The 72,089-nt window shown below is 41.8% G+C and overlaps 1 long non-coding RNA gene across 1 annotated transcript; it reads right to left on the bottom strand.

The window, feature by feature from the left end:
• Window positions 1-19,633: 19,633 nt before the first annotated feature.
• On the bottom strand, window positions 19,634-44,699 carry LOC129653901 (uncharacterized). Its single transcript, XR_008715258.1, has 3 exons — window positions 44,659-44,699; window positions 43,899-43,937; window positions 19,634-19,769 (listed from the first exon to the last, which is right to left on the bottom strand). It is a non-coding gene; the product is annotated as an uncharacterized LOC129653901 (long non-coding RNA).
• Window positions 44,700-72,089: the final 27,390 nt, after the last annotated feature.

Genomic DNA, 72,089 nt, shown 5'->3' with positions numbered 1-72,089 from the left:
AGTGGCCTGGCTACTTCTGGGGTCAGAGTCTTTGCTCTTGAGGTCAGGTCATGGTCAGGTCATGATGTTCTTGTGGTAGCGGTGGTGGTTTAGTCGCTGAGTCAAGTCCGACTCTTGCGGCCCCATGGACTGTAGCCTGCCGCGCTCCTCTGTCCATGGGATTCTCCAGGCAAGAATAGTGCAGTGGGTTGCCATTGCCTTCTCCAGGGGACCTTCCCAACCCAAGAATCAAACCCAGGTCCCCTGCACTGCAGACAGGTTCTTTACCGATGGAGCCAAGAGGGAAGCCCTAATGTTGCTGTAAACCTCCCCCCCCAAACAAATGCTACTCTCAGTTCTGAAAAGCAAGCATCAGGTCCCAGGCACCACCCTCTACCTCTGGGGTCCAGGCCCAGGCCAGGAGGACGGGGTCCTGGGCGTGCAGGGTATCCGGCACCCAGTCGGGGTCCTATGTCCAGTGCCTGGCCCTGGCTGAGGGGGCAGGTCTCAGCGGGCAGCACCTCAGAGCCAAGTCCCAGACCCCATCCAACTTTCATCTGTCTGGGTCCTGGCGCCTAGGACTCAGCCGGGCCTCAGGCTCTTCATTTAAGCTGCAGAGACACACTTGTAGCAATTTCCAACTGGGTTAATCTTTACTTCACAACAATTACTCTCTTTGAAAGAAGTCCCAACCACAGAGGCAAGCCTGAAATGACGTGTTAGATCCTTGCACACCAACCTAACCTCCTGCCACCTCCTGGGGGTGGACAACCAATCAATGCTGGACCAAGTGTGGAAACGTGAATGGAGAACAGGAGCTGGGAAACTCTGTCCTTAGTAGCCAGGGTCATATCCTCCAGCTGCCCAGGGCTCTGGGGACCATGCCCAGATCGTCCTCTGCAGCTTATAGGTCATGGAGGCAGGGACTGGGGAGAGGTTCACTGCTTTGTGTTGGGAAGAACCCCTGCAGAAGGGAAAGGCTACCCAATCCAGCATTCTGGCCTGGAGAATGCCATGGACTGTATAGTCCATGGGGTCGCAAAGAGTCAGACACTACTGAGCGACTTTCACTTTCACTTCAGCTGCTTTGTGGCCTGGATCTGGCCTGTGGGCACCCATGGCAAGGGCTCTGGGACTCTGTGGGACACAGTCCCCAAACTGTCCTGGGCCCCCATCTCACCCATCTGCCCTGAGGCCTGAGGGTTGGATAGCGCATGGACAGGCCTCTGTCCCAAACTCATCAAACTCTGGTGAGGACTGCTGACAGGTTTCCTGTTGGTGGAGCATGACCTCTAACCCTAGGCTAAGGGTCCCACTGAAGGTCTTACAATATTGACTGTGCGCCCACCCCTCCCCTAGTACAGCCTCCTCTACCCATTTCTACTCCTTCTGAGTCCCCAGGCTTTCCTAGAAGAAACAAAGCCTAAGATTTAATCTTATAAACAAAATTAAGTTTCACACCTAATGTATCCACTTGTACTCTTTATTTGGATCCCTGTAAATTCTTCTCACAAAAATGAACATTTCTGTCGTGTGTTGCAAGCATGTTTTCAATTTATTACTATCTTTAATTTTTTTTTTAATTTTTGTTTATTTGTTTTTGTCTATGCTAGGTCTTCCTTGTCATGCTTGTCTTGTCTCTAGCTGTCCTGAGTAGGGACCTGTCTCTTGTTGTGGAGCATAGGCTCTAGGTGCACAGGCTTCAGTAGCTGTAACTCGCAGGCTCTAGGGTCCTGGGTGAGTAGCTGTGGTGCACGGGCTAGTTGCTCAGCGGCATGTGGGATCTTCCCAGACCAGGGATCAGATCCATGTCCTCTGCACTGGCAGGCAGATTCTGAACCCCTGGGCCACAAAGGAAGTCCCATCACTGTCTTTGTACTATGGTTACTTTTACTTCTATCATGAAGACATTTAGTTTCAAAAACATCAGTAATTTAAATATTTTTGTTATTTTGGTTGTGAGAAGGAAAAGGGGAAGGATGGTATGACTAATACTTTTATTAAGGGCCAAGTACTCCTTTAAAAATATTTTAATAACTAGGAAAATAACAGCAGGTGTTTAAAGACAACTTTTCTATTAAACAATTCTAAATGTTTCTAAAGATGTTTGTCAAAATGGACTAATTAATTTTTTAGGGTAATGATAGAAAATTTCCCCCAGAAATGATATAGAGTAGAAATATCCTGATGAAGTCATAAATGGAACTGCGTGTTCTGTAAAGCACATGTGATCATTTATGTCTCAAAAACCTGAAAACATTTTGGAAGTGATAATGGTGGTATATCAATGATTAAGTCATTTTAACAAATTTCATTTACAATGTGTCTATTCATCAGATAATGAACTTGCAGTTGTTTTCTGAGAAAAGAGGGGCACGTTCAATTCATGTTAGTTAAAGAACTTTAAAAGAATTTGTGATTAAATTTGGTATGTCCTATTAATGATTTCAATGATGGAGAATTCACTGAGTTTTACTACAGCTCCAATTTGCCAAGTCTATTTGTATTTCTTTGACCAAGCAACATATTGGACTTTTTGCAAGTTTTCCTACAGTTGATTCAAGAACTATTTATAAAAGTTGGTGAATATTTCTAATAATTAAACAGGATAAATTATGTAAAACAAGGAAATGGGACCAACTTAGAGAATATCACTCTGTTAAGCGCATAGTACCTCGAATATCCTAACTAAATTCTGCTGACTATAAGTAGTGTGAGCTATTATTGTTATGGACTAAATCTCTCTGTCCCCACATAAATTTATATGTTGAAACCCTAACCACCAGTGAGAGGGTCCCAGGAGGTGGGGCCTTTGGGAGGTAATTACATCATGAGGGTGGAGTCCCCATGACATTATCATCTTTCTAAAAAGAGGAATAAAGCTCGTCCTTTCTTTCTGCCACATGAAGATAAATGAGAAGGTGGCAAAATCTAAGGAAGACACATTCACCAGAACCTGACCGTGCTGAATCCTGACCTTGACTCTCAACCTTTAGACTATGAGAAACAAATAATTATTGTATAAGCACCCTCATCCAAGGTATTCTGTTACTGCACCCCTAACTGACTGAAGCTCCTATCATTATGGGTTTTGAGAGTAAGAGTTTTCTTTAGCTATTTAGTTAATAGAAAGGAGCCACAGATCCTCCCAAAAACATTGCACTGGAAAGAGTTAAATAGGCAAGGAAAACTTTATTCAAGACATTGTGATAAAGGTTGAGACTACTGGAAGGAGAAAGATTGAACTCAACTCCCCTGAAACAAGTGACTGGGATAGGGGGATTTGTAAACACTGAGTGAGCTAATGAGAACATAACACAGGCCCTCAGCCTCAAGGTTCCCATCTGTGCTTAGTCATTGGCACTTGTGGAAATGAAGCTTCCGCCTTTCTACACAGACTGGGATAAAGGGACCCATTTTTCAGATGATCACTTTTAGGAAGGCGGGCTCACAGGTTCTCGAGAAAGACATTCCTGGGTTGTAAAATGTTCACATACCATCATGGTAGAGAAGGAATTGACACACCTTCTGAAGTAGATGGTCAAAGAACAAGGAGATCAAGAAAAAGTGTCTGGAATAAATTGGGAGATTGGGATTTATATTTATACACTTATATACAAAGTAGACAACTAATAAGGCTCTAGTATACAACACAGGGAACTCTATTCAATACTCTATGTGCTGTGCTTAGTCAATCAGTCGTGCCCAAATCTTTGTGACCCCATTGACTGTAATCCATCAGGCTCCTCTGTCAATACTCCATAATTTATATATATATATATATATATATATATATATATAGAGAGAGAGAGAGAGAGAGTCAAAAATGAGTGTATATATGTAACAGATTCACTTTGCTGTGCAGCAGAAACTAACACAACATTGTAAAGCAACTGTACTCCAAGACAAATTAGTTTTTAAAAATGTCTGAAGTTTATACAAAGTGTGGGGACTCTTAAGGCCCTTTTCGTCAAGTCCTAGTTCTTGCTTATTAACTCTTGATAGAAAGGCAAAAATAAACAAAAGAAAATCTTTTGATCTGGTAGACATGCACTGCTAATCATTTTACATTGTGGTTTATTCATGAAGAAACTCTGAATAAACCAAGCAGTAAAAAGAATCCCTCATCATTCTTGATAATATCTTTTATTAACACATACTTTACAATTCTACATTTTAATGAAGGACAAATACGACAATGACAACAAATCAAAGCTTTTGGATGTTTTGCTCAATGATATGAGAGTATATATTATAATGACTAATCTTGTAATGGTAACAGTGTGAGGGGCTAGAAGTCATGCCAGACTGCTATCAGCTTGGGATCCCCCTGAGACACCCAGACCCCTGAACACATACAGATATGTGTGTATTCCTATTTGCAAGCGCATTAGCCAGAGTAAAATTGAAGAAAACTTATTAAAATACAGTTTCTTGTTGTTCAGCCACTAAGTCATGTCGGACTCTTTGTGACTCCATGGACTGCAACACGCGAGATTTCCTACTCCTTCACTTATTATGGTATTTGTATCATAATTAAATCCATTAGTGAGTACCTGGCATCACATATTTCTCACGTCAGCTTTCAATGATAGAGACCTATGACCCTCCTGTCTGTTGAGCTGCAATGTTGGGGTGTGTTACATTGATTTGCAGATATTGACGAATCCTTGCATCCCTGGGATAAAGCCCACTTGGTCATGGTGTATGATCTTTTTAGTGTGTTGCTGGATTCTGATTGCTAAAATTTAACAATAAATATAGGATCAAAACCTTGAACTTGCAATTTCATTTATTATACTGAACTCAGTTTCATCAAGTCAAAGCCATGATCAAACAAAATTACAAAATAGTGGGGGTTAAAATGCATCCTTTTCCCCTTCATTAAATAAAGAAGAACTCTTTAGGCTGCCCTTCTCAATATTGAAGGTTTGTGAAAAGACCTACAACTGTGAAGTGACTGAATTACAATTTAAATAGTGGAGTCATAACTGAATATGGTAATGCTGCAGCAATGGAGGAATGTTCTCAGTATGTGAAAGTTTTCCTTAAAATTAATTTAAAATTAAAATAATTACCATTATTCTACCTATATTTGGAATTATTTACCTTCTAAATGGCTTCCTCTTGACAAAAAATGAAGTTATTTTATACAATTAAATAATAAAAGAGTTTAGGACGGGCCAGATACTCATTGCTATTTATATGTTCCAGAATAATCTAAACCTAATTACTGTAACAACTCTGTGAGGTATAGCTTATCATTCAGGCTACTGAAAAAAGTGAAAGTCACTTATTCCTGTCCAACTCTTGGTGACCCCATGGACTAAAACCTCTGTATACTGGATTCACCAAAGAATACTGGAGTGGGCTGCCATTCCCTTCTCCAGGGGATCTTCCAGACCCAGGGTACAAACCCAGGTCTTGTACACTGCAGGTGGATTCTTTAGCATCTGAGCTCTTTACTGTGGAAACCCATAAAGTTACTGAAGCACATGTTAAATAGCTAACCTATGTCACCAAGGAGTAAAAGGTAGAGTTGGAATTTGAACCTAAGAAACCAGGTTCTAGGATTAACGTTTTCAGGTACTACACTACAGCTACACTACTAAATAAACAAATAAATACAAAAATAAGGTCTAAAGTAAAGTAAGAAAGAATGAAAAATTCATTTCTTTTAAAAGCAGATACCACTACGCCAATTATCAGAGTGGTTAAACTCCAATAAACAGAAAATCCCAAATATTGGTGAAGATACAGAGCAAAAGGAACTCAAGTTATTAACTGTTGTTGGAATGTAAAACGGTACAAGCACTTTATGGGCTTCTTATGAAGCTAAATATAGGCTACCTATCATGTCATACCGCAATCACACTCCTAGCTAATTATCCAAATGCACTGAAAACATGAAAGCTTCCACCCAGATGTTCAGAGCAACTTTATTCATAATTGCCCAAAATTGGAAGGAATCAAGTTGTCCTTCAGTAAGTGAATAAACTGTGATGCATTCATACAACAGATTAGTATTTGGTAGGTAAAGGAATGAGTTACTGAGCCTTGAAAGAAAGGGAGAAGGTTTAAAGAACTATTACTAAGTGAAAGAAGTCATTCTCAAAATCCTGAATCAAAAGGCATGCTTTCACCTATATGACATTCTGGAAAAGGCAAAGCTCTACAGGTGTTGAAAAGATCAGGGACTGCCAGAAGTTTGGTGCAAGGGGAGGAGAAAGAGGAAGAATAAGTGGAGCCCAGGGGTCTTTAGGGTCCTAAAACTATCTATACAATATTACAATGGTGGACACATGGCATGATGCATTTGTCAAAACCCACAAAACTGTGCAACAGGAAGAGTGATGCCTAACATAAATTATGGTGCTTACTGAATCATCAGGTGACAACATTGGTCCATCAGTTGTAAAAATTATAATCAAAAATAAAGAAATGTAATTAACAAAAGTGCTTCTTGGGTTAGAAATAATCTCTAATAACATGAATTACTTTTGTGCACAGAAATTCAATAAAAGAAGCAATACTTATTACAAGGGACTGGTTCACCCATTTCTGGTAGCTGATTAAAGAAGAGAACTTTGGCAAGGCATATAGCCAGGAGCTAAAACTCATGACTGGAAACTATATGAAATGAAGCCTGGAATCTTTGGACATAAAAAGGGTCTATCCTTTTTTAACAGAATTTCCAATGTGGCTCAAGGCTAAGGAAGCCACCTGCTAATACAGGAGACCTGGGTTGATCCCTGCATCAGGAAGATCCCCTAGAAAAGGAAATAGCAATCTGCTTCAGGATTCTTGGCTGGGAAACCCCATGAACAGAGGAGCCTGGTGGGCTTTCATTCATGGGGTCACAAAAGATTCAGACACATCTTAGCGACTAACACGCACACACCGTCTTTTAAAGGCCTTTGGATTAATTAAATTTGGCCCACCCAAGATGATATATCTTTTAATCAAATTGACTTCTTAGGCCTGATTCATTAAATAAATTTCATTGCAGCCTCAAAACTCCTACACAGCAGTGCAAAGATGAGTGTGTAACTAGGTCATTAGGAGGTGTGTGTTTGTGTGCACTATAAAATAGTTATTTCAAAGCCTCCTTGAAGTTTCACAGGACTGTAGCTCTTACAGCCTACCTGATGGAGAAACACACTAGAAAGGGAATTCTGCAGGATTTACTTCAGAAGCAAAGCTGTGTGGGAAACCATGACCGTGGCTATAGCAGTCATGGTAGTCTAGGGGGAAGCACTGTGGACAAGGAAAGCAAATTCATTTTCTGAGTAAGGAAAGCAAGATGTTACCCACTTGGATAAAGAAAGGGATTTGATGTAGTCAGCCTGCCACCAGGTAGCTGGCTGATCACCTCAGTGAACTCAGGGTCAGTCTCCATTTTGGGGATAAGGACACTCAACAGAGTCAACAGCTAGGCCAGCCTTGGGGGTAGAATTCAGCGTTGGTAACCTCATGCTGATCCCATCCTTGTCACCAGAGCTGCTTTGTTCATGAGTCACTGAGCAAAGACAGAGGTGGCTGAACAGGATGCTCACAGACATTCATAGGAGAAGCCATCTTAGTCACTTGATTGCTAAAGTACCTCTTTTTTGTGTGTGTGTTTGTTTGGTTGGTTGGTTTTCTTTTTACTAATTCACATGGAACACAAATATCTTCCTATCCTGTTTCTAAAGACATCTACCTACAGACCATCTTCAAGATTCTTTTTCCATGAATCTTACAATTGTGCCGCTAATCATTCCACCAAACCATTGGCCACATTTCATGAATTGGTATCGAGCTGGTCATTTGGCATTTCGCCTTAAAGGCAAAAGCAAACAGGCAATTACCCTGACTGAAGCTCTGCCTTTTACTGAAAAACAAGTCCCTATGCCCAACTTACAGGAAGGCTAAACAACAACAGAAGGTCAGGGTGTGGAGCCCAGAAAGACGTACTGAGGGCCCTGCAAGGAGAGGAGTGGCTCATGCCTTAAAAACCCCAAACTGCCTGAAAGCTCTCAGGGAAGCCCTTTCCTAGAAAGCTGAGGCAGGAGCATGGTGAGGTGTTTAAACATCTTGCTGTCAGAGCTCTAGATCTGGGGGCCAGGTCAGGGTCAGGTAACTGTTCCCGTAAATACCTCATGAGTGTTAGTTTCTGTTCTGACAAGAAAGGGCAGGTCCTGAGGCACGGCTTACCCTCCAGGGTCCAGTTCTGGCAGAGTGAGAGCTCAGCTGGCAGCGCCCTCAGCGCTGGGTCCTCAGACCCTGCTCAGCTGTCATTGCTGAGGGAGCCAGGCGCCAAACGCAACTGGCCCTCCGGCTCCTCAGGCCAGCCATGTGGGGGGTGTGGGAGCAGGTCTTGCAGATGGTATCCAGGGCAGATGGTGCTGCCAGGAGGTGGCAGAGGCGGGGAGAGGGTCACTGCCTCCTCAAGGCCTGGCCGCGGCCAGTAGAGGCCGCAGTGAGGGCTCTGGAGGGTCAACAGGACACAGACCCCCACATGTGCCCTGATGCCCCCAGATCACCATTGGTCTGAGGCTGGATGAACTGGAGCATCCTGGAGGGGAGGCCAGGATTGACTCTTACCTCACTATCCACGTGACAACCCCTGCTCCGCTGACCTTGCCTGGTTGTCCCCACTAACAGTCACTCACTGACAGTTGCTTCCTTGGGGGGAGGAGCCCATTGAAAATGGCTGAACAGGACTTGTTGCCTGGTAACAGGGTGCAGAGTAATAGCTCACAGGTACGGCTGTGCTGAGGTCTGCTCTTGGCTGTGCTCTGTGACAAGTCTCCTGGTCGAGCCTCCGTTCAGCCCTGTCCTTTAGAGGTACCCCCAGACAGAAACTAGATGGCCCCAGCTGTCAGCTTTAGGTGGTCTCTTTATATCCCACAGTACTGTCTTTCCTGGGCTCAAGAATGTGATATATGAGTTGGAGCCATGGGGATGTGAGCTACCTCCTTCACACAAGCTACTTTTCCTCAGCCCTGCTCAAGCCCTGTCTCCTTCATTCCCACTTCCATTTGATAATGGAGCACTGTCACACGTGCCTGACTTTGTGCCTTGGTAGGTCAGAGTATCTTGCCTCATGATAAACAGGAATAGAAGTATAAATAAGAAGAAGAAGAAGATGCAAAATAATTTAAACATCCTATTTCTACTCACATGTACAAGCAATACTCATTAAGAGTCAGAGAATATTCAGCACCGAGCTGAAGATTAATGTCTACACGCAGCAGTCAGACAGGAAGACTGCAGTGGACTGGACGCCCAGGGGCACCAGCTGCAACTGCTCTGCCACTAAAGTCCCACGGGTCAGCAGATCTAATGGGGCTCGAAGCACTACTGGCAGAGAGAGAGGTTACTCAGTGCCACTGCCATCACCGACTCGATGGACATGAGCTTGAGCAAGCTCTGGGAGGTGGTGATGGACAGGGAAGCCTGGCAAGCTGCAGTTCATGGGGTCACAAAGAGTCAGACATGAGTGCGCAAATGAACTGAACTGAACTGAACTGAAGTACACGGTCAGTTGTTTGGAACAATTACTTTGTTTTATGTTATATACAATTTTAATGAAGAAATTACTAAAAATGCTATGTGAGATATAAAATAAATTTTAAAAGATATGAACTCTGAAATTAGGCTGTTTGAGGATGAATCTTTAGTTTACCATTTACTTGGTCTGTATCCTAGGAGTGGTTAGTCATCCTTTTCCTATCTTGTCTTCTTTAACTGAGACATAATAACATCTATTTCATAAAACTGTTGTGAAGAAAAAATTATGTGTGTGTGTTTCAACTAGTTGCTACATCTAATGAGTGTAAATGTAATTATTATTATTCCTGTACACAAGGGAAAATATACAAAAGAAATTACAGAATTAGATTTCAATACAGAAAATAGGTGAGCAGGTAAGTTTGTTAAGTGTAATTAAATGTACTTTTATAGTAAAGAATAAAATAACTGATAAGACATAATAAATATCACTTCTTTTGATCAGAATATGAACCCAAACTTTCTGATATAAGACAGAAATGTGACCAAGAAGAACAGAAAGAACATCACTTGTTTTTCTCTACAGAGCGAACTAGACTGTACTTTTCTGTAAGAGTCCTGTGTCTATACAGACCTTACAAAAGGTATGGACTCACACCAGTCCAGATGAAAGAAAGAGACACCAAGAGTCCTGTCTGAGAAATGATGCAAACCACATTAATTCTATGAAAAGGAGTAAGGCACGTATCCAAGAGCAGATTTTAAAACAAGAAATCTCATTTTTATAGAAAGAAACATAAAAATTGGATAACACTCATTCACACTTAGAAAACACATTTTGTGGATCTAAATTAATATAGTTAATCTTCCACCTTCAAGTGCAAATTTTGTTTACATTCCATCTTCTGATATGCATAAAAAGTACTGACTAGAACTTTTATTTCAGAACATCTATATAATGTAGAAAATAATCATTTTATGGAATATTTTTAACTTTTGCTTTTTGAAGTCACACAGACTAACCAAAATAAAACAAGCTCTTATTTATTGCTTGGTAAGGGAAAGCTGCATTGCTGTCACACCTAATTTCCTTAAGAAAGTTAAACGCTGTTATTCCGGAGACGTCATGGCTGACATTAGTTTAGGATAATGAGGGTGTGTAATTTGTTTTGCGTAGATCGGCACTGTTGCAAGTAATGAACGAAATTCTCAGGTGGGTCAGTGGTAAAGAATCTGCCTGCCAATGCAAGAGACACAGGAGAACTGGGGTTAATCCCTAGGTCAGGAAGATCCCCTGGAGGAGGAAGTGGTAACTCACTTCAGTATTCTTGCTGGAAACATCCACGGACAGAGGAGCCCAGAAGGCTGCTGTCCTTGGTGTCACAATCAAACACACAGCATGCACTCAAGCAGAATAGTACATAGAAGCAGCCATTATATATTCCAGTCCATTGCTAAATTATGTTTTCTTAAACCTGAATTATCTGATGGAAGTAATCCAACTACAGGCCACTGGATTATGTAAGAAATAATTAGGTTAACATTATAACACAGTTCTTAAACTCGAATATACTTTTCAACTGGTAATGTAGGAGTTTTACAGTTTAAGTTTACAGTTTTACAATGCTTAATGTCAAAGAACTGTATCCATTTACTTGTAAATTTTTATCATCTTAAGAATGCTTTCCAACTTGTGACAGTTTGTAACAAATGTCACAAGTCGGATCCTTGTGTTTCTTAGTCATAAAGGTAAGGTATTTGACTAGGTAGTTCTTACTGTGGAACAAACACAGAATTCATGAATAGCTGAATACACTTATGACATGAACACTAATGATAGATAAAAGCTTAAGCTGAATCTTCCCAAAGAATATCAGTTCCTCATAGCATTTCAATCTCCAGTCCTGTCTGTACAGGCCACAGTGAGAGGCACCAGTTTTCTGGTTCCTATAACGCATTTTGTAAATTTAAGTAAGTTAATTTTTATGTCACTGTAATTGTTCCAAAAGAAAAAAGGAAATAAAATATATGTAACAGAAACAGTTCAAACTAAAAAATGAAGTTGCTGATATACTATACATACGAGTACATATGATCACACAAGCAATGCTATTGAGAAGTTATCCACAAAACTAGAAAACGTAACATTTTCTAATCTAAATAAATCAGCATAGATTAAAATGTCATTAACTGCATAAAAATTCTCGGTGGTTCCTCAAAATCATAAATTAGAAGGCAATATGACATAGAATGACCCTTTGTATACAGTGTAGGCTACCTATTATATTGTGAAAGTATATCGTACTTATTTCCAATAATTGAAAATTGCTTTTTCTATCGGATTCTGAAGCAGTTCTGAAACTCAGCCCAAACAACTGGCACAGTACAGAAAGTTTTTTCTAGCTTTGATGTTGCCCTTTATTTAAAATCAGAGCAACTATAAACATGAAGAAAGCTAACAAGGATGGTTGGGTTCATATATGAAATAAATCCGAGAACAAGGAGTTTGTCTATCACATGAGTATTGCTCCTTCTTGGTTGGTGTGCCAATTTATTGTTAGGATTATGGGGACCTCAGGTTAACTTAATACTCGAAGTCAGTATTTCCACTTCTATCAGTGAATAAAAGAAGGGAAAATAATTAAATACTACTAAACATATCTCCCTGGATTGGGAAGATCCCCTGGAGGAGGAAATGTCAGCCCACTCCAGTCCTCTTGCCTGGAAAATTCCATGGACAGAGCAGCCTGGTGGGCACAGTTCATGGGGACACTAAGGGTTGGACACGACTGTGTGACTTAGCAATCACTCTCTCAAACATGTCTTAAAGCTGGAATTCCTTATGAGCTACTTAATTTCAAAATGCCAAACAGAAGAAAAGAAAAATAAAAAATCCAAAAGCTCTTGCTGACAATGAACTCTCAACAAAAGTTAAAACAAAACAATAAGAAAGGCAATCTTGAAAATCCAAATGAAGTTGACAGCTAAAAATTGATTTCTGATCAAATTAATCTGCAAAGAGCAACATTTCAAAGTCTTGAAATAAGTCTAAAAATGATGTTCAAAATTATATCTGAAAGCATAACTGACATTTAAATGAGTAATAAACTATGGAATAAAATAGAGTGAAATTAAACTACACTAGATCAGACATCTAGATTCAATACTAATAATACTTTGGTAGTTCTTGAAATTACTGGTAAATGTTCATTTTCTAACTATGCTTCAATATTTATATATACATATATATATATTGCATCAGAGTTAAAAATAGACTGTAAAAAGTAACAAACTCTGAATACGTTTTATTAATTATTTTATAGTTCTTATTTACCACAAATAAAGCTTATTAAAAACATGCCAGGTTAGAGAAATTGAAAAAGACACATGTACGCCACTGTTTATTAGAGTACTATTTACAATAGCCAGAATATGGAAGCAATCTAGATGTCTATGGACAGATGACTAGATAAAGAAGCTGTGGTACATATATACAATGGAAGATTATTCTGTCATAAAAGGAACACCTGAGTCCTTTCTAATGAAGTGAATAAACCTAGAGCCTATTACAGAGTGAAGCAAGTCAGAAAGAGAAAGATAAATATGGTATCCTAACACTGTGTGGATCACAATAAACAGTGGAAAATTCTGAAAGAGATGGGAATACCAGACCATCTGACCTGCCTCTTGAGAAACCTATATGCAGGTGAGGAAGCCACAGTTAGAACTAGACATGGAACAACAGACTGGTTTCAAAGAGGAAAAGGAGTACGTCAAGGCTGTATATTGTCACCCTGCTTATTTAACTTATATACACAGTACATCATGAGAAACGCTGGGCTGGAAGAAGCACAAGCTGGAATCAAGATTGCCGGGAGAAATATCAATAACCTCAGATATGCAGATGACATCACCCTTAGGGCAGAAAGTGAAGAGGAACTAAAAAGCCTCTTGATGAAAGTGAAATAGGAGAGTAAAAAGTTGGCTTAAAGCTTAACATTCAGAAAACGAAGATCATGGTATCTGGTCCCATCAGTTCATGGGAAACAGATGGGGAAACAGTGGAAATAGTGTCAGACTTTATTTTGGGGGGCTCCAAAATCACTGCAGATGGTGACTGCAGCCATGAATTTAAAAGACGCTTACTCCTTGGGAGAAAATTTATGACCAACCTAGATAGCATATTCAAAAGCAGAGTCATTACTTTGCCAACAAAGGTCCGTCTAGTCAAGGCTATGGTTTTTCCAGTGGTCATGTATGGATGTGAGAGTTGGGCTGTGAAGAAAGCTGAGTGCTGAAGAATTGATGCTTTTGAACTGTGGTGTTGGAGAAGACTCTTGAGAGTCCCTTGGACTGCAAGGAGATCCAACCAGTCCATTCTAAAGGATACCAGTCCTGGGTGTTCTTTGGAAGGAATGATGCTAAAGATGCAACTCCAGTACTTTGGCCACCTCATGCGAAGAGTTGACTCACTGGAAAAGACTCTGATGCTGGGAGGGATTGGGGGCAGGAGGGGAAAGGGACCACAGAGGATGAGATGGCTGGATGACATCACCGACTTGATGGACATGAGTTTGAGTCAACTCCGGGAGTTGGTGATAAACAGGGAGGCCTGGCGTGCTGCAATTCATGGGGTCGCAAAGAGTCGGACACTGCTGAGCGACTGAACTGAACGGAACTGAACACATATATATGAAATCTAGAAAGATGGTACTGATGGAAATATTTTCAGAGCAGCAATGCAGACACAGACATAGAGAACAGACTTATGGAAATGGGGAGAAGGGAGGAGGGAGAGGGTGGGATATATTGAGAGAGTAACATGGAAACTCACATTACCACGTGTAAAATAGATAGCTAGTTTGCTGTATGGCTCAGGGAACTCAAAAAGGGGCTCTGCATCAACCTAGAGGGGTGGTTTGGGGAGGGAGGTTCAAGAGGGAAAGGACATATGTATACCTATGGCTGATTCATGTTGATGTTTGGCAGAAACCAACAAATTCGGAAAAGCAAATATCCGTCTTTAAAAATAAATTAATTAAATAAACAAGCAAATTAAAAACATGCCAGGTGTTAGGGATTTCCCTGGAGATCCAGTGGTTAGGTCTCTCAGCTTCCACTGAAGCGGCACAGGTTCGATCTCTCGTTGGGTAACTAAAATCCCGCATGTCACTTAGTATGGCCAAAAGGTTAGATAGATAGATACATAGATAGATAGATAGATAGATAGAATGTGTTAAGGAATAAAAAGATTTATTAAATAAATTAAATAAAAATGCCAAGTTAGTTCTCTATAAATTCTGAATATAAAAACGTGAAAAAAGTGATCAGAAAATGAAAAATCATAAGAATAATATAACACAGAAAATATTAATAAACCACTTTGAAATTGCTCAGAAGTAACATTGAAGTTTAAAACAAAAATGTGCTCATGCAAAAATAAAGGTGATAAGTCTACAGTAACAATATCACTGATAGAAATTATTTTTCCTAAATAATCTCCAAAATAAACATCATTCCAATCAAAAAGAGAGAAGTACAAAGGGGGACTCCACCTACTAGACATCTAAAATATAAAACAACACTGGCTTTCCTGGTGGCTCAGATGCTAAAGAATCTGCCTGCAGTGCGGGAGACCTGGGTTCAATCCGTGGTTTGGGAAGATCCCCTGGAGCAGGGCATGACAGCCCACTCCAGTATTCTTGCTTGGAGAATCCCCATAGACCGAGGACCCTGGCAGGCTACAGCCTATGGGGTCACAAAGAGTCAGACTCGACTGAGTGACTAAGCACACACACAGAAGAAAAGATTTTATTTTTTTTAAAATTGACCTTAAATACTATGACAAATATGCAATGTAACTAAATCACCAATGTTAGTCTCAAAGATACACATTAAATGTGCACACACAAAAAGGGAAAAGACCAAGAGCATAATTGATGAAAACTTTGGACTGGCAGGTAATCTGCAGAAGAATAATCAAAATAGTCAGAAAACAAATAAAAGAATAATCAATTGCATTGATGATCAGGAATATTCAAATTAAAAGATTATATGATACCTTTGTCCACCTATAAAATGGAGTTACAATAGTCTAAAATACTAATTGTTAAGGCTGAGTGCTGAAGAATTGATGTTTTTGAACTGTGGCATTGGAGAAGACTTCAAGAATATCAAGTAAGTCAATCCTAAAGGAAATCAGTCCTGAATATTCATTGGAGGACTGATGCTGAAGCTGAAGCTCCACTACTTTGGCCACATGATGTGAAGAGCTGACTTCTTAGAAAAGACCCTGATTCTGGGAAAGTTTGAAAGCAGGAAGAGAAGGGGACAACAGAGGACGAGACGGTTGGATGGTATCGTCAACTCAATGGACCTGAGTTTTAGTAAGCTACAGGAGATGGTGAAGGACAGGGAAGCCTGGCATGCTGCAGTCCATGGGGTTGCAAAAAGTCAGACACAACTGAGCGACTGAACAACAAGGACAATGATACCACTATACACTTATTTAATATTGATTTAAAATAGTCTAAAATATTATTCTCTTATAAAAATGTAAAGGAAACTCTAACACACTGCTTGCATTTAAATAGAAATATTTTATGGTACTTTAGATTACATTTGGCTAATATCTGAGAAAGTTTAAGATGCCCTTGTACATGATCCCAAAACTCCACTTTCAGGTATATACCCTAGAATTGCTTTTATATAAAGGCTTAAGGACAAAAATGTTCACAAAAGAGTCTCTTAGGTCGGAAAAATTAGCATCAGTGTTGCAGTGAATACTGAATATGCATTAAATAGAATAGTGTGGAATGCTTCCATTGACCTCTTATTTCTCTCTGGTTCCCCAGGATAATTGTGATCTTTTTCTTTCACAAGATTTGACACCTAGCCTATGTGTTCACAGGTCATTATCAGAAGAGATGAATATTGGTTTCAACTAACCACACGTCTGTGGACATTCAACTTTCTTATTCCTTTCCTTCTAAGTCACCATGAATTCAGTATCTCTCCAGTCCCATGAATGGAATTGCCCTTTGGGGAAGCTGGACATGGAAGTAATGAAAAATGATCTTTATCAGTTTCATGACATCATGTAGCTGTCTTTTATTGGGCACTCATTTGTGCATAAACTAGAAAAGATATGTACAAGTTCGGGTCTTGCCTGCAACTGTTTCCCCACCCACAACCCACAACAGGCTGATATTCCCAAGGACTGCATCTGAGACTCTGACAAGGATTGGGCTAGCCATCAGACTGCTCAGTAGTTATATAATGCAATATTTTATGTATTTTAAAAACATGCCTAGTGAGAATGTTACAGCACAGGGAACTCTACTTAATGCTCTGGGATGAGCTGAATAACAAGGAAGTACAAAAGGGAGGGGATGTATATATACGTATGCTGATTCACATTGCTATACATTAGAAACTAACACAGCATTGAAAAGCAACCACATTCCAATGAAACTTCTTGAAAAATCACAAAAAAAGAAGGCTAGGATAAAAATTTTTATCAACTAGATCACCTTCAAATATCAGGGGATAATTCATATATTTGTGTGTGTGAATATACACATATATATACATCTGTCTATCCCTGGTGGCTCAGACGATAAAGCTTCTGCCTGCAATGCGGGCGACCTGGGTTCAATGCCTCGGTCGGGAAGATCTCCTGGAGATGGAAATAGCAACCCACTCCTATATTCTTGCCTGGAAAATCCCATGGACGGTGAAACCTGGTAGGCTACAGTCTATACGGTCGCAAAGAGTCGGACACGACTGAGTGACTTCCCTTTCTTTCTTTGACTTTACACATCTGTATATACATATGTGAGTGTGTGTGTGTGTGTGTGTGTGTGTATATATGTATGTTTCTCATACACTTTCCTCTTCAGAAGATTTACCCCATAAATATTTACATTTAAATTTGTATTTGAAGGAGTAATGAGAAGAAAAATTACACAACTACATGGATGTTAAGTTATATGAGAATGAATATGACCAAGTATATAATAATTTGTTTTCTTGAAAAATTAATCCAGGATAAAAAGAGAAAAAATAGAAACCATATGCTACAGAAGTGATTCCAGGAAAGAGACCCTTAAAGCTGGAATCTGGAATACGTTGTCTAATCTGGTTAGGTTAGAGGATGGCAATGGTTTATTTTGCACGGAACTGGGAGAGTGGAAGTCAATGTAATTCAGTGGCAAACAACAGCAACAACCACAAAACTTATCCCTTGTACTCTTCTGGAATCATGCTATAGGTTTTGGGCCAAAGAACATCTTCTGTGGGCACGCTCAGAGTCTCTAATTTCTTGGAAATGCAGAAAACACATCTATCTGAATTTAAGTTCTCCATTTTAATCCTGAGAGTAGCAATATTATAATGTAATTTCAAATGATCATTGGCTTGAAATTTCTAGTTTGGATTGGGAAAGAAGGCCCTGAGAATGAGTTGTAACTTTGATAGACTCCTGTCAACCTGCTTACCTCCCATCTCTCTTCCACCCCTTCTCCCTCCTTTGGGGAGATTAGAGGACCCTTCCGTTCCTTGTTTTGTCATTAAGTCATGTCCAACTCATTGGTGATCCCATGCACTACAGCCCCCTAGGTTTCTCTGTCCATGGGATTTCCCAGGCAAGAAGACTGAGGAGGGTTACCGTTTCCTTCTCCAGGGATCTTCCCAACCCGCAGACTGAAGAGGGTCAGCCTGCTTGGCAGGCTAAACCACCTGGGAAACCCTAGAGGCCTGTGTAATGGACATGAGTTTGGGTAAACTCCAGCAGTTGGTGATGGACAGGGAGGCCTAGCGTGCCGCAGTTCATGCGGTCATAAAGAGTCAGACACGACTGAGTGACTGAACTGAACCGAACTGATGTATCAGTTTGGTTCAGTTGTTCTGTCATGTTTGCCGGTACTGCTGCTAAGTCGCTTCAGTTGTGTCCGACTCTGTGCGACCCCAAGACGGCAGCCCAGCAGACTTCCCGGTCCCTGGGATTCTCCAGGCAAGAACACTGGAGTGGGTTGCCATTTCCTTCCCCAATGCATGAAAGGGAAAAGTGAAAGTGAAGTCACTCAGTCCTGTCAGACTCTTACTGACCCCATGGACTGCAGCCTACCAGGCTCCTCCATCCATGGGATTTTCCAGGCAAGAGTACTGGAGTGGGGTGCCATTGCCTTCTCTGTCTGTCATGTCTAACTCCTTGTAATCCCGTGGAGTGCAGCACATGAGGCGTCCCTGTCCATGACCAACTCCTGGAGCTTGCTCAAACGCATGTCCATCGAGTCAGTGATGCCATCCTACCATCTCATCCGCTTTTGTCCCCTTCTCCTCCTGCTTTCCATCCTTCCCAATATCAGGGCCTTTTCCAATTAGTCGGTGCTCCGCCATCAGGTGGCCAAAGTATTAGAGCTTCAGCCTCAGCATCAGTCCTTCCAAAGAATATTCAGGGCTGATTTCCTTTAGGATGGACTAGTTGGATCTCCTTGAGCTCTCAAGATCTTGAGAGTTCAAGGGACTCTCAAGAGTGTATATACATACATACATTTTCAGAGAATATTGTATTTTGCAAAACATTAACATACATCATCATAGCCGTCAATACAACCATCTGATTAAGTAGTTTTTTTTATTATCAAGATTAGTAAACACAATTTTCGGAGAAGGCAATGGCACCCCACTCCAGGACTCTTGCCTGGAAAATTCCATGGACGGAGGAGCCTGGTAGGTTGCAGTCCATGGGGTGGCTGAGAGTCAGACACGACTGAGTGACTTCATTTTCATTTTTCACTCTCATGCATTGGAGAAGGAAATGGCAACCCACTCCAGTGTTCTTGCCTGGAGAATCCCAGGGACACAGGAGCCTGGTATATCAACTGCTGGTATCATCATCATTTACCACCAGATATCAAGGCTCTTATAAACCATTGGTAAATAAGATTGTGAAGCATTAGTATAAAAAGAGGAAGAAAAACAAATGGCCAGTAAAACAGAAGACAGACAAACATATATTAATACTTTACAAAGTTATGTTATGTGTAAGAAATGTTCCACTGCAGTGAAGTGAGAGGAAATTCTACTATTTTTAAGAAATTGAATGAGTTTGTTTAAATAAGCACACACACAAAATAATAATAATGTAACCACCTACCTCATACTAAGGGCTTCCCAGGTGGCTCAGTGGTAATGATCCACCTGCCAAGCAGGAGACAGGGGACACAGGTTCTATTGCTGGGTTGGGAAGATCCCTTGGAGGAGGAAATGGCAACCCATTCCAGTATTCTTGCCTGGAAAATTACATGGACAGAGGAGGTTGGAGGGCTATAGGCCATGGGGTCACAAAGAGTTGGACTTAGTGACTAAACAACAACAGCAACCTCACCCTAAACACAGAAATATATTCTAGATAGATTATAGAGATAAGTGCAAATAAAAATAGAATTGTCTCTTAGAAGATAAAGCATAAGGAAACATTTTCAAAATCTTGGAGTAGGAATTATTTCTTATCCAGGATTTGAAAAGTAATAACTACACAGGAAAATAAAAGGAACTGAAATATATTATGAATAAGAACTTCTGCTTACCAAATGCATTTTCTGAGTAAATACACAGGCCAAAGTATGAAGAAACTTATTTGAAATATATATTATTCTAAGAAAAGACTCATAGTCCCAATTATTAAGAAGTTTAATGTACTAATACGGCAAATAACCCAACAAAATTTGGCCAAAAAAAGTGATGACCCAAAAGCTTACTTGCATAATATCATTAGTCATCAGGAAACATATGTATTCAAGAAAATTAGGACCCATTACATACTCAACAGGATGAATAAAACAAAAAAGAAAAAAAATTACCCAAAGGTGATGAATGTATTAAACACCTGAAATTCATCTCTGTTACTATTTGGAGTGTAAATCTGTAGTATATGTTTGGAAAACAATGCAGCAAAATATCTTTATATTCATGAAACAAATTCAAATCATTCTACTCAATCAGCTGATAGTATACATAAGGGTCAGCGGTTCCAACCTGCCTCTCAAAATCCTTTAACAGGTGTGGACGTGTTTTTGTTTAAAAATAGCAATATTCCTACTTGAAAACTAGGTGGCCGGCCGTGACTCAGTCTTTGTGATCACCAGACAGCGCGCGTGCCCCTGTCCCCCGGCCCTCCCTGTGCGTGTTTATTGCTCTTCCCCGTCACTTCCAGCTTTTCCCCGCTCCCGGCCTGCCCCACACCGGTGACCGCCCAGTGCCCCCTTACCCTGTTTAGGACCTAACCAGTCTCGCATCATGTGGTGTCCTTCCCTGGCCTCCGTGGCTGGTGGTGTCTCCGGGCACAGAAGTGCCCTCGGTCCCTGAGGGGGGAAGCTGGGCACAGCAAGTTGCACGTGAGGGCAGTGGAGGCACCGGTACACAGTGGGAGAGTGCTCTCCTGGGCCAGTTGTGGCTCTGGGTGTTGGCGGTGGTCAGCACAAGCCCCGATAGGGGGGCACCATGGGGGCCAGGAAGGGCAATAGACATCCTGGGTGCCAGGGGACTGCTCCTGCACTGGAGGCTTCTTGCGGTGAGATTCCATGGCGTGACGCAGAAGCAGCTTCACTTCCCGGTCATTCAGAATGGCTTCTGGGCCCCTCGCAGTAGCTGGCGGCCACCCCACCTCCACTGTCGGTTCTATGCCTCTGCCACGTCTATGCCACGTAGGCCTACGTGGCAGCACTCCATTGGTGCCTTGTCCGTCCTGTCCTCTGATCCCTGGGGCTGCGCCCTGGTGCATCTCGCTCTCCCGGCCTGCCTTGGCTCCTCTTTATTGCCCTTTGCCTCCTTCTGTCCGCTGATGTTGTTGCGTGCTGGACCAGGAAGAGCGCCTGAGCCCCCCAGTGTGATGCCCCCTGCCCTGCGCTCCTCCAAGTGTGCGCAGGTCACCGCCTTGCTACCATGCCTATACCGCCACCCTTGGAGGGGTGGAAGTGAGGGTGCCACGGCCATCCCTGATGTTCCCGCTGGTGTCCTTAGCCCCACTTCTGGCGCCCGGGCCCTCAAGGAGGGTCTCCCCATCAGAACTTTGGGGAAGGATGCTGCGTCCCTAGTGGATGGAGCGTGGGGGATCCTTCGGCCTCCCCATGGGAGGAGCGGATCACCCGGCCTTAGGTGATTGCCCTCCCCATTCTTCACCTCGTTGAGTTTCGCTGCCACTGCCCTTCACCCCATGCCCAGCATGCCAGGTGCCCTGTGCTCACTTGGGATACCAAGGTGGTGCAGTAGAAAAGAATCAGCCTGCTAATGCAGGCAGTTGCAAAAGATGCAAGTTCAATCCCTGAGTGGGGAAGATGCCCTGGAGGAGGAAATGGCAACCCCCTCGTGTATTCTTGCCTGGAAAATTCCTTGGACAGAGGAGTCTGGCGGGCTGCAGTCCAAGGGGTCAGAGAGTCAGAGAGGCGGACACGACTGAGCACATGCACATATACACACGAGAAAAAAAGAATCCCAGATACAACTCAACTGTTGTGTAAAGAATTTTGTAATTGGCTTTCCAGAAATGCCACCTTTAGTAGCTGACTTAGTAGAAGGAGGACCCGGATTACACAGGAGGGTTGAGAAAGTGGCTCCTGTATCCAGTAGGAATTTAACAGGATGGCCTCTTCTAGTTAGAGTTACCTGAGGCTCCTGTGTGGTAATGAGGACAGAAGCCAAAGTGGGACGCCCTGGGCCCCATGAATCTTGATCTTGTGTCTGAGTTTCTGACCCTTGAAACCTACGTCCCTGGGGATATTACTCTTCCAGTGATCTCCCTTGCAAGTGGGGCAGGGCCTTGGTGGTGGCCTCTGCTTGCCTTGGGGGCATTGTCTCTTAAAGTGTCCATTCTTGCCACAATAAAAAAAGGCTCCAGGTTTTTGCTTGTGTCCTCCCACCTTTGTAGCCCTAAAGTTAACTCCCTTTAGGGCCATAAGGAGAGCTTTGGCCTTTCTCTTATCTCTATTCCCCTTTTCTTTAGGTTCTTCCTGATTTCTGTTTAAGAATACTGATGTGGCAGCTCTTACCAGTGTAGGGTAAGGGAGTTAGAGGAGGCGAGGTTCGGAAAAAGAAGGAGACCGGCACTTTACGGAACGGATTCACCTTTAATGAGGCAAGAAGGGGCAGCATCAGATTAATGACCTGCTGTGCTAACCCAAGAAAAGAGTAATTATATATAGGCATATATATGGACATCTACTGTTAAGGGTGCCTGTTCTTCTCCAAGGTTGTTTGGAGTGAGTGAAGTCTCTCAGTCATGTCCAGCTCTTTGTGACCCCATGGACTGTAGCCCTACCAGGCTTCTCTGTCCATGGGATTTCCCAGGCAAGAATACTGGAGTGGGTTGCCATTTCCTTCTCCAGGAGATCTTCCTGATACAGGGATTGAACCCGGGTCTTCTGCATTGTAGGCAGACGCTTTACCATCTGAGCCACAGGGAAGCCAGGGAAGTCTTCGGAGTAGTTATTTCTTAAACGGCTGGGGCAAGGAATTCTGGAGACCAGCTGGGACCAGTTAGGAGCTGGGTGGGATCAACCTTATTGTCCATTTTTTTTTTCTTCAGGTCAGAGTTCTTTGTTTTGCATAGAATGGTGAGGAGGACCTGGAAAGGCCAGTTTTAGGAGTTTCCTCTGACTATCTGGAGCCAACTGATTAATAAATTTATCTTTAAGAATAAGAAAGCTGTGGTACATGTACACAATGCAGTATTACTCAGCCATTAAAAAGAATACATTTGAATCAGTTCTAATGAAGTGGATTAAACTGTAGCCTATTATACAGAGTGAAGTAAACCAGAAAGAAAAAGACGAATACAGTATATTAACGCATATATATGGAATTTAGAAAGACTGTAATGACAACCCTGTATGCGAGACAGCAAAAGAGACACAGATGTATAGAACAGTCTTTTGGACTCTGTGGGAGAGGGAGAGGGGGATGATTTGGGAGAATGGCATTAAAACATGTATAATATCATATAAGAAACTAATCGCCAGTCCAGGTTCCATGCAGGATACAGGAAGCTTGGGGCTGGTGCACTGGGATGACCCAGAGGAATGGTATGGGGAGGGAGGTGGGAGGGGGGTTCAGGATGGGGAACACGTGTACATCTGTGGTGGATGAATGTTGATGTATGGAAAAACTAATACAATATTGTAAAGTAAAAATAATAATAATAAAATAAAATTTAAAAAAAGAATAAGTTTGGGGCATCTGGGTCCAAATTAGTGTGCTTTCTTAGTGCCTCCCTGAGCCTTTCCAGAAAAGCTGTGTGAATTTCTTCCTTTTCCTGAGTCACTCCAGATAGTTTGGAGTAGTCTAAGGGCTTAGCTTGTGGTTTTTTTAAGCCTTCCTTAATGCAAGTGATAAAGTGAACTCTCTTCCAGTCATCACTGTCTTTGTCATGTGCCCAATTAGGATCAGCTACGGGCACTCCCTGGAGCCCTGTAGGTAACCAGGCTAATTCACTGTCAGGTCTCTCCTGCATGCCAATAGCATACCATTCATCTCCCCATCCCTGGGCATTTTTAATTACTAGTTCTTTCATTGTCAGTAAGGGTGCTAGTCAGGATTAGCATAATATCTTTCCGTGCCATTTCAAATATTGTTTTAGACCCTGGAAAACACTTATATAATTTTCAAGATCTTCAGTAAAGCTTCCTAGGTCTAATTTAATTTGCCTTAAGTCTCAGAGGGGGAAAGGAACATGGACTCCTGTGGCTCCCAAGTCCCCATTAGGAGCTTCTTGTAATGGAAGGAGGGGAGGATATAGCCTAGAGATCACCAGTGTTGGGTTAGGAGCCACTGGGGTAGGAGCTGCTGCTGGTGCCCAAGGCATTACCAGAGATTGTGGAGGCTCCTGTGGGCTAGGTTTGGGCAGCTCTGGTTAAGGGTGACAGTTTGGACCTGAGGACTTGGAGGAAGTTATAGGCAGCATGGAAGTTGCAAGCCCACAACTCCTGGATGAGAGGGTTTTCTCTCTCAAGACAAAACCTGTATATATGGCACTTCTGACCATTTTCCTTCTTGACTACAAAAGATGTCTAGTTGGAGGATGGGATTATAATCAAATGAGCCCTCAGGGGGTCATTTTTCACCATCAGATAGATCCTATTGAAGCTATGCCTTGGTGCAGAAAAAGATCATACTCTTCTTTAACAACGTCTAAGGGTCAAACTTCTTCTAGATCTTCAGTATACTTGCCAAAGGCATCTGCTTTGAGCTGGGTGTAGGGCACAAAGAGGTGGCTCCCATCTGAAAGATGGAAGACCAGCGTCCAGTGCTCTTCATCTTTTCTCTGGTTCTTCTGATAGAGGGTGTATCCACCTTGCACAGTGGGAGCAAAGAAACACCAATAAAGTATGCTTCCCTCAACTTTGGAGTGCACCTGGTCTTGAGCATCATTATCCGGTTACCCTGGACTATTGTCCTCTTCCTGTCTCTATCTTCCTTTCCACCTAGAGATAGATATAGAGTGAGAGCCTAAGTTGGTGAACTTGCTGTGCTCTTGAACAATGGGTGTGCCTGAACTGGAGTTCCCCTAAAGCAAGCTATGTAGTGCACAAGGTTTGTAGTAGTTACACACACTCTGAAATGATCCTACCTTAAGTGAAAAAATCTCATAACCTCTAAATGTTAGGAAAGAGAAATGGTAGATGTCCTGCGGTTCTCACTGAGGCAGCAGCCTAGCAGAGATTTTGCTCAGCACCCCAGGTCAATCTGCTGGCTAGTACCGAGACTCATGCCACTGTATACTAATGCTGTCTGCCTTTAGAACTTAGGCAGGCTTGTGAAATAGAATGGCTCAAGAGACCATGCAGCTAGATTAGGTAATGAGAAGTGAATGACAGATTTGAGAGTGAGTGTCTGTGCTTACCTTGAGTAGGCATTCAGGCTTTCCAGACAAGCCCCCAAAAGATGAGACAGGAATCCGAGTTCTTGTCCACGCAGCCAAAGAATGGAATCCATGAACATGCAAACGTACATGGTAGTAACTGAATAAGATTTATTAAAGAGGAGGAAAGTGCAAAGCTCTCAGCATAGACACTTAGCATAGAGAGGGGGTAAAGAATCACCCCAAGGTGGTTTTTATACCCTTCCTTTCAATCACATTATTTCTAAATATTAAATTTAAAGGTCAAGAAACTTAACATCATTTTTATGACTTCCTTTGATCCTTGGATTAAGTCACTTTCCTTTTTCATGCCCTCTGTCCATTTTACCATGGGCCAGATGTATGGTCTTAAGATTAATGATCACCATTGTTTCACCCTCAAGCATATGGAACAGAATGCAATTGCTGCTCTTCTTTGGAACTGAGTGCTGATAATTGATCAGACTAAAGACACATTCCAGGAATCCAGGACAATGGAGCAGGATGTTTACTGAAAACAAGGCTGAGGTTTCAGAGTTTTACACTGACTGCCTAGTAATTTATACTGGAACAGCACTGTCATGGCAGAAATCAAAAAGGAACTAAAGGTGAAAGAGGAGAGTAAAAAAAAAAAAAAAATGCTAGCTTCAACCTCAGCATTGAAGAAATTAAGATCATGGTATCTGATATCATTAAGATAATGAGCAACCTAGAAAGCATATTAAAAAGCAGAGACATTACTATGCCAACAAAGGTCCGTCTAGTCAAGGCTATGGTTTTTCTAGTAGTCATGTATGGATGTGAGAGTTTGACTCTAAGGAAAGCTGAGCACTAAAAAATTGATGCTTTTGAACTGTGGTGTTGGAGAAGACTCTTGAGAGTCCCTTGGAGTGCAAGGAGATCCAACCAGTCCATCCTAAAATAAATCAGTCCTGAATATTCATTGGAAGGACTGATGTTGAAGCTGAAACTCCATTACTTTGGCCACCTGATGTGAAGAGCAGACTCACTTGAAAAGACCCTGATGCTGGGAAAGACTGAGGGCGGGAGGAGAAGGGGCCAACTGAAGATGAGATGGTTGGAAGGCATCACTGACTCAATGCGCATGAGTTTAAGTAAACTCTGGGAGTTGGTGATGGACAGGAAGGCCTGGTGTAATGCAGTCCATGGGGTAGCAAGAGTCAGACACGACTAAGTGTCTAAACTGAACTGAACTGAATGGCATCTGGTCCCATCACTCCATAAGAAGTAGATGGGGAACCAATGGAAGCAATGAGACTTTATTTTCAGTTCAGTTCAGTTGCTCATTTGTGAGCGACTCATTGCAACCCCATGAATTGCAGCACGCCAGGCCTCCCTGTCCATCACCAACTCCCGGAGTTCACTCAGACTCACGTCCATCGAGTCGGTGATCCCATCCAGCCATCTCAGCCTCTGTCATCCCCTTCTCCTCCTGCCCTAAGTCCCTCCCAGCATCAGAGTCTTTTCCAATGAGTCAACTCTTCGCATGAGGTGGCCAAAGTACTAGAGTTTCAGCTTTAGCATCATTCCTTCTGAAAAACACCCAGGGCTGATCTTTAGAATGGACAGTTTGAATCTGCTTGCAGTCCAAGGGACTCTCAGGAGTCTTCTCCAACACCACAGTTCAAAAGCATCAGTTCTTCAGTGCTCAGCTTTCTTCACAGTCCAACTCTTACATCCATACATGACCACTGGAAAAAGCATAGCCTTGACTAGACAGACCTTTGTTGGCAAAGTAATGTCTCTGCTTTTTGGAGGGCTCCAAAATGACTGCAGACAGTGACTGCAGCCATGAAATTAAGACACTTGCTCCTTGAAAAAAAGGCTATGACAGTGTATTGAAAAGCAGAGACATCACTTTACCAACCAAACTCCGTATAGTGAAGGCTATGGTTTTCCAGTAGTCATGTGTGGATGTGAGAGTTCAACTGTAAAGAAGGCTGAACACCAAAGAGTTGATGCTTTTGAACTGTGGTGTTGGAGAAGACTCTTGAGAGTCCCCTGAACAGTTCAAAGATCAAACCAGTCAATCCACTCTGAATATTCATTGGAAGGACTGATGCTGAAGCTGCAGTTTCAATAATTTGGCCACCTGATTCAAAGAACTGACTCATTTGGAAAGACCTTGATGCTGGCAAAGATTAAAGGCAGGAGGAGAAGGGGATAATAGAGGATGAGATGGTTTGATGGCATCATCGACTCAATGAACATGAGTTTGAGCAAACTCTAGAAGATAGTGAAGAACAAGGAACTCAAGTGCTATAGTCCAAGGTGTCCAAAGAGTTGGACATGACTAAGTAAATGAACAATAGCAACATAGTAGTCCTATTTTTAGTTTTTAAAGTAACTACTCTTTTCCATAATGGCTTCACCAATTTATAGTCCCATTAACAGTATGGGGTGGGGGGTGTTACATTTTCTTCATGCCCTCCCCAGCATTTGTTATTGACATTTTAATGATAACCATTCTGACTATTGTGAGGTGGTACATCGTTGTAGTTTTGACTTGCATTTCTCATTATTAGTGATGTTGAACATCATTTTATATGCTTATGAGCCATCTCTATGTTTTCTTTGGAAAGATGTTTATTTAGGTCTTCTGCTCAGTTTTTGGTTGCGTTTTTGTTGTTGTTGTTGTTGTTATTGAGTTGTATGAGTTGTTTGTATATTTTGGATATTAATCCTTTGTTATTCACACCATTTGCAAATGTTTCCTCCCATTCTGTAGATTATATTTCATTTTGTTTCTGGTTTCCTTTGCTGTGGAAAAGCTTATGAGTTTGATTATGTTCCTTTTTTATTTTCGCTTTTATATCTATTGCCTTGGGAGACTGATACATGAAAATATTGCTGTGATTTATGTCAGAGAATGTTTTGCTATATTCTCTTCTAGTTCTGTCATGTCATGTCTTATATTTAAAACTTTAAGCCATTTTCAATTTACTTTTGTGTATGGTGTGAGGGTGTACTCTAACTTCATCAATTTACATGTGACTTTCCAGCTTTCCCAACACCATTTGTGGATGAGACTATCTTTTGTCCATTGTGTATTCTTGCCTCATTTGTTGAAGATTAATAGACAATAGATATGTGGGGTTATTTCTATTCCATTGATCCACATGTCTGTTTTTGTGCCAATACCATTCTGTTCTGATTACCATAGTTTTGTAGCATTGTCTGAAGCCTGTGAAGGTTATAGCTCCTGCTTTGATCATTTACCTTAGGATTGCTTTTGATGTTTTTTGCTTTGTTTTGTTTTTTCAAGTAAATTTTGAGATATTTGTTTCAGTTCTGAGAAAAATGTCATAGTTGACTTGACAGAGATTGCATTAAATCTGTGGATTGCTTTCTGTAGTGTGGGCATTTTAACAATATTAATTCTTCCAATCAAATATCATGGGTATCATTCCATTTCTTTGAATCATCTTAAATTTCCTTTATCCATGTTTAGTATTTGTCAGCATATAGTTCTTTTGCCTCCTTAGTCAGGTTTATTCATAAGTATATTTTTTCAGTCAATTTTAAAAGGGACTTTTTAAAGCAAATTATTCATTTTTATTTGGAGGATAATTGTGGTACAGTGTTGTGTGGTTTCTGCCATACATCAACATGAATCAGCCATAAGTATACATATGTCCCCTCCTTCCTAAATCCTCCTCCCACCTCCCATCCCATGCCACCCATCTAGGTTGTCAAAGAGCACCAGTTTGTGCTCCTTGTGTTATACATAAAGTTAACATTAGCTATCTATTTTACATATGGTAATGTATATATTTCAATGCTATTCTCTCAGTTCATCCTATCTTCTCCTGCACCCTCTGTGTCCAGAAGTCTCTTCTCTATGCCTGAATCTCTATTCCTGCCTTGTAAAGACATACATTAGTACCACTTCCTATATCCCTTATATATGCAACACTTGTTTTTTTCTCTTTCTGACTTACTTAGCTCTGTAATGCTCAAAATTCTCCAAGTAAGGCTTCAGCAATACATGAACTGTGAACTTCCAGATGTTCAAGTTGGTTTTAGAAAAGGCAGAGGAATCAGAGATCAAACTGCCAACATCTGCTGGATCATCCAAAAAGCAAGAGCATTCCAAAAAAAAAAAAAAAATCTGTGTCTGCTTTATTGACTTTGCCAAAGCCTTTGACTGTGTGGATCACAATAAACTGAGAAATTCTTCAAGAGATGGGAATACCAGACCAACTGATCTGCCTCTTGAGAAACCTGTATGCACATCAGGAAGCAACAGTGAGAACTGGACATGGAACAACAGACTGGTTCCAAATAGGAAAAAAAGTAAGTCAATGTTGTATATTGTCACCCTGCTTATTTAACTTATATGCAAAGCACATCATGAAAAATGCTGGGCTGGAGGAAGCACAAGCTGGAATCAAGATTGTCAGGAGAAATATCAATAACCTCAGATATGCAGGTGACACCACCCTTATGTCAGAAAGTGAAGAAGAACTAAAGAGCCTCTTGATGAAAGTGAAAGAAGAGAGTGAAAAATTTGGCTTAAAGCTCAACATTCAGAAAATGAAGATCATGGCATCCGGTCCCATCACTTTGAGAGAGTCATTTCCTAGGCAGGTTGATAAGAAGTCCAGGGGTTCCCAAGGAGAGAGGGGTCTGGAATTCTCAATGAGGAAGAAAGGACAAACTTTTGTGTCCTTCTACATTCCTTAGGATTATATAACAATAATGTATTCTGTTTGAGGACAGTCTCTGGAAAAAAAGCTTCTGGCTAATCCTCTTATCTTAAGGTGTAAATATGGAAGTAGGTCTAGTGAGGTCTTTACAACCTCCAGACATTCTTTTGATTTACTGTAATAACTAATTACAGAGTATATAACTGCATGGCTAACACTAGCAGGGGGGTACTCTTTCTGCCCCCTTCTGATGCCTATGTCAGAAGTTTTCTCTATCTCCTTTATACTTTGATAAAACTTTATTTCACAAAAGCTCTGAGCAATCAAGCCTCTTCTCTGGCCCCAGATTGAATTCTTCTCCTCTGGAGGCCAAGAATCCAGAGGTCTTTGCATAGTTCAGCAACAGCCTTTCAACTTCATGGCGAATAGATGGGGAAACAGTGGAAAAAATGGCTGACTTTGTTTTGGGGGCTCCAAAATCACTGCAGATGGTGATTGCAGCCATGAAATTAAAAGACGCCTACTCCTTGGAAGGAAAGTTATGACCAACCTAGAGACCATATTAAAAAGCAGAGACATCCCTTTGCTGACAAAGGTCCTAGGTCATATGGTTGTTCCAGTAGTTGTACAAATGGAAGAGTTGGACTATAAAGAAGGCTGAGTGCAAAAGAACTGATGCTTTTGAACTGTGGTGTTGGAGAAGACTCTTGAGAGTCCGTTTGACTGCAAGGGGATCAAGCCAGTCACTCTTAAAGGAAATCAATGTCAAATACTCATTGGAATGACTGAAGTTGAAGTGCCAATATTTTAGCCACCTGTTTTGAAGATCAGACTCATTGGAAAAGTCCCTGATGCTGGTAAAGATTGAAGACAAAAGGAGAAGAGGGCAGGAAATGATGAGGTAGTTAGAGGTAGTTAGCATCACTGACTCAATGGACATGAATTTGAGCAAACTCCAGGAAATAATGAAGGACAGGGAAGTTGGACATACTGCAGTCCATGGGGTTGTAAAGAACTGGACATGACCTGGTGACTGAACAACAACAGCAGTGTCACACAGTGATGGTTTTAGTTTTAAAAGTAAGATCAAGACTTATTTAATTACACTCTTACATCCAGCAGACTGTATTATATAGGAAATATTTTCAATGAGAAATATGTGATGCCAGGTACTCACTAATGGATTTAATTATGATACAAATACCATAATAAGTGAAGGACTAGGAAATCTCGCGTGTTGCAGTCCATGGAGTCACAAAGAGTCCGACATGACTTAGTGGCTGAACAACAAGAAACTGTATTTTAATAAGTTTTCTTCAATTTTACTCTGGCTAATACGCTTGCAAATAGGAATACGCACATATTTGTATGTGTTCAGGGGTCTGGGTGTCTCAGGGGGATCCCAAGCTGATAGCAGTCTGGCATGACTTCTAGCCCCTCACACTGTTACCATTACAAGATTACTCATTATAATATATACTCTCATATCATTGAGCAAAACATCCAAAAGCTTTGATTTGTTGTCATTGTCGTATTTGTCCTTCATTAAAATGTAGAATTGTAAAGTATGTATTAATAAAAGATATTATCAAGAATGATGAGGGATTATTTTTACTGCTTCATTTATTTAGAGTTTCTTCATGAATAAACCACAATGTAAAATGATTAGCAGTGCATGTCTACCAGATCAAAAGATTTTCTTTTGTTTATTTTTGCCTTTCTATCAAGAGTTAATAAGCAAGAACTAGGACTTTACGAAAAGGGCCTTAAGAGTCCCCACAGTTTGTATAAACTTCAGACATTTTTAAAAACTAATTTGTCTTGGAGTACAGTTGCTTTACAATGTTGTGTTAGTTTCTGCTGCACAGCAAAGTGAATCAGTTACATATATACACTCATTTTCGACTCTTTATATATATATCAATTATAGAGTACTGACAGAGGAGCCTGATGAATTACAGTCAATGGGGTCACAAAGATTTGGGCACGACTGATTGACTAAGCACAGCACATAGAGTATTGAATAGAGTTCCCTGTGTTGTATACTAGAGCCTTATTAGTTGTCTACTTTGTATATAAGTGTATAAATATAAATCCCAATCTCCCAATTTATTCCAGACACTTTTTCTTGATCTCCTTGTTCTTTGACCATCTACTTCAGAAGGTGTGTCAATTCCTTCTCTACCATGAAGATATGTGAACATTTTACAACCCAGGAATGTCTTTCTTGAGAACCTGTGAGCCCACCTTCCTAAAAGTGATCATCTGAAAAATGGGTCCCTTTATCCCAGTCTGTGTAGAAAGGCAGAAGCTTCATTTCCACAAGTGCCAATGACTAAGCACAGATGGGAACCTTGAGGCTGAGGGCCTGTGTTATGTTCTCATTAGCTCACTCAGTGTTTACAAGTCCCCCTATCCCAGTCACTTGTTTCAGGGGAGTTGAGTTCAATCTTTCTCCTTCCAGTAGTCTTGACCTTTATCACAATGTCTTGAATACAGTTTTCCTTGCCTATTTAACTCTTTCCAGTGCAATGTTTTTGGGAGGATCTGTGGCTCCTTTCTATTAACTAAATAGCTAAAGAAAACTCTTACTCTCAAAACCCATAATGATAGGTGCTTCAGTCAGTTAGGGGTGCAGTAACAGAATACCTTGCATGAGGGTGCTTATACAATAATTATTTGTTTCTCATAGTCTAAAGGTTGAGAGTCAAGGTCAGGATTCAGCATGGTCAGGTTCTGGTGAATGTGTCTTCCTTAGTTTTTGCCACCTTCTCATTTATCTTCATGTGGCAGAGAGAAAGGACGAGCTTTATTCCTCTTTTTAGAAAGATAGTAATGTCATGGGGACTCCACCCTCATGATGTAATTACCTCCCAAAGGCCCCACCTCCTGGGACCATCTCACTGGAGGTTAGGGTTTCAACATATAAATTTATGTGGGGACAGAGAGATTTAGTCCATAACAATAATAGCTTACACTACTTATAGTCAGCAGAATTTAGTTAGGATGTTCGAGGTACTATGCGCTTAACAGAGTGATATTCTCTAAGTTGGTCCCATTTCCTTGTTTTACATAATTTATCCTGTTTAATTATTAGAAATATTCACCAACTTTTATCAATAGTTCTTGAATCAACTGTAGGAAAACTTTCAAAAAGCCCAATATGTTGCTTGGTCAAAGAAATACAAATAGACTTGGCAAATTAGAGCTGTAGTAAAACTCAGTGAATTCTCCACCATTGAAATCATGAATAGGACATAACAAATTTAATCACAAATTCTTTTAAAGTTCTTTAACTAACATGAATTGAACGTGCCCCTCTTTTCTCAGAAAACAACTGCAAGTTCATTATCTGATGAATAGACACATTGTAAATGAAATTTGTTAAAATGACTTAATCATTGATATACCATCATTATCACTTCCAGAATGTTTTCAGGTTTTTGAGACATAAATTATCACATGTGCTTTACAAAACACGCAGTTCCATTTATGACTTCATCAGGATATTTCTACTCTATATCATTTCTGGGGGAAATTTTCTATCATTACCCTAAAAAATTAATTAGTCCATTTTGACAAACATCTTTAGAAATATTTAGAATTGTTTAATAGAAAAGTTGTCTTTAAACACCTGCTGTTATTTTCCTATTTATTAAAATATTTTTAAAGGAGTACTTGGCCCTTAATAAAAGTATTAGTCATACCATCCTTCCCCTTTTCCTTCTCACAACCAAAATAACAAAAAGATTTAAATTACTGATGTTTTTGAAAATAAATGTCTTCATGATATAAGTAAAAGTAACCATAGTACAAAGACAATGATGGGACTTCCTTTGTGTCCCAGGGCTTCAGAATCTGCCTGCCAGTGCAGAGGACATGGATCTGATCCCTGGTCTAGGAAGATCCCACATGCCGCTGAGCAACTAGCCCGTGCACCACAGCTACTGACCCGGGGCCCTAGAGCCTGCGAGTTACAGCTACTGAAGCCTGTGCACCTAGAGCCTGTGCTCCACAAGAGACAGGTCCCTACTCAGGACAGCTAGAGACAAGACAAGCATGACAAGGAAGACCTAGCATAGACAAAAACAAATAAACAAAAATTAAAAAAAAAATTAAAGATAGTGATAAATTGAAAACATGCTTGCAACACACGACAAAAACGTTCATTTTTGTGAGAAGAATCTACAGGGATCAAAAAAAAGAGTACAAGTGGATACATTAGGTGTGAAACTTAATTTTGTTTATAAGATTAAATCTTAGGCTTTGTTTCTTCTAGGGAAGTCTGGGGACTCAGAAGGAGTAGAAATGGGTAGAGGAGACTGTACTAGGGGAGGGGTGGGCGCACAGTCAATATTGTAAGACCTTCAGTGGGACCCTTAGCCTAGGGTTAGAGGTCATGCTCCACCAACAGGAAACCTGTCAGCAGTCCTCACCAGAGTTTAATGAGTCTGGGACAGAGGCCTCTCCATGCTCTATCCAGGCCCTCAGGCCTCAGGGCAGATGGGTGAGATGGGGGCCCAGGACAGTTTGGGGACTGTGTCCCACAGAGTCCCAGAGCCCTTGCCATGGGTGCCCACAGGCCAGATCCAGGCCACAAAGCAGCTGAAGTGAAAGTGAAAGTCGCTCAGTAGTGTCTGACTCTTTGCGACCCCATGGACTATACAGTCCATGGCATTCTCCAGGCCAGAATGCTGGATTGGGTAGCCTTTCCCTTCTGCAGGGGTTCTTCCCAACACAAAGCAGTGAACCTGCCTCCATGACCTATAAGCTGCAGAGGACGATCTGGGCATGGTCCCCAGAGCCCTGGGCAGCTGGAGGATATGACCCTGGCTACTAAGGACAGAGTTTCCCAGCTCCTGTTCTCCATTCACGTTTCCACACTTGGTCCAGCATTGATTGGTTGTCCACCCCCAGGAGGTGGCAGGAGGTTAGGTTGGTGTGCAAGGATCTTACACATCATTTCAGGCTTGCCTCTGTGGTTGGGACTTCTTTCAAAGAGAGTAATTGTTGTGAACTAAAGATTAACCCAGTTGGAAAATGCTACAAGTGTGTCTCTGCAGCTTAAATGAAGAGCCTGAGGCCCGGCTGGGTCCTAGGCGCCAGGACCCAGAGAGATGAAAGTTGGATGGGGTCTGGGACTTGGCTCTGAGGTGCTGCCCGCTGAGACCTGCCCCCTCAGCCAGGGCCAGGCACTGGACATAGGACCCCGACTGGGTGCCAGATACCCTGCACGCCCAGGACCCCCTCCTCCTGGCCTGGGCCTGGACCCCAGAGGTAGAGGGTGGTGCCTGGGACCTGATGCTTGCTTTTCAGAACTGAGAGTAGCATTTGTTTGGGGGGGAGGTTTACAGCAACATTAGGTCTTCCCTCTTGGCTCCATCGGTAAAGAACCTGTCTGCAGTGCAGGGGACCTGGGTTTGATTCTTGGGTTGGGAAGGTCCCCTGGAGAAGGCAATGGCAACACACTCCACTATTCTTGCCTGGAGAATCCCATGGACAGAGGAGCACGGCAGGCTACAGTCCATGGGGCCGCAAGAGTCGGACTTGACTCAGTGACTAAACCGCCACCACTACCACAAGAACATCATGACCTGACCATGACCTGACCTCAAGAACAAAGACCCTGACCCCAGAAGTACCAGGCCACTCCCTCAGCGTTCCTAGAAAAGTGCTTTGCTGAAAGTTTTCTGGTGCTCAGCTTTTTTTGTTTGTCTGTCTTTTCTCCTTGTGTGGCCCTGCAGTAAGGCTTTCTCTCCTCACTGTGTGTTAGGAGCACAAACTTGTGATCAGTACCAAGATGATATTCTCATCAATAATAGAATCTCTTTATTCTCAATGTGCTAGATTTGTCCCTCCTCACCCCAAAATGTTCACTATCAGCTATACTTGGGGACAGAACATTTTAATTCATATAAATTATTTTCATAATCAGAGAGGAATGTGTGAGCCTGAGATTCAATTTTTGAAATAAAATGTTTACTCTGAAAAGCCAAACTTGTCCATAAAATGACAGTAGCAGTTGGACAGTGGCAGTTGGACTCATCCTGTGCAGAGTTCAGTTAATTCTGAAGGTTCTGTGATGTGTGGTCGCCATGGTAATGTGGTGATACACATTCTGCATTCAGTGTGTTTTCGAGCTGAGAGCTTCATGTATGGTGGCAAAGAAAAATGGATAACCTGAATTGTTTGGGAGTAAAGTTCCCACTGATCCTCTGAAGGCTGCTCCTTCAAATGGGGTGGTTAATCTTTACTGATGAACTTTCCTCATCTTTTTTTTTTTATTCTTTTTCTTTTCCATCACTGTAATTTATCTACAGAGTTATAACTGTGTTTTATAGTTTTGTATTATTCCTTAAATTATATTTTGATTCTCCTGTCAGCTGGCTGCCTTAAATATCTTCCTAGATTTTCAATTTCCCAATGCCAGTTTTGTACACCAGAAACAGATGGAAAGAACTAACAGAGGAGAACCATGATGTCTCCCCAACATCGGACATTATAGTAAAGGGAATTACATCTCATCTGTTCTCAAATGCTGCTGCCCAAATCTACAAACACTAGCAGTGTAAATCTAGAGACTTAACAAGGAAAGAAACTGGAATTTACTGGTGGGATTCCAATGGGTGGATGTGGGCTGGATCATTGTTTGTCTGTTGCCAAGGAGTTTAGTGAGATGGCATAGTGCTATTGGGTTGGTAGGAATAACATCTGGTCACTGAGGGAAGAGCCTGTCTGTTGATCCTCAAGGAGAATCTAGGGTTACGGTCTCCAGGCTGTGAGGATGGAGATGATTTTCAAAAAGAATATGGGGCTCTGTTGTCTTCCACTACAGGGTCTAGAGCATGATGAGAAGTTGATAGAGTCAGAATTTTAGTGGGGAAAGATTGAACTCCTGCCCATTCTTAGCTAGCACTTGGTCCAGGCTGCTCAAATAAGTGTTCAGATCAGCTGTGAGACTTTGAGCATCTCAGACTTAGTTAAGCCACCAAAGGCCAGCACAGATGGCCACCTCCCAAGTTAACTCACATTAACTGCTCATCCAGACTTGCTCAAGTTAAAGGGAAGTTAATTCTTGGTAGAACCATCATGTGGCCTTTGGTTTAGACGGTTCTGAGCTCTGAGCCAACTTGTTGGCCAAACAGACCGCTGGTCACTTAGCATGGTGAACTGGGCTTTGGGAAGGCTGCTCGTGAGATGGTTGAGTGTGTGAAGAAGCTTTGGAGGATGGACAGACTTGGAATCCTGTGGTCTTTCTGAGGGGCTTTGCTCAGAGGAAACTTGTATTTTGGATCAGGAACTGAGATATAGAGATGAGTGGTAGAAGGAGGATTTGAGCTCTTTTTAAGGCTGAGGCATCTTCTTCAGGGCATCAGCTCTTATCCACAGAAAACTAGGGGCAGGATAATTTGAGTTGGAGGTAGGGTTGAGGTCCTGGGTAAGGGGTTTTAGCACAGGCCTCAGGGGTGCAGGCATCTGTGTCCTCAGGGAACCATCTACAATCCTGCCCCAGGTTCACTATTTATTATTGTGTGACCCTTGGAAAATCACTTCATCTCTCTAAATTTCAAAACCATCTAATGTAACATATGGATTACAGCCCACACTTTGTCCACCCTTCCTCTTGAACAGGGCTGAGTGTCCGAAGAGGTGATAATAGATACTCTCCATGCGCTCTAAAAACTTGTTTTAGTGAAAAAGCTGAAGAATAAGCTTCCATCCCCACTTATTGGAGCCATCAAAATGTCCTCTCTGCTTTCAACCACTACTGAAGGCCCATCTTATTCTTGCCATCATTCAAGGTTGAACGCTTAACAAAGAAATTATGAAGCACCATTTACTTTTGTATTTATTTATTTATCTGTCTATCATTTATTTATTTGGCTGGATCGGGTCTTAGTTGTGGCATGTGGGATCTTCATCACATTGTGCAGATCTTTCGTTGCAGGGCACTGACTCTCTACTTGTGGTGCTTGACCTCAGTAGTTGCAACAGGTGGGCTTAATTGCTCAGAGGCATGTGGAACCAGAGTTTTCCCACCAGAAATCAAACCCCATCCCCTGCATTGAAGGGCAGATTTTTACCCACTGGACTGCCCGGGAAGTCCCTCCTTTATGTTTCTAATATTTTACCTGTATTTAATCATTCTTGGCCTCATAATACTAAAAATAGGCCATGTTAACATTTCTCCAACTCAGGACAGGGAACTGAGGCAAAGAGGGATCCATATGTCTTTCCCAAGTACCTGCTTCTCCTAAATGTGATTTGAATCCAATCCATCAGGCATGGTAACCATGCTTTGCTGAGCTTCTAGATCTCAGTTAAATAGAGGTATTTGCACACACAGCCAGTCTGTTGGATGTTTTCAGTGCACATCAAACTGCAGAACTTCCTAAGTCCACCTTGGATTCAGGAGGCCTTGTGAGGCATCTGGTGAGGAAGGGGACCAGAGGATTGAATTATGGATCAATTATTATTAGTTCCTGGGTGGTCCTCTGCCGGCAACATGTCGACAGCTCTCATCATTTCACAGGATGTCTCATCCAGAAGGAGAGAAGGAACACCCCTCAAATGTCAAGAACATCAAGAAGCAGCTGGTTGAAGAGAGTTTCGTTTTGGCCACATAATAGGGTGCACCCTATAACTGACTCAACTGAACGTACTGTGGAAATTTTCTCATGAAGTTCATTCAAGAACGATAATTGTAGTATGTTCAGGGCCTGATATTTAAGAAAAAAAAACAGAAATATTAAGCAATGTCCTTTTATTTCATGTGTTGAAATGGAAACTATATCAGTTGGTACTGCTTTAACTATGAAAGGAAAGATGCATTTTTAATTCAACATTTGGTACATGCTTAAAAGTGGAAATGGTCTCTAGCTATGGTTTGGACATTAGCTAATGTTTTAACACTAGCTGTGATGTGTTCCCCCGAAGTCATGTTTCAAGACTTCTTTAAATCATTAGACTTTATTTAAAGCAGGATTACATTGACATAAAAGTTGTATGGATTATACAGAAAATTCCAATATCATATCACTTCAGTTTCGGCTATCAAATTCTACTCACAGATAACATATCTATGCTACATTTTTTACAATTAGTGAGAAAATATATTTTTAGTAATTCAAAGTCTAACATTGTTACTTCACCTAACATTCACACTTTGTATTGTTATATTCAGTGATATTTTAAATATGCACATTTAAATTATAGTACCATACAGAAATCTACACACTAATGTTCACAGTGTATTATTAGTACTTAAATACTAGAAACAACCCAAAGACCATCATGTGATGAATGGATAAATGAAATGTGGTATGTACTCAGAATGGAATACTATCCCACCATAAAAATGAATTCAGGATTGAAATATGCTATAAAATGGATGGACGATTAATACAAACATTTATTATAGTTAGTGAAATAAGGCAGGCAGAGAAAGATAAATATTGCATGATTCCACTGGGTTAAGGTACACAGAATAGGCTAACTCATGGAAGCTGGAAATGGAAATTACCAAAGTGAGGAGGCAATGGAGAAGGTGGATTATGACTTAAAGGGTACAGAGGTTATATTGGATCTGATGAAAAAGATGTAGATGGTGTTGATAGGTACATTAAATTGTGAATATAGAAAAATCAAGATTGCCGCAAGAAATATCAATAACCTCAGATATGCAGATGAGACCACCCTTATGGCAGAAACTGAAGAAGAACTAAAGAGTCTCTTGAGGCAAGTGAAAGAGGAGAGTGAAAAAGTTGGCTTAAGGCTCAACATTCAGAAACTAAGATCATGGCATCCAGTCCCAGCACTTCCTGGGAAATAGATGGGGAAACAGTGGCTGACTTTATTTTTCTGGGCTCCAGAATCCCTGCAGATGGTGATTGCAGCCATGAAATTAAAAAAGACGCTTACTCCTTGGAAGGAAAGTTGTGACCAACCTAGACAGCATATTAAAAAACAGAGACATTACTTAGTCAACAAAGGTCCGTCTAGTCAAGGCTATGGTTTTTCCAGTAGTAATGTATGGATGTGGTAGTTTGACTATAAAGAAAGCTGAGCACCAAAGACTTGATGCTTTTGAACTTTGGTTTTGGAGAAGACTTTGAACAGTCTCTTGGACTTGAAGCAGATTCGACCATTCCAACCTAAAAGAGATCAGTCCTGGGTGTTCATTGGAAGGACTGATGTTGAAGCAGAAACTCCAATACTTTGGCCACTTGATGTGAAGTGCTGAGCCACTTGAAAAGACCCTGAGGCTGGGAAAGATCGAGGGAAGGAGGAAATGTGAATGACAGAAGATGAGACAGTTGGATGGCATCACTGATTCAATGGACATGGGTTTGGGTGGACTCTGGGATTTAGTGATGGACAAGGAGGCCTGGTGTGCTGTGATTCATGGGGGTCACAAAGAGTTGGAACGACTGAGCAACTGAACAGATGGAACTTTGTAATTCTTAAAAATTATGAGAAGAATAAATACAATTTATTTTTGATGACAATGCTGAGTCCCTAGTATATTTCTGTGAGCCCATGGACAGCAGCACACCAGGCTGACCTGTCTTTCACTATCTTCCTGAGTTTGCTCAAATTCCTGACCATTGAGTTGATAATGCTATCCAGACATCTCATCCTCTGTGGCCCCTTCTTTTCCACCTGCCCTCAGTCTTTGTCAACATCAGGGGCTTTTTGAGTGAGCCTGTTCTTTACATCAGGCGGCCAAAGTATTGAAGTTTCAGCATCAGTCCTTCCAATGAATATTCATGATTGATTTCCTTTATGATTAACTGGTTTGATCTCCTTGCTGTCCAAGGAACTCACAAGAGTCTCTTCAGCACCACTCTTCTAAAGCATTAATTCTTTGACACTCAGCCTTCTTAACGGTCCAAGTCTCACAAATGTACATGACTATTGAAGCATAGTGTGATTTTTAGTGCTTCCCTCTGTCAGACCGAGTTTCAAGGCGATCAGGTTCCCCTTAGCCAGAAAGCTTAAGGCTCTCTGACTCATTTCTGAAACGTTCATCTCCTTTGCCTTCCTCCACCCATGAGAAAGGTTAGCCAACAGATTTCAGCCCACACTTATTAACCACCCGTATCCACACACTCCCCCGATGTGTCCACATTAACAAGGTCTTCCCAATGAGCATCACAAATGTCCTGACAATTCCTCTATGTCCTCCTAGAGCTCCCTGAGGACAAGCTTGAGGAGTTACCCATTTCAACGTTGGAGGAAGAGGCTCTGCCCAGCTCCATAGTAAGTGCCTCCAATTCATCTGAGATAAAAGTGTTGCTTCGTGACTGTATTTTCTAGCGGAATTCAGATAAAGGTTCAAAATATTCAAGACAGTTCATATAAACAGTTTTTAATTTGATGGATGAATTTCTCCCAGCAGATAACTTATTCAAAAGGATGTTTTTCAAAAATGACAACATAAATGAAAAACTGGAATCGGGAGCAGTTTCCTCAGCAGAAACTATTCCTTCCTGAAATGAAAGTTTTAATTACTGGTGAAAATGACCTGGAGTGCTCTTCCAGGAGGGGCTCCAGCCTTTCCCACAGGTGTCCTTTATGTGTTCTTTTGGGGCTATGGACTCAACGGCACATTCCCATTTGGTTTTCTGAAAAGAAAAAGAGAACAAAAGACCTGAATGCACAGTACTCAAGATGCTGACACCCTCACACTGTTTTCTTCTTTCTAATTGCAGGCCTGGGAACAAGCCAGTGAACGCGGTAATTATTCAGGGATCATCCCTCTGATGAAAATAATCTAGTTGATTAAGGTGGCAATCTCTTGCCAGCTCTATTTGGAGAGTCGCCCTGATACTGGATTCCTAAAGGGGGTGAAGGCACAGGGTGCAGATAAGAGACTAATCTCCCGGGAAAGAAAATGTCTGTGCTCTATGGTACCTGGAAACCACTACATCATTTAGATGCGTGGGTTTGGGTCCCATGTGTGAGCCCATGCAGTGTGATTCTAAAGCTGTCTGTGTGTGTTTCCTCAGGAGATGTTTCCTCTTATAAAGCACAAGTCAACTGTGAACTTTCTAAATACTTCTCAACACACTGTGCACTGGCTATAGATTCCCTAATTCTTTCCTCATCTCAGTCATTCCTCAAGTTCGGCTAATATTCATCTTGCTCGAAGGGAGATGGTGCTGAGAAAAATGGACCAAGCTATTGACCTCCTAAGTGGGGAAAAAATAACCTGAGAATCTTGGGGTGGTCCCAGTGTGTCTGCTGTGGACCCCTGACCTGCACTTATCACTCAACCATGGGATCCTCAGTCATGGAGCAAGGGGGTCCCTGCATCTACGTTTATGCCTGGAGGTACTAGAGCTCCAGAGGTCCAGATTGTGCCCATCATTGTAAGATGGGCTTAGTGGTCATGGAACCCAGGGCAAACGTAGGTGGATTATTGCCAACATTGTCACAGTCATTATTGTGAAAGGCACCTTGGGATTCATATCCTCTTGGTGAATTCAAAGATCTGAAAGTTGTGTTCCCTTGTTTAGACAGTACAGGCCACATCTGTTGGTGCTAGTGTCACTGCTTAACCAAGGACAAAAGCAGAGTGTCAACAGAGAGATATTTCATTGTACTGGGTGACATTACCATAAGCCTTACATTGGTTAAACCCTGTAGCACACTTTTAAGGGAAGGTGTCAAATAGATCTCACAGTGGAACTTGACACTCTGCTTGGTGACCTTGACTCTTGCTGTAAACCTCCTGCACACCAGGGTCCAAGAAGGTCAACGTTTACCCCATGCTTTCTCTCCATGATGAACTGTCCATCTAAATGTATGGCTTCACTGAGTGTGAACAGACACTGACTCAGTGGACGTGCAAATATTGTTTGGAAAATGAAGACTAGGAAGAAACATCACATGATAGATTATAGCTATTTGGCAAGGTAGGGTTGAATTCAGTTCTGTAACAGAGATTGATTATAATGAAGAACAAAATCTCACAGAAAACTTAGTAAGTGCATCAGCTGAAACTGAATCCTGGGGAGGCAGTGATCTAGGAAGAAATCCTTCTGGATAGGAGTGGGTTTGCAGAAGATATAGACAGGCAGGTGTTTCATGAGTCTTTGTCATCGAAAGGTGGCATGCATTCCAGTGTTTCATTTTTCCCGAACTGTTAGGTTATCATTAGTTAAAATACAGAATTTTCCTGCTCCTCTGATTTGCTCTTATTTATACAATGAAGAGGATGATTCAACAGCAAGTCAGTCCATAGTTACTAATGCCTTATGCACACACTCCACCCCATGCCCCTCCAATGAATAAGGCTCCTGAGAGGTTAGTGAGCACCTCACCTGTGTCCCTGTGCTGTTCTGTGTCCCTCCAGCTCCCCAGGAGGACATGTCAGTGGAGCTGCCCCAGGACTGGACTGAGGGCGAGCCTCTGAGGACGGTGGACGTAAGTGCATCTTTCTTAATCGGGGCAAAGCTGCGGCTTCACTTCTTTATTTTCCTTTCAGTCAAACACAGTTATAGTAATCTGAGAAATTATGTTACCACTGAAGCATGCAAATCCTTGGCTGGGCAAGTAGAGAGGATAAATCTATTATCAACACAGTCCTGATTCAAAAGGACATGTAAATAAGACAGCATCACTTATAACTGTAGGTACTTTGCTCAGCAGAAAGTTTTCTTTCTTGAAAAACAATTTGTAAACGTTGGTCAAATTAAAACTGAGAGATCTTATGTGAAACAGACCAGTCTTTCCAACAGGAGACTGTCTGTTTTATTTTGGAGCCACTTAAGTAAAGAGTGCTACTTACCTGAGGACAAAAACCAGATAACAGAAGACTTAGTGCAGAACATTCAAGATGCTGACACACTCACTCTGTTTTCTTCTCTGCAATCACAGGAATCCGGGGAAGCCTACGAACACGGTAAATATTCAGGGATCATCAATCTGCTGAGGGATAATCCAACTGATAAAGGTGGGCTTCTCTGGCTGGCTCTGGTTGGAGAGTGGCCCTGATGCTAGATTCCTACTTGGGGTGTGGGCTGTAGGTGAAAAGAACAGAATGATTTCCTAGGAAAGAACAATGTCTTTTTTCTATGATACCTGGAAGCAACTACATCATTTAGATGTTGTGGGTTTGTGTGAATCAGGGTTGGGGGCCCATGTGTGAGCCCAGGTGGTGGGATTCTGAAGCTCTGTGTCTGTGTGTGTTTCCTCTGGAGATGTTTCCCTGTTACACCGCACTAGTCAACTCTGAACTTTCTAAAGACTTCTCACTACCACTGCACACTGACTATACATTACCTGATTCTTTCCTCAACTCAGTCTTTCCTCAAAAGCAAAAGTGAAAGTCATTCAGTTTGTATTCAAATCTTTGCGGTCCCATGCACTACAGTCCATGGAATTCTCCAGGCCTGAATACTGCAGTGGGTAGCCTTTCCCTTCTCCAGGGGATCTTCCAAACCCAGGGATATAACACAGGTATCCAGCATTGCAGGCAGACTCTTTAACAACTGAGGTATCAGGGAATACATTCCTCAAAATAGCTTAATATTAATTTTCCTCAGGTGAAGATGGCAATTGGACAAATGGCCGCAGTTCTTAATGTCCTAGTGGAAAAGCCGAACTTAGTACCTAGGGTTGATCTCAGTTTGGCTCCTCTGGAGGAGTGACTTGCTCCTACAAGTCACCAATGTGATCCTCAGTCATGCGGAAAGGGGGTCTCAGCTTCTGTATCCATCCCAGGAGGTATTAGCAGATCCAGGGGTCCAGATCCTGCCCATCATTATAAGGTGGGCAAGTGGTCAAGAAACCCAAGGTAACCAAAGGTGGATTAATGCCAACTTTGGCAACATCATTATTGGGAAAATAATCTCGGTACTCATATCCTCCTGGTAACCTCACAGATTCTGAGTGTTGGGTGGCCTTTCGTAGAGTGGAAGTCATACGTGTTGGTGTTCCTGTCTTTGTTTACACAAGGACAAAAGCAGATTATCAAATGAGATGAATTTCATTGTACTGTGTAACATTACCACAACCTCACACTGATTAAACCCTGCAGTAAACACTCAAGGGATATTATCAAATAAAACTCAGAATGGAACGTGATAGTCTAGTGCCGATGACTCTTGTAAATCACATGCACAGCTGGGTCAGAGATGATCAGCTTTATTCCGTGCATCCTCTCCATAGTGAACTGTCCCCCTAAAAGTATGACTTCTGTGAGTATGAACCCCCACTGACTCAGTGGACATGCAAACATTGGAAAATCAAGCCTGGAAAATAACAACTCATGATTGATAATAGCTATTAGCAAAGGTAGTATTGAATTCAGTCTTCTAACAAGAGTTTGCCTTTAATCAAGAATAAAGTCTCCCAGACTTGGTAGGTACAATAGCTGAAACAGCGCATCCTGAGGATGCAGTGATCTAGGAAGAAATCCAGAAGATAGGTGTGATTTACCAGAAGCTCTAAACAGAAAGGAGGGTCATGGGTCTCTGTCATTGAAAGCTGGCATGCATTGTAATGTTTCACATTTCCCCATTGGTTTGGTTATCACCAGTCACATACAGCCAATCTCCTTCATTGCCTTCTTGCTTGTCTCCTTGGTTGTACTTCATCCAGCAGAGTGGAGGATTCAAGAGCAGCTCAGTCCATAGTTACTAGCCTCTCTCCTGTACACATTCCACCCCATGTCCCATCCAATAAACACACAAAAAATCTGAGATCTTTGTAAACAGCCCATCTCTGTCCTCATGGCCTTCTGTTTCCCTCTAGCTCCCCAGGAGCACCTGGTGTTGGAACTGCCCCAGGCCGGGGCTGAGGATCCGCCTCTGCCACCCCTGGAGGTAAGCTCAACTGTCTGTGTCTCACAAAGGCTGCTGCTTCACCTCTTTATGTTTCATTCAGCGAAATACAGTTATAGTCATCTGACAATGTATATTAGCACTTATGTATGCAGTTCGTTGCTGGTGAAATATTGACGTTAAATCTGTTATCAAAACAGAACTGATCCAAAAGGACACTAAAAATAGCATCAATTCCGACTGTAGGTACATTCCTCAGTAGAATTTTTTCCTCCTGGAAACTGAAAGATCTTAAGTGAAAGAGCCCAGCCTTTGCAACAAGGGTCCTCTCTGTTTTCTTTTGGAACGATTGATTTTTTAAAGAGTTTAGTTACCTGAGGAAAACAAAAAAATCAGATAACATAAAAGTTACTGCAGAGAACACACGATGCTGCCACCCTCACTCTGTTTTCCTTTCTCTAATCACAGGCAGCCGGAGAAGCCAGTGAACGTGGTAAATATTCAGCAACCATACCTCTGCTGAGTAACAATTTAGCTGATGATTGTGGGGCTCTCTTGCCAGCTAGCTTTGCAGAGTCACCCTGATGCTGGATTCCTAATGAGAGTGAGGGTTGGGGGTTCTGAGAAAAGACTGATCTCACATTAAGAACAATTGCTCTGTGCTCTATGGTCCCTGGAAACAACCACATCTTTTAGATGATGTGAGTTTGTGTGAATCAGGGTTGGGGGCCCATGTGTAAGCCCCTGTGATGTGATTCTGAAGGTGTGTGTATGTGAGTTTCCTCAGGAGATTTTTCCCCCTTACACGGCACAAGTCAACTGTGAACTTTCTAAACTCTTCTCATCACCACTGCCCACTGATTATACATTACCTGATTGTTTCCTCAACTCAGCCATTCCTCAAGTTTCATTAATATTCATTTTCCTCAGACGAAGATGCTGCTGAGAAAAATGGCCCAAGCCCTTGTCCTCCTAAGTGGAAAAACCAAACTGAGAACCTAGGGGGCTTCCAGTATTTCTGGTCTGCAAACCTCACCTGAACTGATCACTCATCCTTGAAATCCTAGTCATGAAACAAGGGGTCCCTGCATCTATGTTTATACCTGGAGGTATTATAAGCTCGAGGTCCAGACCGTGCCCATCATTATAAGGTTGGCACAGTGGTCCCAAAACCAGGGCAAGCAAAGCGGATTAACAGCTAACTTTGGCACAGTCATTATTGTGAAAGGCACCTCGGGGTTTGCATCCCCTGGTGAACTCACAGATTGTTAGAGTTTGGCGGCCTTGTGTAGACAATGCTGGTCCTATCTCTTGGTGCTAGTGTCATGCTTAAACAAGGAATAAAGCAGATTATCATCAGGGAGATATTTCATTTTACTGGATGATATTAACACAAGCCCTACATTGATTAAACCTGGTAACATACACTCTAGGGAACATGTCAAATAGATCTCACGTTCGATTTCGATAGTTAGCCTCATGACCATGAGTCATCATAATCTCCTAAAGCGTTGGGTCAGAGACAGTCAGCATTCACCCTTGGTTCCTCTCCATAATGAACTGTCTGTCCCATTAAATGTATCACTTCTCTCATTGTGGACAGCCACTGTCTCAGTGGACATGCAAATATTGTTTGGAAATTGAAGACTGGGAAAAAATATCACATGATTGATAATAGATATTTGTAAAGGCAGGATTGAATTCAGTCCTCTAATAGAGCTTACTTTTAATCAAGAACAAAATCTCATAGAAACTTGGTAATTTCAATAGCTACAACTTTGCATCCTGGGGAGGGAGTGATCTAGGAAGAAATCCTGGGCTGATTTAGCAGATGCTCCGAACAAGCAGGAGGGACGTTCATCTCTGTCATTTAAAGCTGGAATGCATTTTAGTGTTTCTTTTTTCCCCACTGTTTAGGTTATCATTAGATCATTTGTTACAATGCAGAGGCTCTCTTTCAATTCTTTCCCGTTCCTCTCGTTTATTCTCCTTCATGCAGCAAAGAGGATGATTCAACAGCAGCTTAGTCCATAGCTACTTACCCCCTCATGCATACACTTCAGCCCTTGTCCCTAAAAAAAAAAAAAAAAAAAGGCTGAGTGACTGGTGAGTAGCCTCACCAGTGTCCTAAGAGCTACTCTGTCTCTCTAGCTCCCCAGGAAGACCTGGTGGAGGAACTGTGCTTTCTATAACCAGCTGTCCCACTAAACAGATGGCCCCTGTGAGTATGAGCAGCTACTGGCTCAGTGGGCATGTACACACTATAGAAAATGAATATTGTGAAGAAGCAATAAAGGGGACCAACTAGCATTTTATAATTCTATAATTTGAAAGACTTAAATTCCAAATGGCAATTTAGTTCCTGATCCAGAAAAAATAAAATTATAGTACCTTCACATAAAAAAAAGAAAATATTGATAGAAAAATATTATTCCTAATAGCTATTTATAAATGGTAGGAATTCAGTAATATAAAATCTTGTGTATTTGATTTTCTCTCAGACAAGTAATTAGTGAATTAATAGAATAGCATACTTTACCCAGGATTGATTTCAGTCCTCTAACACAGTTTACTTTAAATCAAGTCCAAAGTCTCATAGAAAATATGATGAACAGAGTAGCAGCAACTGTGGATCTCGGAGGAAGAGTGATCTGGGAAAAATCAGGAGACAGTGGCGATTTAGCAGGAGCTCAAATGATGGGCTGCCGTCTATGGGGTCTCACAGAGTCTGACATGACTGAAGTGACTTAGCAGCAGCAGCAGCAAACGAGCAGGAGGAGTCATGGGTCTCTTTCATTGAACAGTACACCCATTTTAGAGTTTTCCATCTTTTAGATTGAATATTTCGTGTTGATTAGATTCCTCTAGCTAGAAAGCCAAAGATGTGTTTTCATTTCCTTCCTCCTCTCCTTTACTTTCCTTCCTCCTCCAAAGAGGATGGAGGAACACAAGTTCAGTCCATGCTTATTAACCTCCCACATCTATACACACCACCCCATGTCCACACGAAGAGAAAAAATCCTGCATGATTCCTCAGCCTCCTCTCTAGCATTCTAACAGCTACTCTGTGTGCCCTAGGTTTCACTGAGGACCTGCCAGTCAACCCAGCTTGTGACAGGACCGAAGAGACTCCATATGTCTCCAAGGAAAGTTCTTTTTTTTTTTTCTTCCTCTGGTCTGAGATAGAAATACTGTTTCATTTCTTTTTCAGTAGAATTAAGTTATGAGTCTTTGAAGGTGTTTGTTTCAGATAGAGACAGTTCCCTTGGTTGGGATAATGTGGAGTGAGATACTTATTACCAAATCATGATGCCTCAGTCCACAGGATATTAAAATTGTTAGCATCCATTACATCCTGTTGAGTACAGATTTCTCTCTACTGCAGTCAGATTTCCTCTAAGAAAAGAATTCTGCAGTTTCCAACCCAAACGATCTTGGAAGTTCCATCCTCCAGGCAAAGGTCTTGCCTTTCATCCTGAGTATGTGTGTTCTGATATTGCTGAACTCCACCAGTGTTCCTCATCAGGATCTGTCACTAAATGAACCAAAGAGTGTGCATCTATGTGATCTTATCCTCATAGTGCCTTCTCTTCTGTACTTGCAGGTGGCCCTTTCAGAATGTGAAAATGGTATGTATTCTAGAAGCATTCACTTTGGGAGAAAAACTTTGTAGATGAGAAAGTTGGGGCTTTCTCTCTGGTTTTAGTGTAGAGGCCAAACTGATTCCAAATTCCTGCTGGCAATGAGTGTAGGGGCCCTAGTGACAGAAAGTAATGTATAAGTCGAGCAATGTGGCTGATTACTGTAGTTCCAGGAAGAACCTGTACTATGGTTAATAGTGTAGGTTTGTGTCCATGGGACTGGGTGTGTCTCTGTGTGTAATGAATAGTGTGATTCTCCATGTGTCTGTGAATTTTCTGTCTTGTGTTTTCCTCGATATTTGTCACCCTAAACATCACTGTTACTGGTGTCAACTTCCCCCCAGAATTTCCCATCACCGTGTACCATTAATGAGTATGTACATAAAAATTAAACCAAGTATACACATTCACTGTATCCATTGATTTTATACCAAGTGAACATCCGATACCCTGAAAGACAAATCTCATCACTACCCAGGAACATGTTGACCCCAGAGTCTTTTTAATTTTTCTTGAATTTCTTCTTGGCTCTGCTGGGTCTTCATTGCTGCACAGGGTTTTCTCTGCTTGTGGAGAGTGAGGGCATCTCTCTAGTTGTGGTGCATAGGTGTATCACTTTAGCAGCTTCTTTTGCTACAGAGCATGGCTTCTAGGGCTCTTGGGCTTCAGTAGTTTTGGAAGGTGGGCTCAGCACTCGTGGCTCCTGGGCTCTAGAACACGGCTCAGTCCTTGGGGTGCACTGACGGGTTTAGTTTCTCCAAAGCATGTGGAATCTTTCCAGACCAGGGATTGAGCTCGTATCTCCTGCGTTAGCATGTAGATTCTTAAGCGCTGAGGCACCAGTGAAGCCCTATACGATTCTTAAAAAACAAAACTGTGTTTTAGTATCCCCCTCCTGGGTCAATCACACCTTCATTTAGTCATAAATCCCATTTCTTACTAGGTCTTATAACATTTTGAGTGGTCACGATTCCTCTGTCATTCAAGCTGTTTCCTATTAGAGCCTCAGAATGAGTCTTTCCCCCTCAACCAAGGCCCCCAGTACTGGGGAGGCTCCTTCCTTCTGCACGGATCCCTGGTGGTACCCACATGCCACACCCAGGTCTAGAGGAATCTGAGAAAGGAGGAACCTAAAAGCATAGATGAAGTTCAGGCCAGCTTTGCCTCGTAAGCTTTGAAGTGTCCAGTCAGTCCTGTTAATTCAATGCACTGTGTTGTTCAGCTTGTCTCTAGAACTTCTCCATCCTGCAACAAAAATGTTATACCCATTAAACAGACACTCCCTCTGTCAACCTCCTCCCAGTTCTTGGAACCACCCTTCTACTCTCTGCTTCTCTGAATTTTCCTTTAGAAACCTGAGGTAAATGGAACTGTGCAGTATTTGTCCTTCACTGACTACCTTATTTCACTCTTACCAGGATCCTTGAGCTTCATTCACAGTGCTGCGAATGACAAGGTATCCTTCATTTTTAAATGCTGAAAGGCTTCCAGTGTATGTGTACACCCCATTTTCTTTTTTTATTTATCTTCCCGTAGACACCGGGCAGTTTTCTTGGATTTTGTGTACAAGATGGCAATGGATATGTGATTGTAGATATTTCCTGGACATTCTCATTTTATCTTCTTTGGACATAAACTCAAAAGAATGATTTCTGGATCTTATGATCAGTCTCTTAATACTATTTTGAGGGACTTCCAAACTGTTCCATAATGGCTATGTCATTTCACATTCTTACCAACAGGTACAAAAGTTCCAGTTTGCTACTTTGTTGCCAAAATCTTTTATTTTCTTTTTAGAATACACAACCTGAAAGGTGATGTCTCTTTTTGACTTGGTTTCCATTTCACTGATACTTCGTAATGTTGAGGACTATTCCTGTGTATATTGATCACTTCTCTGTCTTCTATGAAAAAATGTCTATTGAAGCCTTTACCCATTTTTAAAAGTCAGTTGTTTGCCTTTTGTTGTTTTGAAGCCGAGTTGTAGGAGTTGCTATATATTCTGGATATTGGCCCCTTATTCAGATGCAAAGTTTGCAGATACTTCCTTTCATTCCATCAGTAGCCTTTCTGTTGATTGTTGAAGAGACCATCTTTTCTTGATTTGGTCATCTTAGAACCCTGGCGAAGATCATTTGGCCTCACGTGTGTGAATTTATTCAAGATTCCCTCCTTATGATTCCTTGGTCTCTCTGCCTGTTTTGCTGCAGGTAGAACACAGTTTTGACTGCTGTGGCATTCTTACCTGTTTTGAATTCCGGAAGCCTGAAGGCCCCATTGTCGTTCTTTGCTCTCAGGATTGTTTTTGCTCTTTGGGTTTCTCTTCGGTTGCATAAATTTCAGTATTTGGGGATTTTTTCTTTCCATGTCTATAAAAATGACATGAGACTTTGTGAGTGGTTTCAATATATATGTACATCACTTTTAGGAGTATAGGAAGGTAAACAACACTCAATATTCCAGTCTATGAATATAGTATGGTATTCTGATTACTTGTCTCGTCTTTCTTTCAAAAGCATTCTGTGGTTTTCAGTCCACAAATCTTTCACTTCCTAAGGGGCATTTTCTGTTGCCTTGCTTGGGACCTTCAGAGTCAGGGATGAGAAATATGGGCTCTTGAAGACTGTGAATGTCCCTTGCCTCCCCTCTGTACCTACTCTCTAGTTACTTGTCAAACAGGAACTCTGGGCCATGCCCTTCACCTCTGCCTACAAGTGAGCCCCCTACTGGGGATTTGCTTTGAATCTGAGTGTTCACCTTACTATTTATTGGAATGTTCACAAGCACTCTCCTAGTCCCTGGCCTAGGATCAAGAGCCCCAAGTATACCTATATATGAATGATCTCATCAGGGCATCAAATTGTCTACAACAGAGAAAAACCTGAAGAGGAAATTAATTACCTTTTCCTCGTCTTTGAAGCTATGAGAGCTGAACTTTCCAACGTAGTAGGCAGTAGTCACGTCTCCCTATCTATAATTAACATATTGAAACAATAATTAACATATTTAAAAAAAATCACAAAAAACACACATTTGTTGATCACAGTAGCCATATTTCCAGTGTGTCCACAGCTGTTGGAATTTCAGCTTTGTAAGCTTGAATGTAAGAGCTATATTGGGCCTGTAGAAGTGTAGTGTTACAATGTGATTCTGTCATCATCTCTCTCTCATATGAAATTTTGCACTGGGATCGACATCTTGTTGAGAGGCTCTGACTCCACAAACACAGGGGAGGTCTGTGAACCTGGAAGAAAGACCAGGGCAGTGCTGTGTGAGCCAAGCTGAGGAGGAGAAATGGGTGGGTCAACTTGTATAATAACTGTATTATTGCTCCTGGTTGTCTTTCTGCAGACTGCTTCCTGGAAAATATTAGCAACAGTGATGCAGAAGAGAACTCAGGTAGGGAACAACTCTCAGGTGGGGTTAACAGGGAGAGGGTTCCAGGACCACTTGAGTTACACTTAGCTCTTTGAAGATGAGGCAAGGTGAATATCAACTGAGGAAGTAGAAGGAAATAGGTGTAGAATTTTTATTTGTTCTTTTCATATTTTAATGATTTTATAGACCCATGTGATCATGTGCTATATCGTGCTGTGCTTCAAGACATCTCTTTTTATTTGTCCATTTAAAAATCTCCTTTCTGACAAGACTACTCTTTCCTTGCCCTTTCACTGCTAAATGTGAAAGCTTGGCTTCTGGTCAATACCTGCAGGGTTTTATGTACAAGGAACTTTGGCTTTTTGTTTAAATTTTCCTATGATGACCACATGCTGTGGACACACAATTCTCATGGTCACTTGACACTGGAGACCAAGTTCTGGCAGTGAGTGTCAGGTGGCAGGTGAGACGTGAACCCATCTCCCTCTGCATTTTCAGGACTTGTGGTTTCCCCTCATGTTGCTCCTCACTGTTTATTCCTTGTATGAAGGGTGCTCTCAGAGTTGGATGAGTCAAAGCTCATGTGCTCTGGTGTCCCTGTCTGGGCTGAGTCTCCTGGAGCTCATCTCCGCACCACACCTCCCCAGGGACGCTGTGTTGCATGAGAGCAGTCCAGGTGCAGCTGCCCCTAGAGACCAGCATATCCACAGATTCTAGAGACTGCGAAGGGGCCGCTGGCTTTCTTTACACATTTGTTCTAGCAGTACTGCTGACCTGGTCTCCTGGGACTGACCAGACCTAGGTCAGAGACGCAGAGCAGCAGGACCCGGGGTGACTGCTCCCCTTAGAACCACTACTCCCTCCAGACCAAAGCTCCAGGTGGTTTTGATCACCGTCTTTGCACACTCCTCAACTCATTTGTTTACCTTTTATTTTTTTGTTTGTTTCACATTTGAGCTTTGGGATTTTGTGATATATTTTGAGTATGAGTTCCTAATGTGATATATGGTTTGCAATTTTTCTGTAGGTTAACTTTTCATCCTACTGATTGTTGAAGAGACTACCCTTTCCCTATTTTGTTGTCTTAGAACCTTTGTGAATTTCATTTCACATTGAATCCATGAGTTTACTTGTTTCTTTGTTTTTTATTCTGGTATTTAGGGCTATGCATCTGTTTCTATGTCAGTATCATACAGCTTTGATTCCAGTAGCATTGTAATGTGTTTTGAAATCAAGAGGTGAGAAACTTTGATCTTTGTTCTCAAGATCATTTTGTCTATTTGGAGTTCTTAGTGGTTCCATGCATGCATATTTTTGGAATTGATTTTTCTATTTCTATGAAAATGACATTAATATTTTGATTGGTATTGCAATGAATCTTTACTTAGGTTTAGGTACTGCAGAAATGTCAGTAGTACTAAGCCTCCAGTCTCTGAGCATGGAATGTCATGTCAATTCCTCGGTCCTTGAGTCACTCTCTCAGTGTGGTGTGTAGTGTTCAGTGAGCTGGTCGTGTCTCTCTGAAGGCCCTGTGTCCCTCCTTCCCTGATCTCAGAGTCAGTGGTGGAGGGATGGGCTTGTGAGGAGACACAGTGTCTCTCCCTCCCTCCTCACCTCTTCTCCGATGATGTTCAGCACAGGTGCCCTGGGCCCTGTATCCATACCTTTCCCCTCAAGAGGAATACCTGCTGGGAATTCCTCTAAGATCTGGGTGTTGACATTGCTGTTTCAGTGTCCCAAAGGCTCATGAGTACCTGTGATGTGTGCATGAGCCCAGGAAATACCTACAAATGAATAATCAAATCAAGCCAGGCGGATGCTCTGCAGAAACTGTTGGGGTACAATTCACAGGCCTACAAGTCCTGTGCTTATCTAGACTTGAGACCAAAGAAAGATCCCAGAGTTGACAGAGATCCCAAAGGTTTAATAGATGGGGTGATTTCCATGTCTGAAGTAAAAGGATCCTAGAGAGACACCCACTGTGGATAGCAGGGGACAGGCAGAAGACAGCAGCTGCAGCATTCGTCACTCGGGGGGATTGGAAGTCTACCAGTTACAGTGGGGATGAACAGCAGGTTGGCTCCTTGGTTGAAATGATTACCATGGAAACCAGTGGAGCATCACATCCCTCTCCTAGCCCCTCAGGCTAAATACTTTCATGGGGCTGAAGTCTTGTCTTTGTTAATCTATCAGCAAACAGCCATCCTGAAATGGCCAGAAATTGCAGAGGGAAGAGAGAGGAGAGGGAAAACAACAGAGGGGTGGTAACATCCTATATATAGCCTTGCATGCTCAGTCACTCAGTTTTGTCTGACCCTTTGAGATCCCATGGACCCATATCCCACCAGGCTCCTCTGTCCATGTATTCTCCAGGGAAGAATATTAAAGTGATTCACCATATCCTCCAAAGCCTCTTCTCAACCTAGGGATCCAACCCATGTCTCCTCTACTGGCAGGCAGATTCTTTACTACTGAGCCACCTGGGAAGCCCTACATCCTCCCTTGTAACAAAGTACCCTGGCATTCCAAAAACTGTTCTACCACAATCTATCAGAAGTGTTAGAACAAGTGGTACTGATCTCCAGATTCATTCAATCTTCCCTGGTGACTCAGACAGTAAAGAATTCACCTGCAATGCAGGAGACCTGGGTTTGGAACTTGGGTCAGGAAGGTCCCCTCAAGAAGGAAATGACCACCCACTCCAGTGTTCTTGCCTGGAGAAATCCATGACAGAGGGGCCTGGTGGGCTACAGTCCATAGGGTCACACATTGTTGAACATGACCCAGTGACTAAGCACATGCACGTGTATAAACTTATATAGTGGTTGTTGTGTGTTATAGTGTGGTAGCCACTAGCCAGATATGACTGTTATAATTTGCTTAAAGGCATGTTTTACATGTGTTAAAAACACTTGGAATTTCAGGTTGGTTAGCATGAAGGTGAGAAGTCTAATGGGCCTGTAGAAGTGAGAGGTTGGAATTGACTCTTGCAGCATCTCTATCTTTAGGTTTGCAACTGAGATCAGTGTCTTATTGAAGGTCTCTGACTGCACAGAGCACAGATGACTGCCATCTGCTATCCACGGTGAAGTGTCTTTCTAGAATCCTAGGAAGAAGTTCAGGGTGATGCTGTGAGAGCCAACGGGGCCTCAACTGGAGCAGAAGTGGGTAGGTCGCTCATCTAATCACCTTGTTGCTCCTGGTTGTGTTCCTATGGAATGCGTTGTGGAGAGCATTTGGTGCAGTGATGAGGAAGGGGACACGGGCAGGAAACAATATTCAGTTGGGATCTGATGGGAGAGGCTTCCTGGAACTTTAGGGTTAAATACCCTGCTTGGAGCCTAAGGAAGGTGAACATTAAATTAGGAAGAAGGAACTCTGTGTACAGTTGTGACTTACTGTTTTCATATTTTCATGATATGATAGAGAAATTGTGTCCCGGACTTGCATTGTGCTCTGTTTAGAAACACCTTTTGTTGCTTTACTCTTCAAAAATTATTTTGCCCATACGAGCTGCTCTTTTCTGCTTTTCCACTAGTATGGAAGCCTGGTCTCTGGTCAGCACATCTCGGGTATTGTGCACTGAAGTCCGTTTTCTATTGCATGTTGAACTCTGATGGCCATATCCTAGTGGGTACAAAACTGTCATTGCCACTTGACACTGGAAACCATGTACTTGTAGCGCATGTGAGGTAGTGTGTGAGATGTGAACTCTCTCCTCCTGAGCTTTCAGGACTTGTGACTTCCCCTCATGTTTGCCTTCACTGTTAATTCCTCATGTAGAGGTCGCTCCCAGGGGTGGATGAGTCACAGCACACAGGTCCTAGTGTCCCTCTCTGGGCTCGGTCTCCTGGCACTCAACTCAGCCTCCGCACCAGCCAAGGCTGATGTGCTTCCATGTGAGAAGTCCACATCCAGCTGCTCCTAGAGAATGGCTGCAGATTCTAGAGTCTGTGAAGGGGCCACGGGGCTTCTTCACACAGTTGCTTTCACAGCCCTGCTGACCTGCTGTCCTGGGGTTGAGCAGTCCCAGGGCAGCAGGTCCTGGGGTCACTTCTGCTCTCATAACCCACTGCTGCATCCAGAGAGTCCTGCCCCTTCTTCCCAGTCCCAGGCCTGCCCCATCCTCTGTCCTCTGTCCTTTCCTTACACCTTCCCAGGTTTCATCCCTCCAATTGTCCAAGTCTCAGTGCAAACCTGGAAGCTACCAGGTGTTTATGGAGGACCCTTGCCACATCATTCTGGCTAAATGAAATTGGAAGCATTTGCCTCTGTCCTCTCTAAGGGTTTGGGAAACTTAAGGTGTTGCTGTGAACATTAAGCATCTCCCAGAGACCTCAGGTCACCCCAGTCAACGGGAGAGTCTCTGTTGTGTGGAATTTTTGTCCTTCCCTCCCGCGGGGGTCAAAACCCTCTCAGATCCATGCCAAGTCCTCCCTGGGAGGGATGGATTGGTTAATTCAATAATGGGCTGATTGGAGATGTTGGTCATATACCCATGGTCCTTCTTCCAATGTGCCCCTGTTGGAGAACTCTAGGGTTGGTGGAGGTTCAAGGAGGAAGGAAAGGAGCAGGGACAAGAAGAGAGAAATGAGGAAGGAAGAGAGAGGAAATAGTGGGAGAAAGAGGCAAGCGAGGTCATGGGCAGAGATGCATGGAGACAGTGACCACCTGGAGGAGGAACAGGTGGTCACGGCCTCATTTCTGGTCACATGTAGACAAGTTGAGGGTGGCAACAGGATGTTGGAGGTCAGAGACCCACTTTTTCATTGCAGAGGTGAGACTCTGAGGCCCTGGGAGGTCCTTGAGGCAAGTATACCAGGGGTCCCAAAGCCAGGCTGTGAGGAGCACCAGGGTCCCCTGGTCATATCCTGACTCTAAGTCTCCCATTTGCTTTCCCACAGCCTCTCCATACGACTGCTGCCCTGAGACACCAGACGAGTACATGGCAGATGATGAAGATTCAGAGATGGTGAGCAAGAATACTGAGGTCATTTATTTCTTCTTTCATATCTTTCAAACATTTTATCTTTCTCTGATCCATAGACTCTTCCTTGTAACCCTTCCCCATCTCCTCTTTCCAACTTTTTGTGATTAACCTTGTGGAGGACTTGGTCTCTTGTAGGCACTTAGGGTTCTGGAAGCTTATATGAAATCTGTCTGCAGCCCTCTTCCCCCATTTTGTTAGCAGTGCCCTGGCTCCTGACCACACGTCTACACCCTCGAACCTGGCTTTGTCACCTGCTGAGTGGCCTGAGCAGGAGTTGAGGCTGTAGTCAGTTGAGGCTGTAGTCAGCAGGTCTGGACCCACACAGCTGAAGGAGCCCCATGGAGTCTGCACTGCCCTGAGCTACTCCATATGATTGCTTTCCTGCTTTGGGACCTGCCTGACTGATCTCTTCCTTCCAGATGTCAGACAACTCTCTAATCAGCTCTTTGGAGAATGGCAAAAATGTCCTCAGTGATGATGAAAAAGACCAGGACGAAGTGTGAACGTGGGGCCCGAGTTCAAAAGGTGACTCAGACGAGGGCATGTGTCTCCATCATGACCCCAACTCACTTGGTGCTTCAGAAACATGAGCAAAAACCCTGGGGTCTGCTGCTGAGTGTGACCACAAAAGTGGAGACAAGAGGGTGGTAACAACCGGCACTGATGAGTGGAGGATGCCCTTAGCACGTCTCCCCAGGGCACAGGTCCCGTCCACAGACACCCCCGAGGTTGCTGGGCTGGCTCCTCCGGCAGCTCTTACATTTGCAGGGAGGCTGGGGAACTGGGGGGCCACTGTGTGCAGGAGTCCAGGAGCTGCTGTTGCAGTGTGTTCCTTTTGAAGATCCCCACTGGGGGCTTCCTCATCTCCCTCTGCAGGACCAAGCTCTGCCCTCCAACCCCCCAAAGGCAGCAAGGGGAACCCCTAGTTCATCTCCAGCTGCAGAGAGAGGTTCGGGCGGCCCCACCCTCCCCAGTCCTGGGCTCTCGGGAACAGAGTGAAAGAGACACGGGCGCCCAGAGCTCGTGCAGTCAGGGAGTCACCTGGCAGCTCTGCCTCCCTGTGTGTGCTCCGTGGCCCTGAAGGTCCCAGAGAGCCTGGGGGGTGTCTGAGTCTGGGGTCCCTCAGGATCTGGAACCCTGGGGTTCTGGGTCAGCTCAGGTACCTTTTCTCAACCTGAAGTTAGAGGTTGTGTAGATTCTTCTGTGTAGGTGTCCAATTCCAACTTAAGAATCACCAGAAAGCAATTCAGTGCCGTGTGCACTTCAGATGGTGGTGCCGGTGGTAAAGAACCCACCTGCCAGTGCAGGAGACACAGGAGACTCAGGTTCAACTTCTGGGTAGGGAAGATAGACTGGAGAAGGTAATGGCAACCCACTCCGGTATTCTTGCTTGGAGAATCCAGTGACTGAGGAGCCTGGTGGGCTATCATCCATAGGGTTGCACAGACTCGAACATGACTGAAGTGACTGAGCAGCATACTTGGGATGAGTGGCAGGATTGAACTTACTCATGTTCCTTTTATTTATTTATTTTTCCAATTCTGTCCTTAATAACATATCTTGTTTTATTACTGTTTAAAAAGCAGTGTCTTCTCTCAAATTTTAATGTTGTAATATGCTAAAAAAATAAAATGCACCTTTATAGTATAACAACATAATAACAATTTAACATCATAAACCTCAGGAGAGTTTGGCTGGGGGTTAGAAATGATTACTCAGGAAAAGAGAGACCCTATGTGTCTGTCCATTTCCAGTGCTCAGGTCTCAGGAGCAGTTGTATTGAGTGTAGGATGGGTGAACAGGTTCTCCTACCCACTGTGTCATCTGATCCCCGCTCCTCCCAGGGCCTAGAGGGAAGAGGGGAGCCAAGCTTTCAATCCTGAATCCCAAGTCCCCCGATCCTTTGCCTGAGTCTCACTGTCCAGGGGACCCATCAGTTGAGGTTTGCCAGCCAGATGCCCAGGTGTACTTGCTCCTGTGGGACATTTCCAGACACTCCTTACTAACAGACAACACCCTCAGCAAAGAGCAGCAAACAGACCCAGTGCCCTGCAGATCTGAGCCCCAAAGCCAAGTCCAGATGCTGGGAAGTCTTCTGGGTCCTGCTCACCCTCCCCAGGGAGCCCTCCTCTGTCTGACTCTGCACCTCCCAGGACTCCATCACCTGTGTTGGTGTTGCAGGCTCTGCTCTGAATCCCTGAAGACCTGGACCTGGACATCATCCTGGACCCCAGAGGGGATGGAGCCCCCACAGCACCCGGAGCCTCATCTGGACCAGATCAGGGGAGGCCTCATTGCCTCTCTCCTGAGAGTCCTCATTTAGTACAGCTTCATTTGTTTTGCTGGGTTGATGTAGTATTAGTTTTATCTACCGTTTTATTTTTATGTTCTGTATATATCTATTTGTTCCATATATATAAGTAAGTTTTTTCATTAAATGTTTTTATCTATTTACTTTCAAAATAACTTTTTGTAAAAACACATATGTATAAAGTAACCTCCTCAACAGAGGTAGAACTTAAGAAACTGTCATAAGCCAGTCACCTTAGTGTCTACAACCGGGATCATTTCCCCCTTCACGCAACTCAGTCTTTGTTGTTTAAGAAACTGCAAATTTATTTCTAACATCTATCCTTCTGTCATTGTCTTTGAGAATTCTGTTTTCCCATATCTGCTCATTCCAGTAGTCATAGGAGATCAATATTACCCTTTCAAGACTTGTATGTCAGGATTTTTCAGAACTCAGTCTGCTTTCAGGGTAAAAAGTTCATGATCCATCATTGATCTCCGTTTGTAGCTTAAGCATGTTTCTCTCTTTTCTTCTAACACAGAGGATTTCTCTCCAAAAAGGCTCTTTAAATTTTAGCTGTCATTCCTTATATTTCTCCTGCTTTTTTATTCCAGCTGCCCAAAGGACTATTCTCATTGACTGTATTCTCATGGTGTACATTTGTCTCCCAAATTCATTTATTTTATAAGGTAAGTTTGTAAGTCTTAATCTCTCTCACCCAGCTCTCTCATCACCACATCCCTCTCCTCTCTGTAAATCACTTCTTTGTTCCCTGTTTCGATGACTGCATTACTGTTTGGTTATTTTGGTTCACTGGTTTTGATTTTCAGTTTCCACATTCAAGTGACATCATACTGAATTTGTCACTCTGTCTGACTTATTTTCCTTAGCATAAAACCCTCTAGGTCCATCCATTTTCTCACAAATGACAAGATTTCATTCTTCTTTTTGGCTGAGTAATAATCCATGCATACCACAGCTTATTCATTCATCTCTTGATACACACTTTGAAAAAATACCCATGAATGGAATTGCTCAATCATATGGTATTTCTGTTTTTAATTTTTGGGAAAACGCCATACTTAGAGTATATAACTTAAGACATTACCCAATAATTGACCCTAATATCTAAAGTGGGTATTTTCTAAATAACTGAATTATTTAGACTGACAATTCAGTTCAGTTCACTTCAGTTCAGTCACTCAGTCGTGTCCAGTTCTTTGTGACCCCATGGACTGCAGCACACCAGGCCTCCCTGTCTATCACCACTCCTGGAGTTTATTCAAACTCAGGTCCATTGAGTGGGTGATGCCGTCCAACCAACTCATTCTCTGTCATCCCCTTGTCCTCCTGCCTTCAGTCTTGCCCAGCATCAGGGTCTTTTCAGTGAGTCCGTTCTTCCCATCAGGTGGCCAAAGTATTGGAGTTTCAGCTATAGCCTCAGTCCTTCCAATGAATATTCAGGACTGATTTCTTTTAGGATGGACTGGTTCAATCTCCATTCAGTCCAAGGGACCCTCAAGAGTCTTCTCCAACCCCACAGTTCAAAAGCATCACTCCTCGGTGCTCAACATTCTTTATGGTCCGAATCTCGCATCCATTCATATTCATAACTACTGGAAAAACCATAGCTTTGACTAGAAAGACTTTTGTTGGCAAAGTAATGTCTCTGCTTTTTAATATGCTGTCTAGTGTGGTCATAACTTTTCTTCCAAGGAGTAAGTGTCTTAAATTCATGGCTACAGTCACCATCTGCAGTGATTTTGGAGACCCCCCAGAAATAAAGTCAGCCACTGTTTCCATTGTTTTCCCATCTGTTTGGCATGAAGTGATTGGACCAGATGCCATGATCTTTGTTTTCTGAATGTTGAGCTTTAAACCGTTTTTTTCACTCTCCTCTTTCACTTTCATCAAGAGGCTCTTTAGTTATTCTTTGCTTTCTGCCATAAGGGTGGTGTCATCTGCATATCTGAGGTTACTGATATTTCTCCCAGCAATCTTGATTCCAGCTTGTGCTTCAGCCAGCCCAGTGCTTCTCATGATGTACTTTTCATGTAAGTTAAATAAGCAGGGTGACAATATATAGCTTTTGACGTACTCGTTTCCCGATTTGGAACCAGTCTGCTGTTCCTTGTCGAGTTCTAACTGTTGCTTCCTGACCTGCATACAGATTTCTCAAGAGGCAGGTCTGGTGTTCTTGTATTCCCATCTCCTTAAGAATTCTGCAGACTTTGTTATGGTCCACCAGAATCAAAGACTTTGACATAGTCAATAAAACAGAAGTAGATATTTTTCTGGAACTTTCTTACTTTTTAAATGATTAAATGGATGTTGGCAATTTGATCTCTGGTTCCTCTGCCTTTTCTAAATCAATTTGACATCTGGAAGTTCATGATTCACGTACTGTTGAAGCCTGGCTTGGAGAATTTTGAGCATTACTTTACTAGTGTGTGAGATGAGTGCAATTTTGTGGTAGTCTGAGCATTCTTTGGCATTTCCTTTCTTTGGGATTGGAATTAAAATTGACCTTTTCCAGTCCTGTGTCCACAGCTGGATTTTCCAAATGTGTTTGGCATATTGAGTGTAGCACTTAAACCTTGAAGTGAAAGCTGCTCAGTTGTGTCCAACTCTTTGCATCTCTATGGACTACCCACTCCATGGAATACTTCAGGCCAGAATACTGAAGAAAGTAACCTTTCCCTTCTCCATGAGATCGTCCCAACCCAGGAACGGAACCCAGGTCTCCCGCCTTACAGGCAGATTCTTTACCAGCTGAGCCACAAGGGAAGCCCTTTTCTATGTTAACACTATTGAAAATCTTGCTTTTATGTATATTCCTCACCAATCGATATTGTGTAAAATGATACATGGTAGACTGTGGAAGAATTCTTATCCCCTCTCTAACGCATGATGCTAATTTCAAGTATTCATTTAAGCTTTCCTTGACTCCTTATTATAACATGCTCTATCATAGTAAAGAAAAATTAGCTAATGTTATCTTGGATGTAGCTTGGGTAAAGAAAGGGCAAAGGTTGAAATTTTCTGATTAATATTCAAAGAGTAAGAAAACCTATCTGGCAGCTTCAATAGGCAATCATTCCTCATTGCAGTAAATCCATGATTATTAAATGACACAGATGACAGATTTTGTTTTACAACTTGAGTTCTGTGCAGCTCTTCTCAAAATTTGCTTTAGGACATATTGGAATGTCCTCTACTTGTGGAGCAGAAAATTGGCACAATCCGGTCTTTCTCTTGGTGTTGATAAGCCTTAAAAACATGGTGGTTTAAAGTCTTGGACTCCCTCCAAGTTGGTCTTAATTTTAGTTTACTGCCCAGCATAGAAATGGCAACCCACTTTCCAGGCCCATTCTGGCCTAGGAAATCCCATGGACTGAGGAGCCTGGTAGGCTACAGTCCATGGGGTCGCAAAGAGTGGAACACAACTGAGCGACTTCATTCACTTTCGCCCAGCATAGAGCATTCCTAGGACTTCTTTGACCCTTATCATTCTTTAACATGAAAATACATAACTGTGATATGGTAATAAATATCTCAAATAACGTGAAAACATGTAACTTTGGCACAGTAGTAAATATCTTAAATGATACTGAGTTACTATATGGTCTCTCCTTTGGTCACTGGAATGCAAAACTGAGCTTGCAAGTCTGGACTCTTCTGATTTGACAAGATGGCTCATTTTGCATAGTTCAGATTGATCAACTAATATTAGACGCAACTCAATGGCAAAGTTGTTCAGTTGCGTCTGACTCTTAGCAGCCCCATGGACTGTAGTCTGCCAGGCTCCTCTGTCCGTGGAATTCTCCAGGCCAGAATACTGGAGTGGGTAGCTGTTCCCTTGTCCAGGGAATCTTCCCAACCCAGGGATCAAACCCAGGTCTCCCGCATTGCAGGTGGAATCTTTACCATCTGAGCCACAAGGGAAACTACCCACTCCAGTATTCTTGATCTTCCCTGGTGACTCAGCTGCTAAAGACTAAGTTCTTGCAACTTGTCATATGTGATTATGAGCTGATTTGGGGGTGAGTTGACTATTAAGGTAGAAATACCTGTTTGTGTACCAGGTTGTGTCTAAAGGCACATTTAAAACATTTTGTTATATTTCATTGATATTTATTGTATTCTAGAAGTTTTTTGAAAGTGTAAATGTACTTAAAGAAATCCAGGATGTAGAAAATACAGGCATTCTATCTAACTTTTTTTGCCTATAGTTGGTGCCAAGAGACATAGCAATAATGTAGAAAAAGAGTCTTTCCTTTAACTCACATTAACTTCATGAAATAATGCCTACAAGCTGAGAGTTCTAGCTACCAGATACCCTAACCACCCTAAGACTGCTTCAGCCTCCGTTACTGTGATGTCTTGAAACATGGTCTCCAGAAAAGAAATGGATCCCTGGCAACTGTTTGCAATATTTAGCTACCAAAATAGCAAATAATATTAGAGACAAAATATGTGTGGGTGTTGTCAGTATCTATGAATATGTTTGTATAATTTTATATTTTAGGTTAGTGAAAAAACTTGAATGCTCCTATAGAATACATGGGCTTCCCTGGTGGCTCAGAGGGTAAAGTGTCTGCCTGCAGTGCAGGAGATCCAGGTTTGATCCCTGGGTCGGGGAGATCCCCCGGAGAAGCAAATGGCAACCCACTCCAGTATTCTTGCCTGGAGAATCCCATGGACAGAGGAACCTGCTGGGTTTAGGCCATGGGGTCGCAAAGAGTCAGACATGACTGAGCGAGTAGATAGATAGATAAAATACATTGTTCAATTAATATTATTTTTCAGTTACATTAATATATATCAAATATACAAACGTGCACATAACTAAAAATCTAACAATTTAATAATAAAAGTATAAAAATAAGCCACAATAATGAGGTAATAAAAAAACCTAGATAATAATATATAGAATGAATAATAAGTCAAAATTGAAAACTAAAACTATGCTCAGAGATGAAGAGACCAAGTTTGTTAAACATTAAACAGAATAATTTTTTAAATTTAACTAATGATTTACTTCAAATGATTAAAAGAAATGCAGTTAATTTATAGATGGAAATTAATACACCAAAAACAAAGCAAATTGAGTCCGTAAAATGTATTATAAACAGTTCAGGAACTGATGGCTTTAAAAAAAGATGAAATGGTTTCTGATAAATCTAAATAAAGATGAAAGGAGTTAAAAACATAGTAACTAAAATGGAATAGCTAAACTGTATGTGTGCATGCGTTTGTGTATATATGACTAGATTGTGGTGGCAATTCAATGAATTTGAAAATCTTGAAACAAATTATACTCAAGCAGAGCCAGAATTTCATAAAATTAATCCAATGAAGCACAAATAATTTAATGAATCAATATTCAGAGTAAATAGTCATCAAATCAAAAATTAAAAAAAAAAACACAAATAATGGCTTCTAAAAGTTAGTCAAGTTCAAATTAATTTTATAGGGCATATCCTATTTCTATGACAAATAACAATTCTCATTTTATAAAACAGCTACTGAGCATGGAAAAATACAGTCTTCACTAAGTTTAAGCAATCTTGATTCTAAGCTGGATCACTCCAAAATAATTGCTGGAGATACAGGTTTGATCCCTGCGTCCAGAAGAGCTGCTGGAAGTCGGCACGGCAATTCGCTCCAGTATTCTTCCTGGAGAATCCCATGGATAGAAGAGCCTGGCAGGCTACAGCCTATAGGGTCGCAAAGAGTCAGACATGACTGAAGCGACTGAGCACTAAAGTGGTATTTATGAATGGATATATATATTGTCTTACAAAATATTAGTAAGCATGTTTCAGATGGCCATAAGAGAATTATGATCTACATTGATGGTTTCTTTAGAAAGGAATAAATTTTATGTTAATACTGTATGTGATTCCAGTAAGTTAAAGCTGTATATTCAGATTGAAAATTTCATGGAAAAGATTTTACACAAAATTTCATTTAATTAAATAAGGCAATCAACCTCTTAATAATTCTTAATTATAGTAATAAAGAAGTTATGTATGAGATATATATTAACCTTGAAAAGAACATATTACCCATACTAGGACTAAGGACAGAATGCATGTGCTTATCTGCTAAGGCTTCTATAACAAATACCACAGACTGACTGACACAAGAGAATTGTGAAAAGTGAAATTAAAAGTTGCTCAGTCGTGTCTGACTCTTGGTGACCCCATAGACATAAGTCCATGGAATTCTTCAGGCCAGAATATTGGAGTGGGTAGCCTTTCCCTTCTCCAGGGGATCTCCCTAAGCCAAGGATCCAACCCAGGTCTCCCACACCGCAGGCGGATTCTTTACCAGCTGAGCCACAAGACAGCTCTATTTTCTCATAATTCTGGGAGCTGGAAATCCAAGATCAAGGTGCTGGCAAAGTTGATTTCTGGTATGACCTCTCTCCTTGGCTTGCAGACCCTTTTTACTGTATTGGCACCTGGCCTTTTCTCTGTGTGTGCTCCTGGTGTCCATTCTGCTTCTTACAAGGACATCAATGTTATTAGATTAGGGCCCCGCTCTTTGACCTCATTTCACTTTTAATTACTTTCTTCAAAGTCCTTATATCCAACCGCAATCATGATGGGAGACAGGGCTTGATGTTTTGTTGTCATCATAAATTACATATTTATATATTATATATGCATTAACATAAATTTATATCTATGCTATGCCTTGGTCCTTTAAATCATACAGGGACAAGCAGAGAGATTTTAAACAAGAAATATTATAATAATCCAGTTTGCATTTAGTTATGTAGTTATCTCCACCAATCTTCTTTATTTTGATGTATGGCTTCAAGTTGCTGTCTAGTGTCCTTGTGTTTACATCCAGAAGACTCCTTTCTGCATTTTTGTAGGGCAGGTCTACAAACAACAAATTCCTTGAACTTTTGTTTACCTTGATTTTTTTTTTTTAATTGAAGTCTAGTTGACTTACAGTTCTGTGTTAGAAATAGGATTACAGCAAAGTGCTTCAGTTGTGTGTTTACATATATGTGTCTATATATATGTATATACTTTTTCAGATTATTTTTCATTGTGGGTTATTTGAAAAGATTGAATATAGTTCCATATGCTATAAACTGCTTAAATTTCTTATTGAGTTTGAAATTTTGCTAATCAGATTTGGAATTCAGTGGATTATTTTGTTACTATTATCCAGCAGTTTAGGAATGCCACCCTACAGCTTTCTGGCCTCCATCAGTTTTGCTAAGAAATTGACACATAATGTTGTCAACAACTTGTTTGTGGTAAGTAGCCTCTCTCCTTTTGATTTCAGAGTGCTCTCTTTGTCTTTTGACAGTTTGATTATAATGTGTCTCAATGTGGATATTGTTGTATTCATTCTTCTTGGAGTTCATTACATATCCTATTTGTGTAAAATCGTATCGTCCATCAAATTAGGAAGCTTTCAGCCATTGTATCATCATATACTCTGTCACTTTTTCCTCTCCCACTGGGACTCCTAGTCTGCATTATCAGTAAGTTTGATGATGTCTTACAAGCCTTTTATGCTGTTTTGTTTTTTTTTTTTGTCTCTATTAGTTTTTCTTTCTGCCTCTCAGACTGGATAACTGCTGATCTGTCTTATGTATATACACTTTTGTCTTCCTTAAATCTCTTGTTGAAATTCTCTAGTGATTTTTTTTTATTATTTTATAAAAAATAGTTCAAAGCTCTCCGACTATTTTTAAGTTGCCTTCTTGATTTGATATTTATTGATTGCTATAAGCCTTTGACTTTTTTCAAGAGTTAAGCAAAATCAATGCTGATATTTTTTGTTTACTTTTACTGTGTTTGTAGAGAGACAAACTATACAATTATTTTGTAACTTTTATACTTTTCAACTCCAGAATTCTTGTTTGGTTCCTTTTTTATAGTTTCTCTCTTTATTGATATCTATCATTCTTGAGGCATTATTTGCATAATGTCCTTTAGTTTTGTCCATAGTTCCCTTTACCTCTTTGACTATAAGACAATAGAGTCTTTTTCTAGTAAGTCCAATGTCTGTACTTCCACAGAGACAATTTTGGTTAATTTTCTTATGAGTGGAGCATACATTTTTTTTGTTTTTACATGCTTCATTATTTTTTGTTGAAACCTGAACATTTTAAATTTTAGACTTGTTAATTCTGGAAATTAGATTTCTCTGCCACCTTGAAATTTTTTGTTGTTGCTTTCTCTGCTTTTAATTGTTTGGTTTTTTAATGAGTTTTCTAATCTATGTTTGTAAAGAATGTATTCATTGATATGTGTGGTCTGCAGTCTTTCTTCTTTTGGTTAGGTGATGCTGAGTGATGTCTTTGGATGCTTATAAACGAAAACAGAACCCAAAATTCTCTTAGTCTTTGCACACCAGCTCTTTGTTGCAACACTCCTTTATTCTTAGCTGGCCAGTTACCGACCTTGCTCAGTCTTTACTTCCTATTTGTGCAGAGCCTAAAGATCAGTCTGAGGTAACAGTTTAGAGTCGCCTCAGGTTCTTTGGTTTGTTTGTTTTCAACACAAATCTTTCTCTGAGCGTGCACATAAATTTCTATATTCCCTAATACTCATGTGAGATTTTCAGTGCCATAATTCTTCAAAGACTCCTTCTTCACAAATTTTCCTCTCAGACTTCTATCAGTTTGTTATTGTTCCTCAAATTGTAATCATTTGCTCTATGCAGCAGTGGGTTCTTCATTTGCCTTCCACATTTTCTGAAAAAACAAAACAAAACAAAAAAACAAAAACAAAACAAAAAAAATGCCCTCTGTGTAGCCACTTTTCTGCCCTGAGGAAGTTCTGGATCAGGTGAAGCAGAGGCGAGTGCTTTTGTCAGTCCTATAGGTAGGCATTAGACTAAAACACATACAAATAACTATTTGAGAATAAATTCAACTTTGCTTCCTCTGGAGCCAGGGACCAGAATGACATATTGGAATACCAGTTGTCATTTCAAGACCATTTTGGAGCCAGGAGAGAGGTAGGACAAAGGCAAGTAAAAACACTTCAAAGCTCCCCAACTATTTTTAAGTTGCCTTCTTGATTAGGCTTTTACTTGGTTGCTATAAGCCTTTGGTGGCTCAATGGTAATGAATTTGCCTACAATTACAGGAGAGGCAGGTTTGACCCCTGGGTTGGGAAGATTCCCCCGGTGAAGGAAATGTCAACGCACTTCAGTATTCTTCCCCAGGAAATCCCATGGACAGAGAAGCCTGGTGGGCTATAGTCCATGAGGTTGCAAAAGGGTCAGACATGACTTAGTGACTAAACATCAAAACTAAGCATTTGACCTTTTACGTTTTTTTTTTTTTTTAATTAAGAGTTAAAACACACACATGAAAATTTGACACTTTCATTCACTTTTACTGCATTTGTAGAGGGACAACCTCTTGGAACTACCACTACACCATATTCAATGGCATCAAACACAAACCATTTGCATACATTTGGCATTAAAAATATATCTAATACTACTAGAATGAAACTAATAAATTTTCTAATATTTATGGGACATGTGTGTGTGTGTTTCTGTTTATGTGTGTTTTGTTGTTTTTGTTCAGTCGCTCAGTTGTGTCCAACTCTGTGTAACCCCCATGGACTGCAGACTGCAGCACATAAGTCTTTCCTGTCCTTCACCATCTCCTGGAGCTTGCTCAAGCTCATGTCCACTGAGTTGGTGATTCCATCCAACCATCTTGTCCTTTGTTGTACTCTTCTCCTGCCTTCAATCTTTCCCATCATAAGGGTCTTTTCTAATGAATCAGCTCTTTGCATCAGGTCGCCAAAGTATTGAGCTTCAGCTTCAGCATCAGTCCTTCTGTTGCAGGAAGGACTTCTGTTTCCAGGGCCCAAATGGGGCTCTTGGCTTACACTCAAAAATGAATTGTCTGAGGAGACACATGTGTTGAGAAAGCAAGAGACTTTATTGGGAAGGGGTGCTCAGGTGGAGAGCAGTAGGGTAAGGGAACCCAGGAGAACTGCTCTGCCACGTGTCTCCCAGTCTTGAGTTTTATGGTGATGGGATTAATTTCCAGGTTGTCCCTGACCAATCATTCTGACTCAGAGTCCTTCCTTGTTGTGCACGCATTGCTCAGCCAAGATGGCTGCCAGTGAGAATGATTCAGGGAGGTGGTCAAACATGTGGTGTCTCCTTTTGACCTTTCTCGAACTCTTCCAGTTGGTGGTGGTTTATTAGTTCCATGTTCTTACCAGGACCTCCTGTCATAAAACAATTCATGCAAATGGTTACTATGGTATCTGGGAAGGGTAGGTCGTTTCAGTCAGTGAGCTTCTCCAAACAACTGTCCCCTGAGAGATTTCTTGGGAACTGGGACAGAGGTATCTTTCTCCTGTGACTTCTTCCTGCTGTTCATGCATGTAGTTCTGCCTAGCAGAGTAAAAGCCTCCCTCTACCTGATCTAACTTGAGGTATTCTATATCTGAAACGGGCTTCCATCCTTGTGGTAACAGCAATTTAGTCTAAAACTCTCGGACCCTGTCAGAGACGAAACAGACAGAGGCCAAACAGTATACCTTACAAGATGGTTATCACTGGTCCCCAGAAAAGGAAGGCAAAATTTGGGGTGAGGCAACAAGGTGGTGTTCCAGGAATCTTGTGCTCATCCTGAAGTTATCATCTTCCACCTGGGTGGGGATCCCAGTTCCATAGAAGAATTCAAAGAATTTGTTATGGGTCTTCCTTGAGGAGGAACCAGATTTTGCCCTAAGGCTGTACCACCACTTGAATGCTTCTCCTCTGTTTTTACATCCCCTCCCTTCTCTTATCAGCTGGACTGCCCTTTGAAACTTAGGGAAGGTTAGTTCAGTCATTTCAGTTGCTCAGTCATGCCCGACGCTTTGCGACCCCGTGAATTGCAGCACGCCAGGAATCCCTGTCCATCACCACCTAATGGAGATCACTCAAACTCACGTCCATCAAGAGGGATGATGCCATCTCATCCTCTGTCGTTCTCTTCTCCTCCTTCCCCCAATCCCTCCCAGCATCAGAGTCTTTTCCAATGAGTCAACTCTTCGCATGAGGTGACCAAAGTATTGGAGTTTCACTTTTAGCATCAGTCCTTCCAAAGAACACCGAGGACTGATCTCCTTTGGAATGGACTGGTTGGATCTCCTTGCAGTCCAAGGGACTCTCGAGAGTCTTCTCCGACATCACAGTTCAAAGTCGTAAATTCTTTGGCGCTCAGCTTTCTTCACAGTCCAACTATCACATCCATACATGACCACGAAAAACCATAGCTTTAACTAGACGGACTTTGTCAGCAAAGGAATGTCTCTGCTTTTGAATATGCTATCTAGATTGGTCATAACTGTCCTTCCAAGGAGTAAGCATCTTTTAATTTCATGGCTGCAATCACCATCTACAGTGATTCTGGAACCCAAATAAAGTCTGACACTGTTTCTACTGTTTCCCCATCTATTTCACATGAAGTGATGGGACCAGATGCCATGATCTTCGTTTTCTGAATGTTGAGCTTTAAGCCAACTTTTTCACTCTCCTCTTTGACTTTCATCAAGAGGCTTTTTAGTTACTCTTCACTTTCTGCCCTAAGGGTGGTGTCATCTACATATCTGAGGTTTTTGATATTTCTCCCAGCAATCTTGATTCCAGCTTGTGCTTCTTCCAGCCCAACGTTTCTCATGATGTACTCTGCATATAATTTAAATAAGCAGGGTGACAACATACAGCGTTGACGTATTCCTTTTCCTATTTGGAAGCAGTCTGTTGTTCCATGTCCAGTTCTAACTGTTGCTTCCTGACCTGCATATAGGTTTCTCAAGAGGCAGGTCAGGTGCTCTGGTATTCCCATCGCTTTCAGAATTTTCCAGTTTATTGTGATCCACACAGTGAAAGGCTTTGGCACAGTCAATAAAGCAGAAATATATATGTTTTCTGGAATTCTCTTGCTTTTTCCATGACCCAGC

This window comes from Bubalus kerabau, chromosome 5 (genome assembly GCF_029407905.1).
Source record: "Bubalus kerabau isolate K-KA32 ecotype Philippines breed swamp buffalo chromosome 5, PCC_UOA_SB_1v2, whole genome shotgun sequence".
Lineage (NCBI taxonomy): Eukaryota > Metazoa > Chordata > Mammalia > Artiodactyla > Bovidae > Bubalus > Bubalus kerabau.
Note: the sequence above shows the minus strand (reverse complement) of the source record. Positions and strands in the feature narration are given on the sequence as shown.